The 60,972-nt window shown below is 34.8% G+C and overlaps 3 protein-coding genes and 1 long non-coding RNA gene across 5 annotated transcripts; 2 read left to right on the forward strand and 2 right to left on the reverse strand.

Moving 5' to 3' along the window:
• The first annotated feature begins 222 nt into the window (after nucleotides 1-222).
• On the forward strand, nucleotides 223-3,409 carry LOC110814997 (uncharacterized). The gene is made up of 6 exons (XR_002539762.2): nucleotides 223-506; nucleotides 576-706; nucleotides 779-908; nucleotides 982-1,062; nucleotides 1,147-1,186; nucleotides 2,901-3,409. It is a non-coding gene; the product is annotated as an uncharacterized LOC110814997 (long non-coding RNA).
• Nucleotides 3,362-33,703, reverse strand: LOC110814996 (prolyl 4-hydroxylase 1). Of its 2 annotated transcripts, none has more exons than XM_022042616.2 (11): nucleotides 33,555-33,703; nucleotides 33,123-33,170; nucleotides 22,684-22,736; nucleotides 21,301-21,366; nucleotides 18,709-18,783; nucleotides 12,748-12,822; nucleotides 11,454-11,524; nucleotides 11,305-11,356; nucleotides 11,101-11,190; nucleotides 4,183-4,275; nucleotides 3,362-3,644 (listed from the first exon to the last, which is right to left on the reverse strand). In XM_022042616.2, exons 1-11 carry the CDS (start codon nucleotides 33,616-33,618, stop codon nucleotides 3,537-3,539), a joined length of 795 nt encoding a protein of 264 aa, XP_021898308.1. In that variant the 5' UTR covers nucleotides 33,619-33,703; the 3' UTR covers nucleotides 3,362-3,536. The 2 variants fall into 2 exon arrangements, with proteins under 2 accessions (XP_021898308.1, XP_088072731.1); XM_088216605.1 differs by having other exon boundaries at nucleotides 33,128-33,170; nucleotides 33,555-33,643.
• A 1,479-nt stretch (nucleotides 33,704-35,182) lies between these two features.
• Nucleotides 35,183-57,331, forward strand: SPPL3 (SIGNAL PEPTIDE PEPTIDASE-LIKE 3). Its single transcript, XM_088216606.1, has 14 exons — nucleotides 35,183-35,426; nucleotides 36,991-37,149; nucleotides 37,591-37,702; nucleotides 37,840-37,959; nucleotides 38,952-39,109; nucleotides 39,781-39,957; nucleotides 44,011-44,045; nucleotides 44,167-44,323; nucleotides 44,861-44,914; nucleotides 44,986-45,078; nucleotides 46,123-46,265; nucleotides 55,572-55,642; nucleotides 56,703-56,786; nucleotides 56,882-57,331. The coding sequence occupies exons 1-14, from the start codon at nucleotides 35,280-35,282 to the stop codon at nucleotides 56,977-56,979; spliced, it is 1,608 nt and encodes a 535-aa protein (XP_088072732.1). The 5' UTR covers nucleotides 35,183-35,279; the 3' UTR covers nucleotides 56,980-57,331.
• An 850-nt stretch (nucleotides 57,332-58,181) lies between these two features.
• Nucleotides 58,182-58,778, reverse strand: LOC148268582 (putative lipid-transfer protein DIR1). The gene has a single exon (XM_088216607.1). It carries the CDS (start codon nucleotides 58,690-58,692, stop codon nucleotides 58,396-58,398), a length of 297 nt encoding a protein of 98 aa, XP_088072733.1. The 5' UTR covers nucleotides 58,693-58,778; the 3' UTR covers nucleotides 58,182-58,395.
• Nucleotides 58,779-60,972: the final 2,194 nt, after the last annotated feature.

A 60,972-nucleotide genomic window follows, 5' to 3' on the forward strand; every position in this document is an offset into this window, starting at 1 on the left:
TTTTTATAAATTTTAAGGACCTAAATGAAAACATGTAGGAAAAAGAGGGGCAAAAGCATAATTAAATAAAAATGGAAGGGGAAAAAAAGAAATCAGAAAATGGACGGTCTTGATCAAACCGTCTGATGATCCAACGGATTAGAATTTCATCATATTAAACAGCCCATATTGAATCTTACAAGATCATACGACTAAGGAGATGGGTATTTAAAGAAACAATTAGAGTTTTCTCCTTCATTCAGCAAATGAGAACTGAAATGAGAAAGGAGGAGAGGAGCCGACCGGGTGAGAGAGTAGACCGAGATTGAGGAGGAGTCGAGCCGATAAGGAGAAGGGAACATCGTGTGAAGGAGAGACAAGCAAAGAAACTAGAAGGGGAGACGGAAATGCTGTCGAAAAGGGAAATGAGGAGGTGTCACGGAGGCAAAAAGCCGAAGGGAAAGGAAGAAAAGGGAATCGCGATCGAGAAACACCGTGTTGCATACGATGTTAGTGTCCGAAATTCGGTAAGTTTCGTGCTTTCCATTTTTTTTTTCGAGATTCTCTTTTTCTATTTAACACTAATTGGCGTGTAGGTGTGAAACCAATCACCCAATCTTCGAAGCAAGCGAGGAGTACTCTCGGGGAACCCAGGGAGACCATCCTCCAGAAGCTAAGAGTCAAACCCGAGGCTGTTCGGGTTTTCAGTGCACCGCACCCGAACCAAGTGCGTTCCTTTTCCTCTTTTGGTGTGTGTTCTTGACAAAATAGGTATTCATGTGTGTGTGTGTGTGTGCAGGTTTCGGGAGCTAGAGCGCTCACTTTGCCACGATGAGTGAAGTCTTCTCGGAAAAAATCAAAAATCGTCTCTAGTAGTAAAAATCGAAAAAATGAAGTTGTTTGGCCTTCACCGCAGCAAACCGAATCGGGTAACATTCCTTTTCCTTGTTGTTGAGTTTGGTGAATACGGGTGCTAATACATATGTATATGTATACGTGTAGATTTTAGGAACAAAATCATCCAACCCTAAGCAAAGAGCTAAAGTGGTGGTTCGTTGAATACTGAAGAATGAGATTGTTGTGGTAATTACCCAAAACAACCATTGTTAGTAGTTTCTTTTAGGTTTAATTCATTTTCGTTAATTAAATTATGTATGGTGATTCTAGGCTATTGATCAAATGGAGTACAATTTGTTGAGGGACTTTGGTAAGTATTTCTTTATTCCAACTTGAATTTGGATTTTGAAAACCTATACATGTGTATTTTTGAATTTATTTTGTAAACAGATATTGACCTGATTGCTTGATGAAGAACAGAACATGGACCTATGACAAGTGACCCTAACTTATTTGGAAATCATGAGATGGAAACTGAAAAATTAAGGACTAATAATATTTGAAATTTTGATAACAAAATTATAAGTGAAAAGAAACCCCTAATAAAATGAAAGATTGAGAAAAAAGAAATAACGTAAGAAACCTAATAAAAGTATAAATGAATTAATTATAAAATAAATTAACTTAAATAATATTTAAAAAGAAAAATAGAATAAAAGGGAAGTAAATAAGAAATTGGGAAAGGAGATGTTGAGAGTGAATAGTATATAGACCCTGGATGTTTTCTCGTTTAGTCTGAATCGAGTAAGGGAGTGTGTGTATGTGTCTGAAGTTCAGCGGGTATAGTAGATCTGCACATAGATAGAGTTTGAAATCTAGTACAGACGTAGATATGTGTTTGTGAGAGTGGGTCACCTAGCAAACATAACTGTTGTGGCCCATGTAAGATCTTGTATGTGCGTTATCCATGCGATGGGATGATCTATTTCATCTCTCATTGACAACGACATAAATGACATCGTACGATGAAACCCTAGAGATGTCCTTCCGAGTGTATATATATTTTTTCGAGTATATGTGGTGATATTTCGAGACTATAAATGATATTTGAGTGTAATTAAGAAATCCGATTAGAAACATGTAAAATAGGAGTGTCCGAAATAATTGTGTTTAATAAGTAAATTCTGGTTTAGAAAATGGTGAAAATTATAAATTAATTTTGTGTTAAAAACATTACCACTGCATCTATCACATGTTGTGTGTTTTGCATGATGTTTAATATGAATTTGGAAGAACGAAAATACTTATTGAGTTAGTGAAGTTCATTAAATTTCACCATGATATTTTTCATATGAGAAATAAGAGACATAATCGTTGTTGGACGAGTAAAACTTATGAAAGTATTCCAGTCCATGTATATTTTGTTCATATTCTAGAAATTTTTGCTTGTTTTGTTAAACTTTAAATTTTTTTGTCTCATGTTCTATATAAATAACTGTTGTATATATCAATTGGGATGTTAGGTTTTATGTTAAATTTTTGAACTATATATATGCATATTTTATGAGCCCATTGTATAAAGAATGACATGAGTAGGATTTGTGCCTCATTATAGAATTTTGGCGTGTGACATATATAGTCATTGTTTTCAATGTCTATCAATGAATTTTCTTGTTGATGATGTAACAATCTTGCCAACTTATTCATCTTTAAGGAGATAAAAAATGCAAATTTCGTTATACAATCAAATTAACCAGTGACAAATTTCTTCATTGATTGTTGTGTCTATGTAGTTAATGACTTATATTATTATATTTGATATGTTCTAATTTAACCTCGACGGATTATATTGAGGTTATTATGCTCTGGATATTAAACAAAAAGAGTTTTATAAGAGATTTTGATGGAACTTTGCTCTAGAGTTAATATTGAGTTTATTGAAAATATTGTTGGGTTAATTCTAGAAGTTATCTTTTTGCTGTAAGAAAATTTCATATCAAAAATTTTATTAACAAAAAAATAAAAAACATAGATGTGAACCATTTAGATGCTTTAATAGACGGTTAACATCACGAAAATCACAGGGAATGAAAAAGGAAATGTCGGTGCTCATACCGATGTGTTTGATATTTGAAGGAAATATGTGTTGGATAATTGTACTTCATATTTGTTGGTACCAATGGTATGTTGTCCCAAGAGTCCGAGTTGGGTTCCGCTCTTGTTGTTTTCCACAGCACCTGAGGAGACATTGAGTTTGCACTCTTTCTAAGAGTTGCATCCAAAACTGTTGAACACATTTTCAAACGTGGTTCAAACTTGACATGGAGACATTGAGATCAATTTTGACAAGTTTCATGCCGAGCAGAAGTGAACTTATTTCATCCCATCATGTTTTTCAGACAATGAGATGCTCAACACAACAGAGGGTGAACCTGAAGACCATTTGAATTATATAAATATTTTATATAGTCCATAATCATACTTTTACTTTCCGCCTTTATTAATTTATTTTTACTCAGATGTAAAGCTGATGAAAATTACGAAGTAAAAGAAAAAAAAATGATTATATCTATATATATATATTTATCTGTAATGAGACCATACGAACAATTTATCATGCTTAATATTTGTAGGTAAAGAATCAGCAACGTAGCTAAGTCTTGTATTTTCTGAACTACATGTATAACATCATAAAATGAGGCAAAAGGATATATGATATATCAGGAGGTTGTTCTCTGTCTCATCCATTTTGTAGCTGACCATTTCTCTCCTGCCAGGACTTCACATCCCCCATGTAGGCTACTTGGATCTGACTGTCCATCTAGTCCCTGAATAACCAAGTACCACACAAGCATTTAAAAAATTATAACATCAATCTTCACTTCAGAAACAAAAATATCAATTAATTTTCCATGTCTACACTTCTATAAGTTTTACATGTATACCGTTAATAAAAACATGCATTCTGATGTGTGCCTCTCTGCTTTTGAAACAATCAAATAAAAATAATTCTATAATATATTCTGAACTATCTTACGTACTTTTATGTATATGAACAAGTAAATTTAGAGAGTAGAAACTTAAAAAGTTATGTCATAACCAGAAGGAGGCGTACTCTCACAATCCTCTGAGAATGCAACTAACACTATCAACGAAAGGAAGAAAAAAGAACTTAAGTGGAAGTCCTTTGTTCTATAGAAACATGAATCATGATAAGCTTACTGCTTATTAACACAACAAATTAATGTGGAAAGACAGAAGCTAACACATTCAGGAAAATGAAGATTATATAAGGAGGGAAAAGATAGCACAGCATTAACATATATCTAGCTGTGCATAAATTCAGGCAGTGTAGTGTAAACCAACCATGCTCCAGAAAAGTACTGCATCTCCTTGAATTGGTTTTACAGACAATCCCTTCACAGTCCTCCCACCACAGCTGCAGTCACCGGAACCAGCCTACAAAAGGATTAAAGTTAAGGATTGACTTCCATTCAAAAGATCAACAAATCAATACTTCACATTATAAACATAAGGTATCATAAAATTAGATTAATACACAAATTTATGCTTGCACCAGTTACTGGCAACTGAAATGGATGCTAACTATCAGAATGTTTTTACGCATTTCTTTACCATTCCAGAGCTCTCATCAGGATAACTATTGAAGATGGATGGAAACAGTAAATAACATCAATAAGATAACGAGACTTATCTTTCCATTACTTGAAGTCAAGAATCTTCATGAACAGTGGCCCAAGATGTATTATATATATGTTATATGCATAATATATAATATTATGCACTGGCCTGAAGACAATGGCAGTTGCTCATTGCAGCTTTGCTTCTTTTTAAAGGAATTGTTATAATAACAGAAAACATTTACACAACATATGCAATTCTGTATCGTAGTAGTTGGTAGAAAAAATTTGTTACCTCTTTAGGGACATTTCACGATCATAAACCTCAAAAAGAACTTTTTTTCCAGATCTTTTATGTGCTCCCATGGCTCGAAAAATAGTCATCTCTTCCTTTACTCAGAGATGCTTGAAGGATTGAACTAACTATTTTCTCTTCAACATGTTTAGGGATTATGTGCTATCCCCTTGTATAGTTTTGAGAACAAGAACCAGGATAATGTGTCTAACTCCTTGTAGATTTTTGGGAATAAGGATCATATAGTGCTCTAGAGAGGGAATATTTTGCAAGGTTATAGGACTTTTGGTCAAAGAGAAATGCGAGGATATTTATGCTGCAGTCCAATTTGGTTAATGCCCTCTGAGACAGGATGGTGTCTTTTGCTTATCTTTAGGTCAAAGCACACGATCTCTTTAGGGAATTCTTCCTTTTTGGCACATAAAGAGATAGGGTTCCTATGTTGTGAACCAACAACCAGCCTATTTAGGTTTTGGTAACCAAAATGGTACCACTCACTGGCAAAGTTTACATTCACTTCACTCATAGAAAGAACAATTAGTAATTAAACATTATGTCAGAATGTTGTGTTATTAGTATTATTGCCAAGGTTTATTTCAAAAAAAAGAATTAGTATCATTGCCAAGGTAGAGTAATGTGGTCCAAGTCAATAGCAATTATGTAGGAAGTTCAGTGTTTAAATTTCTCTCATTCAACAAGTAGGTTAGTTTCATCTGAAATGCCAGAAAAGGCTGTTTCCTATGAGGAATAAGATAACCAAGTATTTTTCAGATAAAAGTTTTGGATAGTTTCTCGCTAAAGATATCATTTCATTCTCTTTCAACAAGCCTAAAATTCTCTTATAAAAATAGATCAAAAAGGTAGGAAATCATAGAGAAATTCTGCAACCCAGAACTCTGATTTTTCCGTAACTAGACCAAGTGACATGCCATGCTATTTTGTATTGCCACAGCTTTTTATAGTGGCTTTGCCTTTTTTCCCCCTCTTTTATAATTTTCCTTATTAGTTTTAAATAATTCTCAAACAAAGGCTAGTAGTCACCAACTGAAAAAAAAAAAAGAAAAAGAAAAGAGATGATGATAAATTAAGGGTGGGTTTCTTTGTCTGATTGGTTTTGTTCCCTTTTACCTTTCTCTATCTTCCTTCTTCTGATATCTTTTGGTCTAACCTATCTTGTTAAATGTATTTCTCCTTATATTCTTTCAAATTGATCTCTAAACTGTATGTACGACAAATTAGTTTAGTCATTATTCAACATGCATCAGTTGGTATCAAAATGCAATATATATTCCTACCTTCATTTTGGCAGCCAAAAAGAGAACTAAAATTTTTCCACCACATAAAATTGGTTATATTGGCACCTAACAATCACTTCCAAAGGAGATCATCTTTAATTCAAATCTAATTCATCATATATTCAACCCAATTACATATAATTTGTTGTATCAAGTTTTTGGTTTATATGGATGCATAGAGAGTGTTGACATACATCCACAATTAAATCGTATCAAATATCATTGTATTCAAAATGTTGTCTATATTAAAAACTCTCACAATCATTGTTGCATATATGAAAAAAGTATTAGTTAAATACTGAGTAAGAAATAGACTTGTATGCAGAAGTTAGACGCTAAGAAAGAGACTGAACATAACCTGGAGGAAACGAGAACCGCTGAAGGAATCAAGGAAGCTGGAGAAAGCAGAGCAATCATGGAACCAACTTAAGAGATAAATGGATAAACCTTGTAATTTCAGGGATGTTTTATTCCTAGTTTCGTCTCTTTTAGGTAGCTGTGATCTTTTTGTTATTGCACTCGGTTATGGTTCGTTATTTTATTGGAATTTTAGAAATAAAGGGACTAGCAGAGTAGTAAGGGATGGAATCTGGAGAGAATATTACCATTAAATCATAAACCATAAAAATTAAGTGTAATCAACACTTTCCCTTTTCTCTCTCAAATATCCTTCTCTGTTAACTAATGGAATTCTTCTTCCTTCTCAACTTTTGAAATTCCCATCTCACCCAAAGCTAATCCTAGCTCTAGAATTAAGCTTACGTCTAAGAATCCAGGAAACTTGGTACTAGAACCCTTCGATTCCGACAAAATCCTTGCTTCCATCACTGTGATGACTCACAGGTGAAGGAGCAATCATGATCTACCAACAAAGACTCAGTACATGGAATCGGCCAGAGACACCAATATCATAACTAAAATTTAAGGTTCTGTGAAAAACATAACAAGGCAGAACTATGATGAATAGATGCTATCTCTGTAAAAGAGCTGTTGAGACTTGTAATCATATCCTCAAGTGATGCCTGGTGGTTTATGAAATGTGGACTATGGTGTACAATCTCGTTGGCATCAAGTGGGCAATTGTTGGGTCGGTGAGAGAGAGTTGTGGGCTTGGAAGGGGTTATGTGAGAAGAAAAAAATTGTGAAGTTTATTCCGATAACCATTTTCTGGGTCATTTGAAAAGAAGTTAATAGTAGAGCTTTTGATGGTATTAAGGATGAGATGGTAAAAATTAGGAACAGATGGTTTCATTTATTTAGTTCGTTGATTTGGATCATGACATATATAGGGGAGAAGATTTTGAGAATGTCATAAACATTATTACTACTTTGTAAATATTTTATACATGAATAGTACTCCCTTGGTGCCTCTTAATATACTTCATACTTTAAAAAAAAAAAAATGAATGCAAAGAGGAGCTCTATTAGTGGCATCAACAAAGTGAAGGATGATGAATAATGCTTTGAGAACCTCGCAGAACTCTTAACGAGATGATGCACCCTTTGGAGCCACACTCAAAGTAAATTCCCCTCCTTATCATGTGATGGGCAAGGGAATTTTGCTCTTGAAACACTGCAAGGTTGGGACATGTAGTAACAGCCTCGGGAGTTTAATGCTGAATGTTGTTCCTTGTGTTGATATACCCTAGTCCGACGGAATTAACCCTCGGGCTTCGCTTTGAAGGTGTCAGAGATACTTCCTGGTATATGAGGTGCCAGCAGACCAAAAAATTGAGATAGCCTTTCTCTTATATGGTACCAGGGTTGGTATGCTCATTGTGAAGGTCAAAATTGAAGTGTGCTTGTTGGAGGAACTGTGTTGTTTATCTGTGGAGGCGACAAGACTAGATGTTGTCCAAGGGATCCAAGAGGCTGAAGTAGAGAGGTTCTGTGGAGAATCACCAAGAAAATTTCAAAGAGCTCCGACCTATCTTGCTTTGAGATAATCCATCACTCTTGGAGAGAAACTTCATCTCTAACTTCATTAGGGGCCTGAATGAAGAACTTAGATCTATGATTAAAAGGTCGAAATGCCAGAACCTTAATCAAGAATTTGAACTAGCCCTTCTTCAAGAAGTTCTGGAGGCCATGGACCGCCATTGTAAATTTAAACCAAAGAATCACCAAAACACTCTGCCAAAAACAATACTGGAGCTATTCCTCGACTATGCCACAGCAACAAAATGTTAGCCAACCTAGTGCTCAATCACAGTCCGATTCCCTTCTGAAAACAGACCCATTGTTACATAGACAGAAACAGAGAAATGTTACCCTATGTTCCAAACAAAAACCTATACCCAAGCACAGTAGAACCTGAACATTCTTCTAACTCATGCTATAACTGTGGAGAAAAAAATTTTCCGATTAAATAGTGCAAACTCAAAATTGTGTCAAGTATAGAGGAGTGCGACGAGGACAGTGAAAAGAGCAGTAAAGGAGAGGAGGCAACCTAGGAGCCAGAAGAGGATACATGCACCCTTGCCTTTCAAGCTATTGAGGACACTGTGCTGGGAGTACTGTAAAACTGAAGAGGGTTATAGAGCATATGATAGTTATTATTTTGCTTGGTTGTGGAAGTTCAAAATCATTTATAGATGAGAGGGTGGCCAAACATTGGGCGAGAAGTTGTGAGCAGAAAAACTCTGACAATGGTTGCACCAACCAAAAAGTGGTTAGTGAAGGTGAATGTATTTGGTGTAAATGGAAGATTTAAAACCACATTTTTTAATAAAATTTCTGAGTGCTTGAATTGGGAGCTATGATGCTATTTGTACTGTAGCTTTGATGAGATATTTCAATCCTGTTTCTTTTGATTTCCCGCAGTATCAAGCCACCTTACATAAGGGAGGTCAAAACATCATGTTGCAAGGAATTACAGAATGAACAAATTTAAGTATACTAAACTGGAGAAGATGATTACGAAGAAATGGCAGTCTAATGATGATAATTTACTATGTGTCGAAAGGTAGAGATACCCATGGATTCTTGGGCTTGGAAGCAGTAAACGGGGGAAAGGATGGAGGTGTAATTTTGCCTAACGCTCAACTATTGTCGCAAGTACATGCATAGTATTTCTCAAATCTACTGAACTTCCACCAGAGAGAGCTTTTCAAATATACTATTTCACCAGAGAGAGTCTCAGCTTTTTTGAAAATTTTGAAGAACATGTTCGAACTTTTCCTACCTTGGTGCTCTGCCACTTCAAAACTTGAGATCGGGTTTTTAGCAAGTACGGCAGAAAGATGCATAACAAAAAGATCTTACTTTAGAATAATTTTTTTATTAAGGAAATCTTTAGTAATTACTATTATTGTTTTGTATTTTTAAGTCATTAGATTTATTTAAGCATTGTAATATTTTAATTTCTTTTTAGGTATATTTTGAATACTATAAGAATTATAATCTTTTAGATTTCTGTGTACGTTTATCAAAGGGTAAGGGATTCAGAAGGCTGCCAAACCCCTGTGGCAGAGGGTGCTGTTCACTGGTCTCTGGTGCATCTAGTTGACGCGCAATTTGAGGATTTTCAACAACAGGATCCATTCATATTCTGAATTGTAGGAGAGGGTGACATTTTTGGTGCCACTTTGAGCCAAAGGATATGGTTCTTTCCAGATATTTGCATCACCGATCTCCATTGATACCGGGACATATTATAGACAGCTTGTAGCATTTCATTTTTCTATATTTTTTCATTTTTCAAATTTATTTGTGTAGAATTTGGAGAAAAAATATTAATTTTATTATCACTCTTTACGTTGTTACACCTAAGTATTTATACAATACCTATTCTACTAATAGGGAAATTCCTATTTTAGTAAACTTCTAATTACATTAAATTATCTAATTAAATAATAAAGTAATTTAAACAAAAAAATAGAAAAATATCGTATTCAACACTCTCCCTTAAGTTGATGCAGGGATATTTTTCATGTACAATTTGCATATCAAGTTGTAAACCAGAATTAAATATGTTAGGCAGCAGCACAGTTCGGTTCGGTCCAAAAACAGCTCGGGTTCAGCTCCAAATGGCTCGTGATTGGCTCAAAATCAAGATCGGCTCAAAACCAGCTCAAAATTGGCTAAAAACGGCTCAAACTCAACTCAAAAAAGAGTCGGCTAGGCGAAGGGAAAAACTTATGTCTGGTAGAAGGCCGGTAGGTCGCGGCCAGAGGCTTCGTATGATCGGAGGCAGATTGTGCGTCTTTATGCACGGAGGAAGAAGAAACCAAAGGTTGTCGTGCGGCTCTGCGCACGGCTGAAGAGGAAACTGGGTAGCGTGTTTCTGCACGCGGCTGAAGAAGAAGGAAACCTCGGTGCCCTGCGCGGCTCTGCGCACGACTGAAGAAGGGAACTAGGTCACGCGTCTCTGTGCACGGCTAAAGAAGAAGAAAATTGAGAGCGTCTTCGCGTCTCTACGCGCGGTGGAAGAAGCAACTGGGCCACGCGACTCTGCGCGCGGTGGAGGAAGAAACAGGCTCACCCTTTGCGCGGCTCTGCGCACGGTGGAGGAAGGATCCGACTGCCTTCTCCCTTCCTCTGATTTTTCCTCTCTTCTCCCTGGACTGGTCCTCTTTCTCCTCAGCTTCCTTTTTTTGTTTTAGGGTTTTAAAAAAACTCTAAAAATAAAATACCAAAATATATTTAATTTTGCTCTGATACCCTATAGAATTTGGAAAAAAAAATTTATTTTTCACCCTTTAGGTTGTTACACCTGAATATTTATAGAATATTTATTCTACTAATAGGGAAATTTCTATTTAAATTACCTAATTAAATAATAAAGTAATTTAAATAATAAAATAAGAAAATATCATATTCAACAGTTTGTTTGACTAAAATCTTTTAGTTCATTTTTCCTTCCTTGGCAAGGATTTCTTTTCCTCCCTGGCTATACTTTCCTTCTCATCTTAATAATATCTTCTTCTATATCGCAAGAATAATCTTTTAGATTTCTTATTTTATAAGTTTACTTACTAGTTTAGGTATTATAATATCTAATTAATACAAAATATTTAAACACCAAGCTTGAGCAAAATACAATTAGAAGTACCATAGGGAAGTATGTTTCTCCTCCTTCAACATCATCACTTAAATACATAAGCATTGTTGCTATGCGTTGACCACCACGTTTCAGGTTAAACTGCCAAAATAGCAAGGAAAAGAGTATATTGGGGCTTTGCAAACATAAAGAGTTACAAATCGAAAAGTAAACAAGGGTACATATGAAGGAAATGACTATTATCATGCTACTCACAGTATCAGAGAAATAGTCATGGTGTGGCTTGTAAAATTGATTCCTTTCATACCTGTGCTGCAGTAGATGTTAGCTTTGATTGTAAACGATATCGATTTTCTTGTTTACAATAAGACTTTACAACTAAGAGAAGTCAGATCAATCTCCACCTTAAGACTTGAATAAGCTCTCCATTTTCTGCTGGTACTTGAGAAAAGATAGAAATCCGTTTTTCAATTGCCTGATTGTGCCAAAACCAAAAAAATCTCAATTAATTACGATAATGATGATTATTCTTATAGTAAAACAATTATCTTGAAATGTATTACAATCGTGATAGAAAACAATTAAACCGGGACGATGATCGGTTAACATGCAATTCCATAAATGGAGATGTAGGCTACCCTTGGTGCTTGTACATGATAATCCTTTACTGTAGCCAAAAAAAAAAAAAAGAGCATCCACTCGCTTCTTTTCTTTTTGAGGATGTTGAAACTTTTTCTCATCTAGATTCCCAATGAAGTAAAGATGATATAGCACCAGGGTTAGAAAAACTCGAAATTGAAGATGATAAACAATAAACCCAATCTATAGTCTCAATCACAATCATCGAGTTGTTAGGGTAGTCAATTCAATGAGAAGAAAATCAATACTTTTATTTATAAGCAATCTATTACATAATAAAACACTATCCATTTATAGGGTCTTTATATAGCCTAACATGACTAAAATCCCTAAATAAAGGAATAGTAATAAAATAAGACTTCTAAAACTAATAAAACAGTAAGTCTACTTTAATAGTTTCGAAACAAGCTAAATATTCCTAATAATATATAAAGATCATAGTTATATGAATATCTCATAATAGTGTCAGCATAGGAATTTTCTATCTGCATCCATGTTCCCTTCTTACTGAAAAACGGCCCTAGAGTTCTGAAATTTCAAAATGACAGGGGACAGTTTGGCGTACTGTATCTTGCTTCGGAAGTTACCTAGTGAAAATTTTGACCATTGATATCTTCAAGAAAATAGCAAGGTTAAGCAGCATTTCCTTTGCAAAACATACAGCAAAATAAAGAAGAATATTCTACATAACCTCCATGGACAATACAAATGAAGGCAGTAGCTTTAACTTGCTTAAGAGTTTCTTACATGGTAACTGGATTGGCCTATATGCAGCTGAACAAATAATATTCTTTTTTTTGAAAGAATGCTGAACAAATAATATTCATGATGAACAGCTTAAAGAAAGTCAACCATGTGCAATCTTCTAGAAAAACTTTATATACAATTTCATTTTAAAAGGCAGTTGAGATAAGTAAGCTCCAAAGCCAAGTCTAATGATACAACAGCACAAGGAAATGCCTACACAAATGGCGAGCCAATTAAAATGCTGAACAAATAAGCAACAAATTGCAAATATGCCAACAAGACATATTGAAGAAAACTAAATATGAAGCTTGCCTGTATCATTGGATATTTCCTCTCTGCGTGACTCAGAAACATACCGGAGCTTGTCCTTACATTACTCGTAATTCCCTGAAAGGTGGAAAAAGATATAAAATTTTGTTGTAACAAGACCTACTACATGTGCTCCGCATTATGCTCATTGTAACAAGAAAAGCACAGAATGCCCGGACTATTATTTCTATAACCTTCACATGAAAAAAATGTTTAAGAATGCATCAAAAAAGTTGGTTATAGTTTATTCCTTTAGTAGTTTTCTAGACCACACTGTATCCATGACGTTACCTCTAGGGAGAAGTACACTGTTGCACTGCTGGGGCATTTGTTTTATGGAAGTTCTTTGACGCAACTTTTTACCAGTGGTTGACACAAAGCAAAATGAAGATTCTAGATTCCAACCATGATGATTCCTTTACATGCAAAAAGTTGATCGGGAAAAGAATAGAAGACTTGAAGAATGCAAAATAAAACGTGTATGATCTATGTAGTCTATCTCTACCAAATATCACGAAACAAGAAAGAAATGTAATTTGCAAAAACTTCTTTCTATTAAAAAAATATATATTATTAAGGAAGGAAGCATTACAAAAAGAACAGCAGATAAGATATCCAGCTGAAAGAAAGGGAAAGCAAAACAAAAAATACAAGAAAAAAGAGCGCTGAACAAATCACATTTCAACTCCTATAAAGGACAATGAAGAAGATGTCAGAGTATTTCCCATAAGCCTTAGCACAAAGGGAAGCCAGAAATGTCTTCTCCCAAAATGAGGTTGTCCTACAGAGAACGCTCCTCAAAAATCCGCCAATTTTTTTCTATCCAAAATGTCCAAAAACCAACAAGTGTACCCAGCCACAATGGTCTGGTTTTTTCCTTAACCCGGAAACCACCAAAATTTGTGTTAATAAAATAATCCAACATAGGAGTGACTCATGCCAAGTTAAAAGTGTCAAAGAACCTGACAAATAATTTCTACACCACTTCACAATGTAGAAAGAGATGTGAATGAGTTTCCCCGCTCTTATGGCACATAACATACATGTCAGGAGATAGAGCTCAGTTAGGCTAGGAATTTGCAGCAACTCATAAAACCTTTATCTTTGAAGGAACCTTGATTTTCCATAATGCTTTGGCAAAGGTACATTGGTAACAACTCTGGTTCATTATTACATTATCGAAAAACGATTTATAGTTATATGTATCCAATGAGTTAAGGGTCCATATCATACAATTAGGCTGCTGGGTAGGTTGAAACAATTGTAACAAACTTAACATGGTAAGGAGTTCAAACATTTCTCCATCACTCAAGCTACGGAAGAAATGAAAATTTCAGGTCAGAGAACCATTGGGAAGGCAAAAGAACTTATCAATCGGAGTATTATGGCAAGAAGATACGCAAAAAAGACGTGGCAACTGGATACCCAAGGGTAGTCGCCCATCCAAAGATCTCCAGAAAAATGAATTTGGAACCATCCCCATTTTATATCTAGTAAGAGACTCTAGATGTTAAGAAAACTTGAAATGGGCCTTCCAGAACTTTTGTGACGGGTGGATCTTGTGGCTACAGCATCCCAATCATTGCACTGACTCCCATGAACACTTTTGGTTATTTAATGCCTCAAAGGACAGGTTCCTGCGAAAAACAGAGTCTCACTAACCAATAATGACAAATTCCTAGATCTAAGATTCTCTATGCCTAATCCTCTGAAAGCTCTAGACCTGCAACATACTTCCCATTTGACTAGGTGATCTCTCCTATCCTCACCATTCCCAGCCCATGAAAAAATTTCTTATCGTATGCGCTCGATCACACTTGTGAGAACCTTAAAAAGGGACATGTACTAGATAAGGATACTAGTCAAACATTACTAACTAAGATAGACCCTACCAGCCAGTGAAAAAAAACCTCCTTCCCAATGTTCTAAATGCCTAAAGGCCTTACTGACCACCCTGTCCCAAAATGAGTTACACCTGGGATTACCGTCCAACAAAATGCGAAGGTATGTAATAGGTAATTCTAAGGTCACATAAACAATAACCTCCGCAAGATTGTCAACTATGCCAGCAGGCATATTAATATTGATCAACCACATTTTGCCATGTTATTGTGAAGACCAAACATAAGTTCTAACACTCTAACTAAAGTGAGTGCATTAAAAACAGATCTATTATCATACGATAGGAATAGAACTGTATCATCTGCAAATTGGTGGTGGGACACCTCAACTATCATTTCCAATGACAAATCCCTCAATTGCTCCTCTTTCAAATCTCCTAGTAAGCATCCTACTTAAACCATCCACTACCAAAGTGAAGAGAAGAAAATAATGGATCATCCTGTCTAGTGCCCAAGTACCTTAAAACCACTACTGGGCTTTTCCATTCACTAACACCGCAAAAAGGACAAAAGCCACGCACCCTTTCATCCATGTTTTCCATTTGGGTCCAAAACCCTTGCAATCCATCATAGAGTCCAAAAATCCTTAATTCACCCTATCATAAGCCATTTCAAAAATCTAATTCTAGGACTGGCCTTTCTTTCTGTCCTTTGCAGATACTCCACTGATTAATTAGAAATAAGGGACACGTCCAGAATTTGACTCTCTCCCACGGGGGCATTTTGATTTGGTAAGACAGTATCATCTAACCTCACTAAAGCATAATTACAACACCTTAACTATGATTTTGTATACTCTACTCATCAAACCAAAAGTACGATAATCAAACATCCTATCGACTTGTCTTTCTTAGACATGAGGATTATGAAGGTAGAATTCATACTTCGGCATATCTTTCCATTTAACTGAAATTCTTCAAATAACTCCATCATATTGTTCTCGATAATGTCTTGACACGATTGGAAAAAAGCTCTTGTAAATACCATTAAAACTAGCGGATTACGCATGGACATAGTCCAATAGCCTTCCGTACCTCCTCTTCCTCAAATTGTCTTTTGATATACTCGCTTTGGCACAACAAATGGGCTGCCACTCAACTCCTTTAATGAAAAGCCTAGATATCACATCCTCAGTATGTAACCTATGATAGAACTCAGTGATTTCTTGCCTTATCAGCTCCTTATCTCGCTTAATTCCTCCCCTCCCCCTTTTCCACCTCTAGCTCCATAATCTCACTCCTTTTCCAACCATTAACAACCCAGTGGTACAACCTAATTTTGGCGTCACCCTCTTTCGCCCATGTCAATCTAGTCTTTTGCAGACTTTGCTCCTCTTTGAATAAGAGTTTTTCAAGTTCATTCCCAAGTTCAGAAACTCAATTTAATTGACTCTGGGGTAAGTTATTTTGCGATCTAAAATATCCAAACCCTTCAATTCCTCGATAATATCCTTTTTCCTCTTCCCTATAAGTTTTCTCTCACCTTTTCCTTAAGGTGAGAGAAAATTTCTGCAAAAATTTATAACTTGCCTATCCCCTAACTGGGTAGGATACCATTCCGTCACTCTAGCAACAAAACCAAGATGTTGGATCCACATGTTCTCCAACCTGACCCTTATTGCACACATTGAGAATCAAACATAACATGGAAGTGGTTTAACACCGGTCTCAGTAAAACCTCCTATATCAAATCAAGAGAAGTGTCCTCTCGACATGATGAAATCAGGAAGCGATCAATATGTGAAGAACATCTATTTCGTCTATCAAGACCAAGTGAATTGAGAGTTATTAAGTGGGAGATCGTGTAACTCATAATCCTGTATAAAATCATTCAACCTTTGCATGGTCATAGTTTCCCTGCCACCTCCCAACTTCTATGAGGAAATCTAGGAAATCTACAAGCATTAGATGCCAATGTAGATTGCATAAACCAAAAACAAAGGATAGCTCCTCCAAAGAACAAGGTTTACATCTAGGGTTTCACGGGTCCATAAGCACATATTATTCACCAAGATTCCTTTCCTTTCACATTAAGCAAAACTGTTATCGAGAAGGATCCTTCGACCACATCCACTCGACCAGGGACCTAAGTGTCCCACATAATAAGCAATCCTCTTGAGGCACTTGAGGACAGGACAACCACCTATTCCTTAAATCTCAGCTTGCAAATACTTCAAATCAAACTCTTATTGGTATATTCCTTTTTATTTCTTGTAGAAGTATTATGTCAGGGCATACCCTGTTAATCACTGCCTTTACTTTCTTCCTCTTAAGACCACACCCCAACCCATTTACATTCGCACTTATTATCTTCATGAGATGTGCAACTTCCCTAAGCTTTTGCCTAGATCTCTTTGATTTATTTTACCCTCTACCTTCTTAATTTCTTTTTCTACCTTTTTCTTTCTTCATACATAATTTTTGAGTGACACTTCTAACCTAACCACTTTGCAGGATGTTTTCACTAATTTAAAGTCTAAACTCTCAAGGAGGGCACTAGGGATCCCCATTTTAGCATTTGTTATTATTAGTTTTAGTGGAAGAGTTTCTAGATATTACTTGATTCTTTAGTTCATTACTAATCCTCTGATACTCATGAGAATCACATCGAATATGGAGGATGCCATTGCCTTGGGTATCCTTCCCAACCCGCAAGCCTTCTGAAATGTCCATTTCAGATTGCACACCTGCCAAGGATTTTACAACACAAGGGCTAAGGGTCAATACTACTCCCAATAACTTCTCAAGGCTATTCTTGTATAAATTAGATTCCTTCTCCGATGAATGAAATTCTTGTGCCTGCATATCTCTCCCGGCTTCTGCACCTCCAATCTATTGATCATACATAGCCATGTCAAGCTTTTCTCATTGACATGTCTATCAAATAACTTGCCAAAATTTTCTGCTATATCTACCACATGGTCTCCCTTTTCCCTCACAACCTCTGCCTTTGTTATTTCAAAAAATCCCCTTTAGAGATTTCAATATCCTCTACCTCTAGAAAATCAAATGAAGAGACAGATGAGATAGAATCTACATCATCCTCCAATACCCCTTCATAATCTTCTTCTTCCACCTCTTCTTCTCCTCTGGAGAATCTGCCAATCTAAATTTTTCTTTTTTGCCTATTGGCTGCTCTATCTCGGTTTCTGTATCTGGTTCAAGGGCAGGGTACACTTTCCCCTGTTCATCCTCTCTTTCTTCACAATTGGTCAACTTTGAATGGGGAACCACAATGATGGACTGAGGCGCAATTTGTCCTTTTCTACCACCTCCGATTCAAGTTTCTTCTTTTTCCGACCTATTGCCCCTGCGTGGCGTTCATGTTTTCTGCTTCTTCTTTTGTAAAAGTTAGGCAAGCTCAAATGCTGAACTTACATCTACACCTGTAACAAGGTCGAAAGAAAGTAATACAATGCTTATAGTCAAAAGCTAAGTGCACATACTATTAGTTTTTTACTAAGGATGTCCACATGGATAGAAATCCAACTTGTGTGATTTCTTTGTTCTTTCGAAAATAAATAGTATGATATGTATAATTAATTCACAAGCATCAAGGGGGCGTCAACTCATGTATAAAATTATTTACATGCCCATCAGGACATCAATAACATCCTTAAGATCCTCCATAGAATGAAGAGGATGACTCATAACCAAAAGCCACAGGTTTAGAACCATCTATCTCTAACTCTCTCAGACTCATCTTCCACAAGTTCAAAAGCTCTCTTGTTTTTTCTTTCTACACCAACTTGCGTGATTTTAATACAAATTTCAAACTCTTCATCTTATGTTTCTCTAACTTTCCTTTTATATATTCAAACAAATAATATTTTCTCCAAAGCAAATCCTTTCCTTCTCTGATTATTTTGATGCCTCTCATATGTTATGAATTTCGATGAAAATTGCTTTAAAATTTTTCCAAAAGAATTAGAATATTCAAAAAGTAATAACTAGAAATAAGCCTTCAGCCAAACATGAAGGATTAAGGCACACTGTAGAGCCATGAACAACTTCACTGAAGATGATAAGCTGTTAACTGTAAACAAAAGCCAAACCATTTATACCTTCCCCGTTTTTGAATCCACAACAGTAGAAGTTTGGAGCCGAGGGCGGGCTATAGCTCTAAGATAATCACATTCCTGCAGACATGGCAACATTATTAAGTTTTTTCTAAATAAAAAGTATAGAGTATGTATCATTGAATCACAAGCACCAAGAGGGTGCCAACCTACGTACAAATTATTTACATATCAATAAGGAGGCAACATTATTAAGTTAAAACCATTCCTCATTTTGAAGGAAAAAAAATGTCAACATTGTTCCATAACTTCATAGTAGTCAAATTAACAAAGTTCATATTGTGCAAGCACCCTGAGAAAGGAACTGTCAAATGCCATTGATGAACTATAACTCATACAATGGAGGCTGACCTTTTCCTATTTTGGAACAACAAATGTAGGTTTGCTTATGTAAGTAATAAGTATGTAGCATTAAAAGCAGAATTATTTATTAAATACAGATATATCTGCTTTCAGTTACTGCTATTTTTTTTTAAAAAAAAAAATTACTTCCAGCATTTACCACTTGATACATTTCTTTCTCCACTCTAGGTCTGTGGCAACATATAGGTTAAGAACATTTATCAGTGACTATTTCGAGGTGTGAATAGGGGCAACTAATCTAATAATAGACAATAAAATATCCATATGCAATGTATGACAGTCTAACCCAATCCAGAACATAAATAAATAGGCCAAACATACCCAAAACCAGAATCTTTCTATCATATTATCAACCACAGACATGAACTCTTTTTTTTTTTTTAAATAAAAGTGTGAAGTACATTGACGCATCGGTGCCAAGTGGGCGCCACCCATGTACACAAACATGAACTCATCTTATTCACTTTCCACCAACAATCTAGTTAAAATTCAATAAATAGAGATCAATTTCAAATGATATATACCATAGTTAAACAAAAATGGACTTAAAATTTAATGAATATAACTAAATAATTGGATCTTGCCATGGATGGCACAGTATGACATCAGTTACATTGAAAAAAGTTTTATTCAATAAGATTTTCTGAAAGGTCAAGTCAGGAATAGCCACGCCTAGTAATAGAGTATTGTGCAAATCATAACTATAGAATAGGAGGAGCAAACATAGCCATAATGGTTTTGGAAAAGAACAACTGGAAGCAACAATACTGGAGGCCATTGAAACGTAGAAGAGCTGATTAGGTTTTAGAAAAATTAAAAGAAAATCAAAAAGATAAATCCAAGCCACAACCACAGGGTTGTCACAAGCATATTCACAAGGTTGTTAGACACTAAATTCAATGAGAGGAAATTAATAGTTTTATCACAAGTAGTTTGTTTTGTAATGATGAACCACCTATGTTATTTTAGATTGCTCCATCGTCTAATCCGGTTAGAGTTTTAAAGAGGAAAATAATAACCTAATAAGACTTCTAACTACGCAAGAAATAAAATACTAGAGTAATAAACCTATCCTAATAGTTCCGACACTTAAAATATCTACTCATATGTAAATCACTTAAATTACAGAAAAATAGCTCAGGACTTCTTATCCTGCAACAAAATAGCTTTATGGATAAATCTTAACAAGATATCCATAGCATTAAAATATATTAATTCTAGGGTCTTCTTATCCTGCATCAAAATAGCTTTACAGACAAATCTTAGCAAGAAATACATAGAAGTTATGAAAGCAACATTTCAGTCATGAAGTCTTTCAGTTTTTGATCAAACCCACGCACGGATTCCTACAACATCTGAATCTGTTGATGGTCCGTCATTGCAGCCTTTCTTCTGGGTGCGTGCCGTTATAGATTGTGATGGAGAATCTCCTCAGTATCAGAGGGCTCTGATACCAAGTTGTCAGACTCCTTAGACATGTACCCAATCAAGGAGTCTGATGGAAACGTTTTAGGATTAACAGAAGTAGGGAAGAGAAGGGGAAAAAAGAGTGGGAGGGAGGGAAGGCAAGGACGGAAGAAAGAGAGGAGAGGAATTTGGAAAAAAAAAGAACTTATGAAGAATTAAGGAATTTGATTAGAGATTTTTCATATGATTTGCCATAGGTCCTATTGCATACACCACCCCCTTTTCTACTTATTTCTTCACAGAATAAGACAAAAGGCAATTAACAGAAAAGCAATGACAGAAAAAGCAGAAACAGAATCTACCAGAGGCAATATAATAGCAAGGACAAAAATCTAACTAATATAAAATTTATTTATTAAGCGCCTAATTAGCTAAATAGTGAGACCAATTCTCCTGCAGCTACAGTAGTGTCTAACGAGGTCGCTGGTGCAGGGTGTGGGCACCTCTGATAGACCTTCAACGGCCTTACATACTATTCCTAATACAAAGAGGAAATTCTAATACAAATAGAAAAGCTAAATGCTAATAACAATAAAATCTTACCTTTATTATAACTTAAATAAGAGACTCTTAAATAAAATAGTAGTCTTCCATTTAATAGAATTATAATTTTTATCTACTTAGGAAATCTACAACTAACACATTCTACACCAAGAATCCAATAACTCCATATATCACCTGAGAAAGTAAATGACGTTCTAAAGTTACCTTTTTTAGATATAATGATACTGTAAGATGCATGCATACCTCCACACTCAAAAAATTATGCAACACGATAATTCGAGGTGACCAGCTGATGATTTCAGGTTTAACCTGCATTGAAGAAAATGCGGAAGATGGAAAAAAAAAAACAAGAATCATACTCTGGATCAGAACTCACGAAAAAAAAATTAAAGCAAGTAGAAAAATGACGAGGGGACAAACATTGTTACTCTTAAGTGACTTCAAAACTAGGAATTTTTTCGTTTTAGAGATCCCAAAGATAAAGAATCATTATATTTTAACCTGATTACAGAATATCTTCAACTCTTTGGACCATATGCTGGTAAGTCCTCTTTAACCCCTAGCCCTATCAAATGCATTTTTGTTTTCCTTTTTCTGAAAAGTGAAAGCTCTAAAAGGTTGAAGTTTTCATTTGAAGAATAGTTCTAAACAGGATTACCACTAATATATTACCTTCTTCAGGCTCATAGATCCCTGAAAGCACATTCCCATACCTTTGTCCAATGTGCTTTTATAGCTTAGAATGCAACAATTATTTTCTGCATTATGGGATCAGATTGACAGCACTGGATTATGTTTTCGGTTCAAAATGTGTCCAGTTGCTCTCAAAATTTTCATTTCTACCCCTTTATACAGTTTCATTAGAGTAAGGATCATATGGTGCTTTGATCTTTGCAGGTTTATGGGTCCTTTCATTAGAACCAAAATGCAAGAATTTTTAAAGAAAAGTCCAATTTGGTTAACAACCTTGGGATATGATGGTGTGTTCTCCTCTCTTTAAGCTGAAGCACATGGTTTCTCTAGGAGAATTCTTTAATTTTAGATACAAAGGGACTGGAGAATGCTATTTGTATTAGCACACCATTTTTCCTTCAATTTTGCTGTTTTGCTCTTATTCTTTGCATTTATTCGTCCTTTTTTCTGAATGATAGTTTATCCTTCATTAGCTTGTTACATCTTTCTCTTCTTTAATAATAATTCCTTATCCCCCGTTTAAAAAGCCATGCACCATGCATGTATCTTGAGATTTTGGGGGAAGAGGGAAATATATGCATAAAACAGTATACATTTTGTGATTATAAACCCACAAGGACTGCAATTTCATCAGTGACTACCACTTAAAATGCCCAAGAGAAAGAATACAAAAAATTCAGACAGATATTTATGAGGACGCAAACGAATGAGCATAAGCATCTTTTGCAGCATCACCACTCACTAAGATCATCATAGATAAAGTAATTTCCCTTGATAAAGTAATTTCCCTTCTTTTCTTCTCCTTTTTATCTTTATTTTTCATTCGCTTCATGATAGTGACATCTATATCTTGTTTCTATTTACATTTGGCATTTTGGACGGATACCTCAAACAAAGATTAAAAATAATGTCAAATAAAAATTTCAAACATACATATCCAAGACGTAAAACTTCAGCTTCTTTGTCTTTGCGCCAGTGCGGCATGCCTGAAACAAAAGCATAAGTATGAAACTACCCTATAGCAATAAAGTGTATTAACTACAATAAATGAACCAAATAGTGAATATAGAAAACAGTTTCCAGCAAAAAACAACTACAAAGTTCTAAACTTTGAGACATAATGAATAATTCCCACATAAAAAATATAGCTCCACATGTTACTGACTCAGCAAATGTCCTACCAATTAACGTCATGCACAGAAATGTGTTCAAGCAACAGTTCAGTCCTTTCCTAAAGCAAAAATATTACAATCTAGCAGTTGAAATTCCTCACGAGAAACTGAATTCCGTAAAGCATTATTGTATATCATCCTTTTTTTCAAATTAATTTTATTTTCATTCTTATTTCAAAAGAAAATTTATTCTCATTCAAGTCCTACATTCTAACTATTTGATATTTAGAAGATATAACCATTTACACATGATGCATGATAAAATTAACTTCTCTCTTATTTAAAAAAAAAATAACTTCTCTCTCTTATTTAAAAAAAAATAACTTCTCTCTCATCTTCAACTTCCATCAGGGATTTTATAGTCTCATATCTCAAGGAAGAAATCAAAAAAACATTAAATTTATATTAGACATACAATTGTATTGGAATTCGATTATTGTTCTCGTTAAAATTCCTACCATATTTCAATTGTATTCTCATTAATGTTCCATGAAATTGAAATTCAAGCCAAACTTAATTGTAGTGCTTTTACAACTTGCAACTGTCTAGCGCATTTTTTTCTAATTAAAGAAGAAATTTTATTAAGACGAGAAAAACGCATTATAAGGTTTCAACAACAAGGTATCATGCCAAAAATTTCAAAAAGAGAAAAGAAAATAGAAGAAGAGATAGGCCATGACCCCATACACATATCAAGCATACAAGCAAATCTGTTATGATTCAAAATTTATAGCCCCAGTTTTTTTCTCTTTTTTATTTTACTTTCGTGTTTTAGAACACATAATAATACAGAAACCATCATTCTAACATTCTGACTCTTGTAAATCATGGAAGCTCCACACTTGTAACAGATTTGGTTTTGAACTATTGAAAAATGGTGGTTCTTCTTGTTTTTGTCTTCCGAAACCTCCCATTCCCCGTCATCAACCCGATTCTCCTCCTTACTTTCTTTCTTCACACTTCCACAGTTTTTGACTCCTTCTTCCTCAAACACTCTCTCTAACCCTTCAGCACTCTCCCCTTTCCCAGCCTCCTCGACTTTCCGCCTCCCAACTTTCCCCCAAAAACCTTAATCTCCATCACCCTCCTTCGAATTCGAACTAGAGGAAATCCATTTTACCTTCCGCCAAACCCATTTCACTTTAGGCCCGCTAACTCGCTTTTTAATTGTACTTGATCTAGCCTGCTCGACCCACTTGTCCTCCACCCAAGTGTACTGTTTATTGGTTTTCAAACCATCGCCTTTCAGCTTCCTGGGTGAGTTAAAGCTCAAACCCTTTATAAAGTTGTTCCCAAAATGACCATGTTCTTGTGCGTTTTAGAAACCTGGGTTTTGGCAACCAGCTGTCACCTTCTGATTTTTGAAATTGACCCACCTCGCTTCTAAGCTGGATCCCTTCTGCTTTACCCACATTGCCCCCTTTCCCCTATGCTTGACCGCCACCGCGTATGACCCAATCACCACCACAGGGATTCTGAATTCCGCCTGCCAGCGTGGGCAGTGCATTAGCTCGTTGCATTGATTGTTGGTCGCTTCTTTTTCTTTCACAGCATTTTTGCTAGCCATCTTCTTCTTCTCCCTACTATCCAAATTAATGATTTCTCAGTCCACCAGCTCATGTACCGCCTTCATGACTTGCCATCAGGAATGAAAATGCACTTCACGGTCTTCCCCCTTTCTTCAGTTAAGACCAGATATCTTCCGCTTCTATTCCAAATGAGAGCAAACCATAAGTTGTACATCAGTCCTGCTTCATTATTTTCCTAGGAATTGCCTCCCTTTCACCAGTAAAAGACATCTAGAGTTTCCACCAGCCACATTACCTCCTCTTCTTCTAGAGAGATAGTGACCCGAAATCCCCTGCCATCTTTGTTGATTCTCAACCTCTTCATGTTCCTTCCTTCATTTGCAAAACTCTAAGGATTTCTTCTCTATCATCACAAATTTCTTCGCTTTTGGCATTATTTCTCCACCACTCCTGGTTGGCCCAAGTGGACGACCTGTCCTCTCTCCTTTCCTTTAGTTTCGCTCGTAGCAATCCCCTTCCTCTCTATTGTTTCCTTGCCCCTTCCGAAACCCTAACTTGTCAAGTTGTTAGTTTTCTCTCTCTAGCTTTCTCTCTCTCCACCGACGCTAAAATTAGTTTGGAAGATTAATATATCTTATCCCATAAAAGAGCAGACATCACCTATGTAGTGAACGTTATAAGTTAATTCATGCATAGTCTGAAGAAGTGTACTTACAAGCAGTCTATATAATATTGCATAACCTAAAAAGGTCACCTGTAAAAGAAATTATGTTCAAGAAGAGTAATAGAATGCTCCTAAAAGTCTAGATAAATATGGATTATGTAAAAGCCAGTCATAGACAGAAGATCCATCATAGGATACTATACCTTCATTAGGGGCAACCTTTACTCGGAGAAGTAAAAAGTAAAATGCAGTTGTTACATCAAGCGCAAAAACAGAATTCCTAATAATAGAATAAGAAAAATATGAACTATAATGAATAAGAAGAATTTCAAAAGATCTTAAAATCAAATGCAAAAACTTCATGTGCCTATACTGTGACAAGAAGTCAATCATAAGCATTGCACACAATCCGATGCAACATGGCCAAACCAAATATATTAAGGTCAATAGACATTTATAAAAAAAAAACTTGATAGTGGCCTAATATGTACTCCATACATGTGTACCAATTTCAATTGTCTCTTCGTTAATAGGAAGGATAGGGGAGAATGGTATTTTTCTGGTGTATATTCTAGAGGCATTATCGACAAACACTCATTGCTTTAGGGGGAGTTGACTAAATGCCAGAGGAAGTGGGAAGGAAAGGGGTTGTTGGGGGAGATTTTTCAACATGGATTCAGTGAAAAATATTCTTTTTCATGTGCACAAGAATTCAAGGATAACATTAAGTTTGACTTTACGAATTTGCCTCTCAATGGGGAAAATGAACCTGGAGTACTCAGACAAATAATCCATATTTCTCCACGATAGATAGATTTTTGGTCTCTTCAGATTTCCTCGTCATATTTCTGGGACTAAGCCAAAAAGCATTATCTAGACCTATTTCTGATCACTTTCCAATTAGTCTGGTTTTTTACGGGACTCAATGGAATATATTCCTTTCCAGTTGGACAACAAATGGATTAAAGTTAACAATTTTAAAATTATAGCGATCAATGTATGGAAGAATACTTCTGTAGATGAACAACTAGCTTCAGAATTGTTAAAAAATTTAAAATGCTGAAATTTGATATTAAAAGTGGACCAAAGAGGTAGGGCTAGAAGAAAAATGGTGGACCACTAAGATCATACAAGAGTTAAAAGAGTTGGATAAGCAGGATAGGGCGGCAGGTCTATCTTTACAAGATAAGAAAAAATGGAATACTTTGATATCAAACTTGGCAAACAGACTACACATGAAAGCAGTATCATGAAAACAGGAAGCAAGAGAAAAAGGCACAAAGATGGGAATAAAAACACAAAGTATTTCCACTACTTGGCTAACCACATAGGAAGATGTAACTAAAGAGATTTTCATCGAAAACAACTGTCTCATGGGGAATAAGGCAATGAGAGAAGGTGTTAAATGTTACTATCAGAAATTATATGAGGAAGATTTCATTCAAAAACCAAGACTTGATAATCTACAATTTAAACAGCTGGACAAGACAAGCAATACATAATTAGAAATTGAATTCACTGAAAAAGAGATAGCTGAAGGTCTTTTGGGACTACAATGGGAATAAAACATCAAGTTCTGATGGTTTTAATATGAAATTCCTTCAAGAATTCAAACCAGTGGTCAACGATGATGTTATTGAGTTTTTTAGAGAATTCCGTAATAACAATTTATTTGTAAAATTATTGAATTCTATTTTTAATGCGTTGACCCCCCAAGAATGAGGGGCCCGAGAGAATAAGAGATTTTACGCTTATCAGTCTGGTGGGTTGTATTTAAAAACTCATATCGAATGTTCTTACTAAACACCTATCTAAAGTGTTGAATATGGTCATAAGGGAATGCCAACACACTTTGTGAAAGAGAGATAGACCATTCACGCAATAATGATTGCAAATGAAAAGGTAGATGATATGGTTAGCAACAAGAGGATCAGGATTCTTTATAAACTAGATATTGAAAAGCTTTTGACTATGTCTATTGGGCTTTTGTTGACTATATATTAGAGAGACTCAGTTTAGGACAGAAATAGAGAAAATGGATTCAAGCATGTATTTCGACCACTAGTTTTTGCAGTTTTGGTGAATGGCGGACCTTCCTCTTTTCTTAAGAAGTCCAGAGGTTTGAGACAAGGAGATTCTCTCTCTCCTTTGTTGTTTATTATTGTTATAAAAGCACTGGACAAACTCTTGAAGCAAGCCAGGGAGAAGAAGTTACTGAGGGATATCACTAAGAGGAGTAATAGCAAAAAACTCGAAGTCACTCATCTTTTCTTTGCCAATGATATAGTGATTTTCTGTCAATATGAGGCTGATATGTTACTTAATCTAGATGTCCTCATATGTTTTCAAGTCGTTTCCGACTTGAAAGTTAATTTGAACAAGTCAGAGTTAGGGGGTGTGAGTGAAAACAGAATTGGGAACTTGCTTGGGTTATGGGCTACAAAGCTGTACAGTTACCAATTAAATGTCTCAGTATTCCTCTAGGGGCTAAATACAAAGGTGGGAGAAGTTGAGATCCCGTGATTGAGCTGTTTGATAAAAGACTCGTTGGGTAGAAGAAAAAATTTCTTTCTAAAAGAGATAAATCGACACTCATCAAAAGCACCATTTTCAATCTTTCTATTTACTATATGTTGGTGCTTTATATTTCAGTTAAGGTGGCAAAGAAATTAAAATTTGTCCGGTGTTGTTTCCTTTGGGGAGAGGATGAAGGCAAGAGGAATTATCATTTAGTGAAGTGGGAGGAGGTGAAACGCTCCTTAAAGTTGGGTGGTCTTGGCTTGAGATCGTTGGTCGATTTGAATGGTGCACTGCAAGACAAATGGATTTGCAGATATTGGGAGGAAGATAGCAGTCCATGAAAAAAGGTCATTGAGACCAAATGGGATGGCAGGGGAAGAGAAGGATACTTTACCGTGGAGAATAGAACCCATGAGGCAAGCTTATGGAAGAACGTCATGCAGAGATAGAATAGCGTGCTCAACTGCACCAAGTGGGACGTTGGAAATGGCAATATGGTATAGTTCTTGCAGGACAAATGGTATGGGAACAAATGTCTCATGTTCAGGTTTCCTATGATTTTTGCCATTACCCAAAAAAAGAATATATGATTGTTGAAGAGGCGTTCGGGGGTGACAATAGCAGGGAGTGGGTTGTTGATATGATCAAAAATTTGCAGGATTGGGAAGTGGATGAATATGAAGAATTGTTATATCTTTTGGACGACCGTTCATTTCAACAACAACAAGTATAAGCTTACCTGGAACCTAAAGAAAAAAAAACATCTTCTCTATTAAATTTTTTTACAAGTACCTAGTTGGCTACTCAGAGGTAGGGGAAACCAATTTCCCAACTAAACTGGTCTGTAAGGCAAAAGCTCCTCCAAGAACATCCTTCTTTGCCTAGAAAGTTGTAAAGGAAAGAATACAGACTATTGATAATTTGATGAAAAGAAAGAAAATAATGGCGAACAGATACTTCCTTTATAAAAGTGATGTCGAGACTTGCAACCACATCCTGCTTTGGTGTCCGTTAACTTACAGATTTTGGATTTTGGTCTATAGTCTTATGCGCATCAACTGAGAATGGCAGGATCAGTGAAAAGTGAGTTAATGCCTTGGGAGGAGCTTGGTAAGAAAAATAAACTTTTTCAACTAATTCTTTTGTCCATTTCTTGGGTTATTTGGAAAGAGAGAAACAATAAGGCTTTTGAAGAGATAGAAGAGCATATTGTTAATATTAAAGATAGGTGGTTTCATTATTTTGATTTTGTCGTTTTAGGACATAACTTAGATAAGAAGATTTTTGGGTCATTGTAGATATACTTATAGACCTATAAATTTCTTTTAAATTGGTATCTTCCCCTTGGTGCCTTACTTAATATACATGCTACACTTTTATTTCAAAAAAACAAAGATAAAGGTGTTTTAGAAAACATTGTCATACGCCCAGAAAAACACAATTACTCTACTTTAACCATATATCATGAAACCTGACCTCTGAAACAAGTAGATCAAGTTCTCATAAACATAACAATATGCAAGCCAACATCCAACTCACTTGACATTTCAATCTCTCTCTTTTTTTAATGAAACAACAATTCATCAATAATTAACATTGCATCAAGAATCTCTCTACTTTCTACAAAAACCAGTTGAATCACCCATCATATTACCTACCATATTACAAGGTCTTCTAGTTAACCTCAATAAAAAAATTATTAAATGTAGGCAACAAAACTAATGAGTTTAATTGCTTCGCATCACTTGCATCCTCAACTCTAGGACGAGGACTAAGAAGGTGGAATTGAAACTATTCATAAGTTTACCATAGAGAATGAACTCCTCAAACAACTTAGCAATTTCGTCCTTGATTAAAGGCTAGTTACTCTATAGTAAATCCATAGTGAGCCCACTGGGGCCAAGGGTCTTCTCACTAGTCAACATAACACTTGAACAAAGTAGGAAAAATTCCCTCTTCCCTAAAGTTCCTCTCAGTCTACCTAATTTAAGAAATTCTACTCTTTTCAAATTGAAGCATCAATTTCTTGGCTAGGTTCAAGGGCTACAAGGTAGTCAATTTGCCGATCATGTATCTGGGGCTTCCTCTAGGGGCTAACTTTAAAGAGGTGAAGACATGGATCCAGTAGTTAACAGATTTGAACTGTGGTTAATAGGATGGAAGAAAGCATTACTTTCTAAAAGGAGGAAACTTACACTTATCAAAAGCACATTGGTAATTTACCCATCTACTATATGTCTCTCTTAACTATTCTAATGAGTGTGACCAATTTGGAAGGTATTCAAAATAGATTCCTACGGTGTGATTCGGAGAAAATGAGAAGATACCATTTGGTGGCCCGGGAGGATATCAAGAAGCCAATTGTCCATGGATGGATTGGGGTTACGATCTTTGGTAGAGATGAACATGGTCTTACGAGGCAAATGGTTGTGGAGCTTCATAAGAGATAATGACATGTCCTGAAAAAAGATGATTGTAGCGAAATTTGGTATAGAAGAGAGAGGATAATTCACAAGAACTTCGACAAGACCACACCAGAAAGGTTTATTGAGGAGAATTATTGGCATGAGCAGTGTCAAATTCAAAGCATACATTAGATAGAAGGCAGGAAATGGTGACAAAGTCAAATTATGGAAGGATCCATGGTTGGAAGGTGTACTACTCATAGATCAATTTCCTCATTATTTTGTATTGTTCAACAATTAGGTATTCTGATCAGCGACTCCTTCAAGGAGTAGAGGGAATGGAAAAGATATGGCAAGTGTTAGGAAAGAGAAATCTCAATGATTAAGAGATCCAGGAATATGAAAAATTGTCGAACATCGTACCCATAGTGCATGGATGGTAGCAACGATAACTCGTGGTGTGCCTCAATACTAGTGGATCCCTTTTTGATCAAATCTTATTACAAGCATTTGACCAAGCTAGAATATGCAGGTAATAGGTTTCCATTTAGACAAATTTGGAAGGTCAAAGCACCACTCTGATTATCCTTTTTTCCATGGGAGGCAGGTAGAGAGTGTTTCTGGACCATAGATAAATTAAGGAAGGGGGCAAGATATTGGTGAATGTGTACTACCTCTATAGAAGAGCCGATAAGACTTGTAATTATGTGCTTCTCTAGTTTCTGGTTGTGTATAACTTTGGATTATGGTGTACGGACTTTTAGGAATCAACTGGGTTATCGCTGGCTCGGTAAGAGAGGAGTTGTGGGCTTGGAAGAGGATCAGTTGTAGAAGGAAACAAGAAGATCTCATTCCGCTTACCATTTTTTAGTTGTCTGGAAAGAAATGGATAGAAGAGCTTTTGAAGGGGTTAAGATTGATAATGATTTTGATTTGATTAAGAGTAGATGGTTCCATAAACTAGTTTTTTTTTTTTTTTTAATTTTGGGTCATTCTATTCACTTTATGGAGGACTTAGGTGACCTCATTGATGTTTTGGTAGATGTATAAATACGTTGTATATGGGTTGGAGCCCTCTTGGTACCTGTTATGAATATAATTATACATTTTTATTTCAAAGGAAAAATTAGGTTCCATATAAAGATCTTTTATATACGTCTTAATAGTCTCTTTCAAATCGCTATCAAAGGTATGGACCTACACCTTTATATCAAGATTGAAAAGAAGGTCATTCCCTCTATTGAAGTTTGTAAGTTTATGGAAATTCTTTCTATTATGAACTCCACTAGTCCACTGGGATCTTAACCTTTCCTTTTAAGAGATTTTTGCCATCATCAAAAGACTAGCCAACTTTAATTTGGCTAAGCACCTTCTTTTCCTTCAAAGTTTGGAAAAGCATAATTAGCTTTCTTTCAATCCAAAGCCTCAATTTCCTTCAAAAAAGCGTTGATGCCACTATCAACTTGTTCTTTACAATGATGTTTTAGCTTAGCTTTCATGTGAAACATTTTTTGGCCACATGAAAGCTAGAAAAGCCATCTTGGTCCACCTCACTCCATCACTAGGCTATCGACTCTCAGAACCAACATTAAGCCACATAACTTTCAACTAAATAGAATTGGGCCCATTTGACACCATCAATGTTTAAACATATGGAATGACCATTAGTGAGGGCTGTAGAGAGAAGAATTTGAGTAACACCAAGGCTTTTCTCCTTAAAGCAAGTAGAAGTCAAGAACTGGTTAATCTTTGAGAAAGTGGTATGAGCTCTCATGTTTTGAGTACAATATAATACATGTTTTAATCCTGCACTAGATAAAAGTCGAAACTTAAATATTTAACATAATCGAGAACTCAGATACTGATAGGCCAAAGTCGTTGGTCGGCATGGGCTCTCATGTTAGACCAAGCTGTTATGGACGTATTTATAGAGCCTAAATAAGATGTCGAAATTCAATTAAATATGAAATTCTAAGTAATATTAGATTTCTAAATAATAAACATTGAATTCTAATTAGTATTAGATTACTAAATAACATATGATTTTCCATTAATATTGGATTCCTAAACAGTATAGGATTTCTAATATTTTAGTAAAGTATTTCTAATTAAATTCAGATTCCTAATTACATTAAAAATTCTAAATAAGAATTATAATCTTCATATAAAGAGGTATACTTGCTATTAGTAAAAACAAGTCATAATATTTTTTCAAACTACAGATAGCAGCTCCCTTAAATGAGATATAATTTATTTTCACAAAATAAGTTGCTCTAGTAATAAAAATAAGGGTGTTAAACCCTTTGTAGGAGACGACTTTGTTGTTAATCGTCTGGTGACTCGATCTTTAACCATGGAACATAACACTAGTCTATTGCCATCCAGTAAAGTCAAGGCCATTAGACGTAAGTTATCCATGTTATTTATGAACTCTTCCAATTAGCTTGAAGAGACAAGGACACTAGAACACCAATGACACTGGATAGAACCCCAGTGAATACCAAGAGGATTCTGACCCTTTGTCCATAAATTTGCAAGAGTGAGAGACAAGAACCCTTTCCCAATCAAGATGACAGAGATTATTATCATCCCATGAATATAATGCTTTTTTTTTTCCAAAAGTTACTTCTCTAATTGTCTCAGAAGCATTCAGCTTAATTAGTTTTTTTTTTCTTGAAATAACATTCTGCTTATTTAGTTAACCAAACAGTACATTGAAACGGAGTGTTTAAAGTTACTTGTATTCACTAAATAAGCAACTTTGAACACACTCAAATTCAAACATACCAACTAAATCAAATCTGCCCACTTTTGTTCACTAAAAGAATCATTCTTTTTTTAACGTATTGAAGGAATCATTCTTGGAAAACAACTTCAAAGATTAAGACTTCTTCTTAACTACACATTCTCATTTCGGAATCTAATCATAGAGAACTAGAAACAAAGATCAGGGAGATTGCAGATGTAAATGTATAGGCATGTATTTAAGATTTGGCGAACTCAAAAGATGTATACAACACAAGAATCGCTAATTCAGCATAAATTTATACAGAACTAGAAAATTATCCCAAAAGGAAAGTACCGTACGAGTCTTCCAATTTCCATAAAAATGCTAATTGAAACAATGCACCTGAAATTTCCCAGAAAAGGCAAGTTCATCATTACATATAAAACTTCATTTATTTGACTTAGAATATAAAACGGCCATGTTCATGTTCCTTAAATACGTCAAATCTCTATCCACGCTATTGCTCATGTATTCTTTTCTTCGTCAAAGGTTCACCACTATATTGAGCTGTTAATTCTTGACTAAACATGTTGAATAGAAAACTAATTTTTCCTCTTCCGAATTAAAAACTGTGCAACTTAAAAAGTAAATCATAATGAAAGGAAATTAAATCCTTCAAAAGGATAAGGAATTTTAATAATTGACTCTTGTTCTGCAAGGAAAACATCGGGACGAAATATCCGACTCTCTAAACAATACGTGAACGATCTGATCATATTAACGCACCTATAATCATTCCGATAGTGACAAATGTCAAGAGTCCGAACACTATTCTCATCCCGGGAGCCATGGCCGATCACTGGGAATGAAAGAAACTGCGGAGAGTGAGATCGGTTACTGAGAGCATGGAAGACCCCCACCCCACGAAGAACGCTGCCCTTAAATAGTCATGAACCAGCTCTTTTTGGGCCTAGGCCCAAGCCCAGTGTAGTTAATGAAGCAAAAATTTTTAATTAACCGGGAGAATTTGAATTAAAATAAAATAATTTCTAATATCTCTAATATCCTCAAGAATAATTAAAAAAATATATATTGAGATTTCACTAATTTTTTTAATGCTTAGTTAATTTTCTGTATTTGTATCATTAAATCTATTGATATTCACAATATTATAATTCTTAAATTTTATTTTTATTGTTTGTTTAAAAAATTAATTTTAGTCGTCTTAATTTTTATAAAATTAAAAATTTCAATCTTACAAAATTTAAACCGATTAACGAACTAAAAAATTATGTTATATATAATTTTTTAGGTTTATATCAAATTATAATTTTCTTTTATGAATATATTATTTTGTATTTTATTATTTGGTTACTTATTGTTTCATCGACAGCGGAGTTGTAAACAAATTCATCAATATTTATTAGATTTATATTTTTTTACTTGTTTTTGTGTAATTTGAGTTTGATCCGTATGTCGAAAAATTATCCGTTACATATAAAGAGATATTTAACACATAAATAATAAATTTAGTATTTTTTTTTAATCGTTGTTGTTAAATATTTACAAATAGTGAGTTATAATAAATACTTTATACAGATTTATGTGATATCGTATCTATGGCAATGAAATTCAATAACTTCATATGCAAGATATAATGATGTCATAATATAATCATACTTGATCAACATTGAGTGAATATCTATTGTTTTGGTTATGTAACTTCAGCATGTATCATGTATAAAAATGACATATAAACTATATAAAACATAAATATATATGCATACTAACTCAGTAATTGATAATTTTTTATTAATATCGGTGGAAGAAAATTAAGTTATAGAAAAAATTATTTTAGAACCCGTGAATTGTTAGTGTCTTTCGCGATTTTATCTATTTATTTTATTTATTTATATTTAATAATATTTTTATAATTTTTTTAAAAAATTTATTTTTCACGTAATTTATAATAATATCTTTTATAATATTTAATACATAACTTAAGTACATCGTAGATATATTTTTTTCATTAATTATATTAAAAAATAATTTAATATGCAAAAAATATTAAATCATAATAATCATTTTATATGATAACATATTATTTTAGTCCATTATATTTTTTTAAAAGTATATTTTTTCATATTATATTATGAATACAGACATCTAAAATTACATAATAAAATAAAACACATAAGATTAACGCTTAAGAAATTGGTTGAATTTTAAGTATTATCCATAATTGAGATTACGTGGAAATTAATTTAATATTAAAAAAGAATTAGAAGAGTTTAATTTAGACGGTGATTTGAGAATTTAGAGGACGAGTTTTGCGTGGATTATTTATTTCGCTGGCAAAAAAAAAAAAGGAAGTTAGAAGGAAAAAACTCGCACGTGTCTTAAACATAAGATTTAATTTCACTTTTCCCACTTTCTCTTTCTAGGAGAGAAAGGTATCCCACCTCCCTCATTCCGCCTTTCTCTTCTTCTCTCCCCTTCTCGTCGGTGGCCATGATGTTTCCGTCGAACCGGTTCAGAGATTCGCGCCTTCTCATTCTCTACTTTCTCATTTCGTTTGCATTTGCGGCCGCCGATGATGCCGCACGGGACAGTACTTCTAGCCCGAAGACTCCTTCCTGTAACAACAAGTTACATTTGGTAATTGAAATATCGAAATTGGATGATTTTGCTCTCGTTCATTCGTTCTTCCTATTTTTTATGATAATTGTGGTTGTGTAATTTATTTGATTTGAATGTAGGGTTTTAATTTATTTCTTTTTCATTTCATTAAGTCGGGAGAAGGTTTTTCTAGACGTGCGCAATTGGTGTAGCTTTATTAGTTCTTGATTGTGGAAATTGGATCTGAAATGACAGGATGAAAGTTATTCCAATCCGTTTTCATTTGCTTTAAACTACTGAATTTTATAATGTGGAAGTTATTGTAGCCCAAACCTAAGATTCAATGTCCTAGCCTATTCCGTGGTTGTTTGATTTTCTGACTGTTTCATACTTGGGGTATAAAAATTGTAAGTCTCATTGGAATCTCTTTTAATTATGAGGATAATAGAAATTTATTGGAATCTCTTTTAATTATGAGGATAGTAGAAATTTGTTGGAATCTTTCAGTTAGTTATTGGGATTAAATTTAGTGGTTCTGGCAATTAATACAAGTTCCAGGCTCTGACTGTTTCATACTTGGGGTATAAAAATTAGAAGTCTCGTTGGAATCTCTTTTAATTATGAGGATAATAGAAATTTATTGGAATCTCTTTTAATTATGAGGATAGTAGAAATTTGTTGGAATCTTTCAGTTAGTTATTGGGATTAAATTTAGTGGTTCTGGCAATTAATACAAGTTCCATGCAGTCACTTTTTGTATTTATCTATTACTCAGTCTTGTGGTTAGGGTTAGATTGACGATAATTACCCAACTTCTTTATTAATTATGTTGAATTTATTTTATCCAATACTGGAATCTGTATCCTTGCAATGCAAAAGAAATAAGAGAATGGAAGGGGGCAATGGGAATTACCATTGTCCCAAAGAAGAAATAGAAACAACAAGCATGCTGAAGTTATGAAGCGAAGTTGCTAAGGAATGCTAACTAAAATGAATTAATAGAAGGCATGGACTTTTTTTTAGACGTATAAAGTATGGACTTAAAGGATCAAGAATATGTTTCAGGGAAATTGTTTGAGAATATCAAATTTTAGAAGTCAAATTGATACTGTGAATAGTGTACCAAATAATTAAACTAGGATAACTTATTTACGTGCACCAAAATACAACCAAAACATTAAGTCAATGTAGAAAATCTAATAAATAAAAAAGTAAACCAAAATTGACTAGCCTAGAATAGAGAATAACAATATAGCATTATAACTAAGCAGAAAGTCATAAACTCGTACTAGTAATATGTCTATAGTTAGTGATTCCTTAATAAGTTAAGTACCTTTAAAATATATAATATTAAAATTATATAGATATCTATTATTGTTGAAATATATCCACTTTAGGATCTTCTTGTTCACAACATATGTATACTTCATGTATATGTATATATGAGTTAGGTTAGATTTGTGGCAGTGCCCTCTTGTGCCTTGTTCGTGTCCATTCTGGTTCCTTTCTCATACTCATGCTGACTGACACAGATGTATGGCTATTTGATTTTTTTTTTTTTGTTTACTCATTATGTTAATTCACTTATAAATTCATTCTCTAGGTCAAAGTCAAGAATTGGGTTGATGGAGTCGAAGGTGAAAGCTTTTCCGGGTTAACTGCTAGGTTCGGGGCATCATTGCCTACTCGTGCTGAACAAGGTGTTAGATTGCCTGCTGTTTTCACGAATCCTTTAAACTGCTGTTCCACTTCCTCTATAAAGGTTTTGCATTAGCTTTCGTTGATTGAACTTGTGTCATCAATTTGCACATGGATGTAAATGCTTCTTTGTTTTTTTTCCCTCCCTACCTAGCTTATTATTCTGCTGGAAAAGAGCTTTTAAATATTAATAATTAATTCTAAAGAATTATTAGCAAAAAAGAAAAGGAAAAAATTCCTGTGAATTTGGAATCAATGGTTTGTAAGTTTTCTACTTTATGTTATGAAAAAAAGAAGTCCGAGGATTGTATCAAAACCTAGGTAACTTTCAAAAGGATCGGGGAAGAACTTGATACTTTGAATTGATGTTCTAGGCACCAAAAATAGATGGATCTCTATTAAAATAAATATAGATGGATCTCACAAGCTTGCATCATTTTTTTTTTTTTTTTTTGAGATAACTCACATGCTTGCATCATGCTGCTGCATGTTTGCTGTTTTCCAGATATCTGGCTCTATTGCCTTGACAGAACGTGGCGATTGTGACTTCACGACTAAGGCAAAAATTGCACAATCTGGAGGAGCTGCTGCCCTTGTTGTGATAAATGACAAGGAAGGTTCGTGATTTCAAGCGTGCACTTCAAATTTTTTTTCAAGTTCTACTGCATTTCATGTCAGATTGTGGCATTTCAAGATAATCTGTTTTGTTTACATATAATATTTGACCAATATTTTACTTGTCTCTCTCTTTCAGAACTGTATGAGATGATGTGTCCTGGAAATGATACTTCTCTGGATATTTCAATACCTGTTGTGATGATTCCAAAGTCAGGAGGAGATGCTCTTAACAAGTCTATGGCAGGACAAAAGAAAGGTGAGCTCTTGCATAGTGTTGTTAAGTTGCATTATTTGCCCATACTCTTAAGATCCTTAAAAACACAGTGTGGAGAAGGAAGGATTCAAGACAATAGCTTAAGAACCCTAAACAGATTAAGTGGTGGATCTCTTCTTAATTTTTTTTCTTCTTCTTGATAAACCATACGCATGCATAAAAGCTTGATATCTAATCATAGGCGTTGTTTATTTTCTGATGGCTTGAATAATTTTTTGGTTCTTAAGGTTTCATCACTTCTTTATTTTAATTTCTGACAGCTGAAAATATACAATTCATGCCTGAACTGTTCATACACTTTTGAATTGAGTTAGGAGGCTTTTGTTTGCTGAAAGAAATGTGCTTGACAGTAAACTGCTTTAGGTTATTTGGAACCAATAAATTCTTATTCAAAAAATAAGCAGTTACATGTTTTGGAAAAAAAGTTCTGACTGCAAAAATAAGAAATTATCTTTGTAGATAAATATCTTTATCACAAATGTTCTATTAATTACTTTATTCTTGTATATATTATTAATATTAAGAGGATACAAAGATAGTAATTAAGTGATTGGTTAGATTAAAAACATAAGGACCTAAAACAGTTAAGTTTAGGATGCTCATTTTTCACTATTTTAAAGTCACTTTTAAGAACCCTTAATTTCTTTGGTTTTTCTGTTATAAAATGTAAAAATTGGAGTAGAGTGCTTAAAATTGCTTATAAGCACCAAGTTAAGCAATTTGAAAAACTCTTTACTTTTTGTTAGTTTAAGATATTAAAAATTAGTAGACTTGCCACAAGTGGGGTATATCATAAAAAATATGAAGACATGACACATCTTTTTGATGAGTAGCATACACATGGAATTTTTTAGTATGATTTTGATGATCACATAATGATTTTTGAGTAAGATTAAATTATTTTGATTTTTTGGTTGGTAAGTGTCATTTTTATGATGAAACATATTGCTAATTATTATGATTTTCTGATACAGTGGAACTTCTATTATATGCACCAAATCGTCCAATAGTGGACTTTTCAGTGGTATTCTTGTGGACAATGGCTGTTGGAACGGTTGTTGCTGCCTCACTTTGGTCATTGTTAACTGATCCTGAGCAGACTGATGAGCGTTATAATGAATTATCACCCAAGGTTTATTAAATTAGATCTCTTCTCTCTGAAGTTGTAAATAGTTGAAGGTCTCCCATTGCTCTATGAAATTTCTACTTGAGTTCTCTGGATTGACTGTCTAATTTATATATATCTGTCATCTTGATACATATCACAAGGAAGATTGATTTCGTTTTTCTTTTTAGGAGCATAGAACTAGCTATCTCCTATGCAAAATAATTCAGTAAATTATATGTCATTGACTGAAATTTAACTGTTGATATGAGAATTCTAGTAGACCTTACAGTTTGTGGCCTTGCTATTATTTGGACAAACTTGTAGATAGAGAACCATCTTACGCTAGTTCTTTTCAGATTTCTGGTCCTCAGCTGTGGGCAGAGAATACTTGTGTCATCTCTGGGTTTATTTTGACTTTGAAGACATGGATGGATATCCATAACCTAGATGGGAAGAAAAATGAGGACCCTTTTTGATTCATATGCCATCTTTTTTGCGTTGTGCTGACCGTTCATGTACAATTATTATCTTTTCTCTTATCATATATGAACTTCATTGTTTGTTCTTACCGTTATTTTTTAATTAGTAAGTAATAATCTACCTTGGTTATAGGGGGATGGGATTTGAGTTTTCTTCTTTCTTTGTTTGGAAGCTCATTAGGGAGCAAATTTGAGTTCTTTCCTTTCTTTGTTTAGGAATCTTCTGGTGGACCAGTCAAAGATGATTCTGAGAAGGAAATTGTTGATATTAGTGCAAAGGGTGCCATATTTTTTGTTCTAACGGCTTCCACTTTTCTGGTCCTACTCTATTTTTTCATGTCATCATGGTTTGTGTGGCTGCTGACCATATTGTTCTGCATTGGTGGAGTGGAGGTAATATATTTCTTTCAAATGCTAGATGCATGCACTTTGTAAATGCAATGATATTATTATCACAGATCAGGTTTAAATAATATCTAAGGCATGTGCATCAGTAGTTTGGTTCGGTTCATTTTTTTTTGCATGTTTATGATATTATGTAACAAATAAACAATTTTGCGGAAAATTTTTTACAATTTAGTTAGTTTGGAGATGATGAAGATTCCATATAAAGATGATAAAAGTTAAGCTCTTAAGAAATTCCAAGTGCAATTCTTTAGGAGGTCAATTTTTATTATTTTGATAAGAATTTACAACTCTTAATTAATGTAAGTGGGAAAAAGAAATTCCACAAATGAATTTCATTTGTCTCAAACATTTGGATGGGAAAAATATAGTAAAGTTAGTTTTCTTGTTTCCCTTTCACCAAACAATAAGCTACCGGAAGGAGTAGATGATTTATTGTTTTTGTGCGGATGGATGTCTGTAAGGTAGCATATCCTATTTTTACCTTTAATATGTTTGCTGAACTAAGATTAGTGGGCGTCTAAACTTTAAGACATGCAGATTAATAGCTCGTTTGGTTCCCTGTTGAAGTCTGCTGAAGTACAAGAAAGGGTATCTCTATGGTGTGATATATTTATTTTTTTCATGCATTGATGGATGTTGGTAAGGTAGCATATAAAGATTTTCACCTTGTGTATGTTTGCTGAAATAACTTTAGGTAGGAGTTAATGATAGGTAAGGCATGCAGATTAACGCTTTATATGGTTATGAGGCTCACTAGTGCGAAATCTTGGAGCAAGCTGGCTGCTTGCTTCCTAGTTTTCTGGCTTTGCCGGCCTACTGTGAGGCTTGCCTAAGAGAACCTCCAATATTTTAGTGAGAAACTTTTTGGATTAATAGCTTGATGTTTTTATTTATGATAGTAGATGTATTTATAGGGAAGCTAATTGAATTAGATCCCTATTACAATTTTAGGAATCATAGTTCTAGTTTTATTGTGAGTCCTAATCTAAATCTAATTATAGTTTTAGGAATTCTACTCCTAGTTTCATTTCAATTTCCTAATCTAAATCTAAATAATTATAATAATATCTAAATAATTTTAACTCTTATTAGTTCCTTAGAGAAACCAACTTCCTGCTAGATTCAAACTCCTTCCTGTTGCTGCTTCCATCGGTTGCATGACCTATTATTTTCTGTAAGATATCACCTCATATTGTTTTCCTTTTGCTGTCCTATTTTCCCACCATCACCAGCTTCAGAATGTCTCAATAGGTTGATCCCTGAATCCCCTATGTGAAACTCCACCTGAAACCATCACACTCACGGGTGTAAGCTCCTGCAACCGTTGCCTCGGGCAAATTCAGACTTCTGTACCTTTGTGTCTTACATTGGCTTCCGATATGAGACCAGCAGTTCCAGTTGAGCCAACTGCCAAACAGCCGCCATCTTCTGGTGACCAGAAGCCGGCGTTTGGACACCATGCTTGCACATCCTTGAGTGGGCATTCTTTTATCATACTCTATTTTGTACCAAGACTTCTTGTATTGTACTCTATTTTGACTTTTTGAATGGGGTTTGACTGAATTGGTTCACTTAGACTGACTCGTCTATTCTCAGATTGATTTCCAACAGTAGAAGAGGAGGTATTCTTGTCTACTCTCTTATTTTGCATTCTCTTTTGCGAAGTGTGTGATGGAAAAAGTTTAAGGCATGTGAAATCACAGGGAAGAGAATCAGTCATCACTCAAGGATGGTATGATTGACTAGTCTTTCTTGGTTATAGCTAAGCATGATTATGCAATTATAAAAAAAATCCAAAGTATTCTCCAATTTTCAAAACCGTAGCCCACAGTGAAAATAAATATAAGAAACTTGTCATTCACAAAGAATGTTGCAGACATCTTGTTTCAATATTTACAGTTGAATGATTCAATCTTTTAACGCAACTGCATTGCCAACCATACATAGTGGCATGGACAGATAAATCAAGCATTTTGGTAAGTCAATAAAGTCTTGTTTCTATTCTTCATGGTATCTTTAGTGATCCAATCTTGTGTGATGTAGTTCCTACGACGTTGACACATCATTCTAGGTCAACATTGGCTTTATGATCAATATACTCAACATGATAAAACTACTAACACTTACTGTCTTATGTGCAGTGTAAAAAATATAGTTTTAAAGTCTCGGACTACAGAAGAGATAAACAAATATAAACATCTAAAAGTACTGATAGTATTCTTGTCTACTCATTGTTTTATGTGAGTTTTTTATCACATTGGTTGATAGTACTGATGACATGGTGCCATTGGAGGATGTTGAGGAAGATAGTTGCAACACCTTCTGTTTTGACATAATTGTGTGCAAGGAAAGAAGGGCATGTTATCAATATTAGGGCATGCTTAAGTATCACAAAGGGTGGTAAATGCATATATCAGGAGGAATCTAAATAATTGATGGATGATAAAACATTAGAATTCTTCTGCTCTGAAAAAGCTGCAACCTGTAATTGTCATTACAAATAGGCAAACTGTGGATTTTTGGAGGCATTGCAGATTATCGAAAAGGAACTTGGAAAAAATTAGAGTGGAATCAATAATGGAAAGGGGGTTGTGGGTGATGACAGTGTCAAGAGATATGTTCTCATTGATTCACCGGTCCTTGGTATTCTTGCAAGTGTGGGTACTTATCAAAAGGGGGAGTCAACTTCTTCTGAAGCTTGGTTAACTTCACCCCAGGATGGAAGTGAAATAGAGGGAAGGTGTAAGGTGCATTTCAAGAGGATTTTTTGCCAGAGACAGTGATGTTTCTTCTGTTGGCTTCTTAGAATTGGAAGAGAGACTTTGTTGTAGAATTTGGAGGAAGATAGCTTTATGGCTTCTGATCATTTGGGGAATGAAGATGAACATGGGGAAATAATGGAAGGAACTACAGTGAATTAGATAAGGAGGCTTTGGCAAATTGAAGAATCTCTTTGGACATTCAGCATGTCAGGGAGTGGGCTCTATTGGATCTATCAGCTTGTAGCAGCTTTTACGGAGGTTGGATTAGAATCAGCTAAGAGATTGAAACTTGATCCTGAAGAGGGAGTCAACCCTTCTTCTCTAAGTAATACCTCTCTCAATAATGTACTTCAGTCTGTTCATTTACTTCCTAGCCTCATCAACCAGATCTTGTTTTCTTTTCAGGTGATGACTGTGTGGATGGTAAATCTTGTAACAAGATCCTTTCCTGTTGGGTTGTGACTGAGAGAACTTTGAGTCTCTTATGTTGCAAATAGCTAAGTGCCAAATGATAATCATTTTTCTATAAACCCAGTAATGGCAGGACCAGACATTAAGAATCCTAACAACATTCTTTAAAAGTTAGATTTAGATTGGTGGGACCTTATTTAATGAAGCTAGGGTGGTCTCATGTATGACCCATATGAAAAAGAACTAGAGAAAACTCAAACTTCAAATATTAGCATCCTTGAACCAATATGGTAACCTGAAAGGGAGAAGGGAAAGGTTACAACATCATGAAGGTTATTAGAGAATTGAATGGTTTGGTCAATGCCCTTAAACTGAAGAAGGTTAAAGAGGTTATGTCTTGGGTGGGTCGGGATATAGTTTGATTGTGGAAACCAAAAGGAGTGAGTGAAATAATATTCTGACTTGGTTGTGTTGGGTTCTAAGGCTTAAGGGGTTGGATCTTGTACCCTTCTTGTGGGGCCTTGAGTTGTATGCTTGTGGTTTGGGAAAGGTTGCTTCTTTTGTTGGCTCCGTTGGGAATTGTTATTTTGTAATTCACTCTATTTCTGGATAGTAACTGCTTGTAAATTTGGTAACTGCTTGTGAAGTGTCCTTGCGAGCTTCTGTCCATGTGTGTGTGTGTACATGGACAAGGCAGTTGAAGTATCTTGTTTTTCTCTCTCTTTGCATAGATATTTATTCATTTTATGGGATTTATTCCGTATATATTTCTCTCTCTCTCTCTCCTATTTTGTGTTGTATTTATCTCTTTCTCTTTTCGAAGTGACTTCTTTTTCATGTTTATTGAAATGGTTGTTGTTTTCAGGGAATGCATAACTGTATTCTTACACTTATTTCAAGGTATGCTCAAATTTCTCTTCAGTACCGCGAAGACTATGGAATAGCTGTTTTATAGTGTTGAGCTTTTTTAATATATTTTTATTTTCAAAAGAGGTTCTTAATATATTTTATTGCTCAACAGGAAGTGCAAAAATTGTTCACGGAAGACAGTGAATTTACCTCTTGTAGGGGAGATGTCTATTCTGTCGCTCCTAGTTCTTTTACTTTGTGTTGCATTTGCTATTTTCTGGATTGCAACTCGGCGCGCATCATATTCCTGGATTGGCCAAGATATTCTTGTAAGTGTCTCAGTTTAAGTGATGCATGGGTGGATATATGGTTGATCAAGAGCTATTTTCTCTCTTCTTTTTTCTTCTTCTTATTGTTTCTATTAATATTATTATTGTTATCACTATTATTACTTCCTCATGTTTGATAGAAACCTATAACTAACTTCTCTGTTTTTATTTATTTATTTTTTGTTTATCCCCCCTCTGTTATTAAAATCCTATATTACTTCCCCAGTTAGTCAAACAGTTAGTTAACCCGTATTGATTTTTTTAACATATTATATTATTATACAAACTCAAAAGTACCCTTTCTAACTTTGCAAAATTCTAAATCTATTCTTTTACGTACATTAATCATATTATTTTAACAATCCATTTGAGGTACGTTCTTTGTCACTGTACTATTTTCACTGTTGTTTTTATTTTCCTTGGGGTTCTGCTAAGTTATGCATTTTTATCCACATAGCTTGTAGAAGTAAATTGCTATGTAGCTTGAATTGACTATGCTCACTCTTACTGAACTAAATCTGACTTGATGGTTTTCAGGGCATCTGTTTGATGATAACAGTGTTGCAGGTTGCTCGATTACCGAATATCAAGGTAATTTTGTTTGTAATTTGAATGATGATTCAAATATTGTATCTGTATCCTGATGGTTTTGTTTTACTCAGGTTGCTACTGTACTTCTTTGTTGTGCGTTTATCTATGACATCTTCTGGGTCTTCCTATCACCATTAATATTCCATGAGAGTGTGATGATTGCGGTGAGTTATGTTCTCCATTATCTGTTATCTTTACTGTTGAAATTAGTGTGTTAAATGTTAAACAGTTATGTCATCTGATGCGGAAGATACTATGGCCTTTCATGAGGCAAAGGGAAGGGGTCCATCCACTTAGCTTTATGGTAATGGGAGATATATGGGCTAATTAGGATATCCCCTTGTCGTTTTAGTTTGTTCAGGAGGTGTATATGATTCTCCTTTTGCAATTGGCTATTGTGGTTACTTCTTAAAGCAAGTCCATTTAACATCATCAAAGAGTGTAAACATGAAATGACTTTAATCCTGTACGCTCTTCTGCTGGGAGAAGGTAACTCAGGTAGAGTCTTATGGAGAAAAGGAAATACAGTCAATCCTGGACAATGTCAAGCCACAAGCAGCGATACTTCACATTTACCCCAACGTTAATGTCATGAAGTAAAAATGTGTAGTAGAGTAACCACTAAGTGGTAACTCAGGTAGAGTCTTATGGAGGAAAAGAAAGACAGTCAATCCTGGACAATTTCAAGCCACAAGCAGCGATATTTACTTCACATTTACACCATCATTAATGTTGTTAATAAAAAATGTGTAATAGAGTTACATCTAAGTTGTAGCACATCTAGAAACTGCAATGAAGTAACCACTAGGTTGCACGGAGCAACTACAGATTGAGGAGATATGTTTTGAATAAACTAACCATGAAGGTATAGGAGTTTTAGGCAAAAAAATGTTCTTGGATCATTGAGCCTAACTAAGATGCTTTTGACAATTAAAAATCTCTCAAAAATAATTAGTAATAAAAGAATTTGACAACAACTTTCCTCCTATTTGCATATTTTTTTCCATATTATGTTGGTATGTACAATTGTTGGTTTTGTTTCTTTTACATGTTCAATCACTAGGAATTTTTTAACTAGTAACAAGTGCGCATCTTGTTCCACATTGTTTTAAAGGCAGGCCATTGTAGTTAATATTCTGGTAGTCTCTGTTCTTATTAACTTTTTTAGCATTTCTTCTATGGTATTATTACTTATTTTTCTTATGTAGGTTGCTCGCGGTGACAACAGTGGTGGACAAGCCATTCCTATGCTTTTGAGAATCCCTCGACTTTTTGATCCATGGGGTGGTTATGATATGATTGGCTTTGGGGACATTCTTTTCCCTGGTTTGCTAGTTTCATTTTCTTTTAGGTACTATTTTTGCTCTGCATTTATAAACTGTTAAGAACCATTCAAAAGGCAGGAGAAAAATAAGAGGCTAAATAAATTACTGTTAGGATCCTGTTAGTAGTGCAGTACTAGAATGACATGCGGTTAGGCTGGTGTTAGCTGTAGTTGTACTAGGGAATATTACTTTTACTGCCAGCCGATGTCTGGTAGTAGTACCCCTTTATAATTGTATTACGCAAATTAATGAGGATATATGAAAAAGTTATCAGAATATTTGCTAGCTTTTCTTCCTCTCCTCTTCTCTTTGGTCATTTTTCTCTCTCCATTCTTCTCTCCCTGGCCTCATACCCTCTACTACTTTCCTACTCTTCTACCAACAATCTTCCAAGCAAAAATGGCTCTAGGAAAAAGATTTGCATCAAATAAGGGTTTGAAATTATAGATCTATAGCTCCATCAAAATGAAGAGGCGTTATTAGAAGCTTTTTTGTTCCTTATCAAATATTTTTTTATTGAAATAAAAAAATGTGAATATATATTAACAGGGTACCAATGGGGGTACCACCCATTTACAAATTTAAAAAGTCGTTAGGGTATCAATAACATCCCCAAACTCATTTAATGATGTCATGACCCAAAATAATATATCCAAAATAATTAAACCATAACTCTCTTAGTCATTAGTATCCATCTCAATACTCTCACACACTCTCTTATTCCTTTATTTCCAAATGACCCAAAAAAAGGTTAAAGGGATGATCTTAGCAATATTCTTTTTCAGGCCAATCCCATTCCAAGCTCATATTTCATCGAAAACCGAGCCTGAAACGACCCGATTGATCCCTAGCAGTCTATAAATCTGGCACCATAGTTGATAGACCACCTGGCAGTGAAGAAGTAAGTGGCAGCATGATTCTTCAGCCGTCTTACCCATAAAACACCCATTAACAACAATCTCTCCTCTAGTCTTCAGCTTATCAAGTGTCAATATACTTTCTGGACCAGCCTCCCATGCGAAGAAAGCAATTCTAGGCGGAACTCTGGATTTCCAAATCTGTCTTGAAGGGAAGAGGGGTGTGTTGTCTTGCCCAGCCCCCAAACATCTGTCTATAAAATGATTTAACCGTGAATTCACCTTTTTTGGACGGTTTCCACTGAACCTGGTCTGCATCATCTCTTATGCGACATTGTGAGACCAGCCTCAAAATTTCTTCATAATCAAATATCTCCCAATCATTTAAATTTCTAGAAACATTCACTGTCCAAGAGCAACATCCATTTTCCATCGCATACACCTCCTTCCTTATCAAATATCTGATGGTGCATAGGATCACTCTAATGTCTCGAGTGTTGGAAAGGTGCTTTTTTTTTGTCCCTCAGCAGTAAGCTCACTCTTATTCAAACATGTGTTCCTAGTATCCCTTTTTCCTGTCCTGTGTTTGAAATTTCTATAGTGTTTAGATATTGTTGAGAGTGATGTAGAATTTCCTTTGGTTTTGTTTAAGAGAATTATTAAGGGATCACTCAGTTAGATAGGAGATTTGCTGGTTGCTAAGAAGGATGGGAGTTTGTGTATTGAAATCTATTGGGTAGAATCTTTCCTTATTTGGCTAAATGATTATAGTATGAGACCTAATTCTTTGTGACATGATGGTTAAAAGTAAGTTTCTACTGCATAGGAATAATCTGGTGTGATACCGTAATCCTACATTGAAAAGATATGTGGTTGTCATACTCTTAATAAAGATTCAGTGCTTTGGATCCAAAAACGTTTTGCTCTATGGTGCTTGGGTTTGGAGCATTACAAATTGTATTGGAGCACATGTCAGCTTGATGACTTCAAATTGTTGCAATCTTGAAACTTATGGGTATTAAGATTTTGACTTTCTGATGTAATATGTGGACTTGATGAGGATATCCAAAATTTGAGTGGTGGAGATTATAATATTCCAATCCCACATCAGAAAGGTATGTGATTGTTTAACTCCATATAAAAGTTCAAGTTACATAGTACCAATGACTTGAGGTTGAGCTTTTGAGGGACAATGGTTAAGTGAAGGAAGTGGTTTTTCTGACGTGGATTTGCTTTCCTTCTTAGTGGAAGGGTGGACATGCCAATCTTCTTCTTGACTATCTAATGGGAAGGTTCTAAGATAAGAAAGCTTATCTGTAAGGAGGGTATTGCTCCCAAAACACCAACATGGGAGGTTTTTTCCTGCCAATCTATAGAATGATTCACTAAAACAAAAAAGGAATTGAATCCACATCCTCTTTACTATCTCCATTCATTTACTCAAATAAGATGGAAAACGAAGCTGTTGTTTTGTTTCCTATTTGTTAACAGGTAAAAAAGGCTGCACCAGTGACCTTCCTCCCAAGATCCCTACGCTCATGAGAAAGTATACCTATTGGTTCGAATGCTTCATCTAATTTGTCTTTGAATTCGTATGCCTCTGTTCCTGCTAACCAATGCCTCTATGACTTCAGGTAGTGAAATTGCTTATTAAGGTGATGATGGCAAGATGTTATTCCCCCATCATTATATTATATATCTTAAAATCTTTTTACATAAAGTTGCTAGATAGACAGATGCTCCCTGAGCACAAACTTGGGTCAACAACTCAATACTAAAAGAATAGGAAGCCTAAGATTGGTCGGTCTTGAAAATTGGTTCAAGGACCCGGGACTCTAGGTCAGAAGATGCTCCCTTATTAGTCAAATGACATAAAGAACGAACCTGTTGCTTTGGTTTTTTTGATTCAGCTTCTCCATTTTGTCATCTTATACTCCTGATTTTAGAATCTGGTCTACGACCTATTCAGACTTTCACTTGTAAATCATTCTTTGATTTGCTCCAAGCTCGCAGGCTAATTTGTTCTTTAGAGCTTCTGTGGTCTCATATAGTAATGTGTGGCTGCTGACTTTGGACTTGCTTCTTTATGTGCTTTAAAGCTTCTAAGTCTCATAATTACAATTTTCTTTTTGTTGCGATATCTTAGAGACTTTGCACTTGCTTATTTGACACTTCACATATTTGTGAGGAGGAAAGAGATTGAGTTATTGTAGCAAAGGCCTATATTTGCTGATTTGTGGGTTTTGTTGTTGTAGAGAAGTCTTAGGATTTTTAAGGATCATTTCTTGCCATTTTTTGGGATAGGAATGAATCTTTTGGCATCTCCTTGGATTAAGGTGTATGGACGCTTTCAAGGATTGTTCTTTTGTCTTTTTGATTTGCAGTTTTTCTGTTTTACAAATGGATTAAATTGGTAAACTGTGTGTGCATAGCTTGATATCAATAGCGTGAATAATGTGAAGATTTCAAAAAATGGCAAATAGTTATACATTCTATATCTTGATAGGCAATGAAATGGTGGGTCATTAGATATTTTTGCTACTTCAGTGAAAAAAGGTCTAGTTCCTGGGTGAGAAACGCTTCTATGAAGAATTCAGGTCTTTGTATTATAGGTTTAACCTAATATACCTTCCTTTGGTGGGTAGAAGATGGATTTGGTTTGAGTCGAAGGGGAGGTCCACTTTCCCTGGATTTATAGTTTTCTTGTTTTTGTTTGATGCAGAAGCTTCTCACTCCACGGGGTTGAATTGTTTCTTGTGAGTCCAAAGATTAAAGGAGATCAAGTAGGGGCTGGGGGCCTTGTCCTTTCTTTGAAGAAATGGTCAGGAGTCCCTTGTTTTTGGAATTCTGTTGAAGGTTGGTGGACGAAAATTTAGAGTTACAATTAGATTGAGGCATGTAGTGGGATGAATCAAGTAGTGGAGAAAACAAGAGTTTGGAAATTTGGCGTGAAGAGGGACAACCTTGCATAAACTTGGGATTGCCTTGGCAGCTTGGAGTAGGAGAGGATAGGGTTGTTCATTATCCAGTTCGAACCAGAAAGTCGGACCAGACTAAATCAAATATTGTTTGGTCCTGTTCTTGGTCCAAACAATAGAGGTCTGAAAAACCTACTTATTTCAGTCAGGATTAATCAGGACCAAATAGGACTGGAATGGGCCGGAAATTAAAAAAAAAAAATTCAGGCTTCAATATTTAGAATTTTGAACCTCATTTTTTGAAAAAAAAGAAACCCAAAAAATAAAATACCTATAAAGCCAAAAACCCCAAAATCCGCTTTGCTCTTGCTTGCAGCCTCTAGGGTTGCTCGAAAAGCCTCCTCTCTTTCTAGCCGTTCTCTCACTCTCTTTGGCTTCCTCTCTTTTTGCCTCCAAGACTCCTTTGTGGACATTTGTAGCTGCAAGTGGTGAAGCACACCTCTGAGATCCTGCAATAGTGTGTTATCCTTCTCTCCACTTATCTTCACCTTCAGCTAGTTGTACCAAGACTTCTCTTCCTTGCATTGTCTTTTTCTCTAGAGGCTTTTGCATTCTTCCGTAATCGAATATGAGAATCTATGTGTTGCTTCTCTTGTTTATGGTTTTAGGTCCTACTTTTTTTTGCTTGATTTTTTTAGCTTTTAATAATAAAGTGAGGTGGGTTGATTTCGGGTCTCTAACTTTGGGCCATAATTTATCTGGGTGGAATAATTTTGGGAAGGTTTTTTATATTTTAACTAATCTGTAAATATTTTGCACATGGGCGACATCGCTTTGGTGTCTATACTTAATACACATCCTTTTTTATCTTAAAAAAAATAATAAATCGAGGTGGGTTAAAGTCTTATGTGTATATATATAGAGCAACGTATAAAAAAATAATTGCAAAAATAAAAGCGATTATTTTTTTATTTATATGTATAAGTTATATTAATTATATATATAATGGAGTTAATGAATTTTGTTTGAATGAAAAAAGGCTAGTTCGATGCCTGTTGTGTCTACTCCAATTAAAGAAATTTAGCTGTTACAAGATGTTCTTTTCACTAAAATTGTAATAGTTCATGGTACAAAATCTAATTTAGTCACAACAATCCCACCAACACATTAATGAACTAGATATTTCCTGCTTAATAAAAAAATATAGATCGGTCACTGCTACCTCATAATACACCTGCAAAGTGCCGAACTTTACATGTTCAATGAGATTCCAATTCGTGACCTTCAAGTGGAGTGTCTTAATCATTAGATCATCGTGCTAATGGTGCATGAGGTGTATTGGTTAGAAAAAGGTAATGTTTGTGGGGTAGTTGCAGATGACGATAAGGGCATGTGGATGTGAACTATGTTATCGTGTTGCAAAATTCTTGACATTTGACAATTTTAGGCATTACCTACACTATTGGTCCATGATACACCCGTAAAATGGCGAATTGTACATCTTTTAATGAAATTCAAATATTGCACACTTTTTATCTAAAAAAAAAAATCATATTTTACTATGAATAGTATTCTAATCTAATTAATTTTAGTTCTTAGTCTAATGCTACCCGAGAATGATTTGACTCTATAAATACATTTGTAATTTATTTACTATCATAATTCAGTTATTCAATAAAATGTTTCGAGATTTTTTCAGTTTTGTGATTGTATAATACAATTAAACCCTGCGTATGATGATTAAGACATTTTAGATTTGATATTGAAGAAACCTTAGCTATGATGGTTAGGTTCTTATCTCCAAATCCCTAAGTAAACAAATTAGTCCTGATTTATCCTGCATTACACCAATATCAGATTATTTCATAGCTTAGCTAGTCACCGAATATTATGTTCAACTAGCATAGTTAGGTAGTTAGCATGGGGGATGCAAACTATGGTATAAAGTTGGAAATGGACCGCCAGGTTCTTGAGCGTAATGGTAATATTTAATAGACAATGCAAGGATTTTTTGTTATCACTAAGCATGTTATTTTTTCAGGAGGACTTTTGGGTTTTGCCTCTTTGGAGGGTTAGGATAAGGATTGGATTAAGAGGCAAATTTGAGTAGCATGGGAGACAAAACTTCTGTCCTAATGGTTTTTCTTTGGCATTCTTGTTGTAGAATTGGAGACAGTTAACTTTTTTTATATTTATAATTAAGATCAAGGGATCCACCGATGCAAATATTAAGGAGTTCGAACCTGTTCTAGTTTGCTATGATATTATTTAGTTTATCTTTCTATTTAGTTTATTTCCTAGGATAGACTTCTCTTGATTTTAAGAGAAAAAATAATAATTTTATTTCTCATCCTTTAAATTGTTACATTTAAGATATTTATAGAATTTTTAACATAATAATTAGGAAATAACTATTTTACTAAAGTTCTAATTACATGAAATTACTATTGTAGTAGAATTTTAATTAGATAATACTAATTAATTAAATAATAAACTAAAATAATTAAATGATAAAATATGCTACTCAAAATCTCCCCTCAAGTTGGTGTAGGATATTACACATGCCCAACTTGCAGACTAAGTTTTAAAAAGTCATCATGCAGTTTAACAGTGCTAAAAGGTGCCAAAAAAGTACTGCAAACTGGAAGCAGATTTATCAGACAGTAGCTCAGCTCGACGCAACTCAAAACAGCTCGACTTGGCTCAAAACTGCTCGGTCCGACTCAAAATAGCTCGGGCTCCACCGGAGTACCACACGAGCTCTCACGCGCTGACATGAGCAGATGAATGCCTAGTCACTGAACAACCACGTGCTGCCATCAAAAACTGCAACATGCCACCACTAGAAGCACCACCGTGTTCAACCACTAGAGTCTCATGTGCCTCAACCGGACCACCAAGCGCCGCTCACGCGTCTCCGCCAGAATTGCCACGCGTCGCCGCCAGAAATCACCAAAACACTAGAGAAAACGCTGACGGTTCCAAATCCAGCACGGATTTGGTGAGATTGGGCCGAAAACTGCCCAGAAACACCCAGGATTGGGCTTCACACAATTTGGCCCCCGCCTCACCATTTCGTCTTCTCCGGGGCGTGTTCTCTCTCTTGGGCTCTGGTTTTGTGTAGAGACAAGGACGTACGTTGCAGATCCGTCTCTGATTCCTTTTCTCCGGTTGTCTGTTCGTGTGCAAAGCCGAAAACAATTCGTCTCCTCTGCTTCTGGCAGTATGGATCTTGTTCCAGACGCTGCAGGATGTTGCTCGATCTTCTACCCTTCGTACGACTTTTTGGTGTCATAGTTGGGTGCAGGTTTGCTTGTGTTCTCCGAGCGGCACACTAATAGATCCAACTTCCCTCCTTCTGTTGTAGCTGCTGACGACCGGCGGAGTCGAGTGAAAGGTGTCGGTCGATTTATGACACCGTCTGGGGTGATGATGAGGGTAGATTTGGATAAGTGGGTACCAACCCAGACTATTGTGTTATTTTAGGGTTTGAAGGAAATCTTGAAATTAAAACGTTAAAATAGATTTATTTGACTCTGATACCATATTGCTTTTAGAAGAAAAAATAATAATTTTATTTCTCACCATTTAAATTATTACACCTGAGATATTTATAAAATTTTTAATCTACTAATTAAAAAATAACTATTTTACTAGAATTTTAATTACATGAGATTACTATTGTAATAGAATTTTAATTATATGATACCAACTAATTAAATAATAAATTAAAATTATTAAATAATAAAATATGCTACTCAACAACTTAAAAAAAAATTTATTATTCTGAATATATATAAATTGGATATCCTACCTTGTTATTCCGATAATGTGATTGTTATACAGAAATTGTTCAGCTATTTATTTGATTGTTGAGCTCTCTCTATCTTTAATCAATTTGTGATATTACGATCTAAAATTGATTCATCATGCTATCGTCATATTTCTCAGTTAAAGTCATAGAAATAAGATCAATTTGTAAACAAGGAATATCCCATGGCATGCAATATCGTTGTAGATTCAATTTTATGGTCAAAATTGTCCCTTTCCCTGAGTAACAAAATTCAGAGAACCCAAATTTACCATGCTTCCAAGATGAATCACCATCAATATCCACAAGTAATCATTGTTCTAACACCAAAGCATCGCCAGTTCATCTCCTATCACCACTAACAATGGTAGAAAACACTTGAAACCTCTATATGGTTCGTCAACTCATCTTTTGGGCTAGATCTACGGATGACTCGTTTGGATCTAGACATTTCTCATTTGTGCTACCATTGCTTGCATGGCTTTGATCATTGATTGCTTCTGATAGCACCTGTGTGAAAATGAGGAAGATAGTTTTGCAGTGGTGTGAAAATGAGGAAGAGAAACTGAATAAAATGAAGATGGTAAGAAGAGAAACAAGATAGGGGAAAAAAGCCGTCACAACCTTGGTTGTTTGAAGGTTCCAACAACCAAGCCCAGGACAAAGAGGTGATGAGATAAGGATTTTTGTGTCGTTAGCTTTTGGGTGGGAAGCGAAGGAGACGAGAAACAAGAGATGAAGAGAGACTATTGTTGATCATCTGAGAGGTGTACTTATATGTATTTAGGAAAAACATGGTAGATATATTTAGTTATTTGATAGTTGATCATATGTATTATTATATATTATTTTCTAAACTGAAACCAAATTAAAAATTTCGGTCTGGTTTTCAGTCCACCAAAAATTTGGAGGCTTGAAAATAAGTCCCATGCCATTTTGGTAGTTTGGCTTGATTTTCAGTTTGCACTAAACAACTTACAACACTACTCCTTTGAACTCTGCTTACATGAAAATTCTGGCTTCTAATCCTTGCAACTGCATGCTCCAATGTTTCTTTTTCTTCACAAAAGACATGGGAGCAATGTGATTTCTCAAAAATCAAAGGAGACCACTCAAAAGCAGATCAAACTTTTTTTATAATTAGAGAAAATTGCAGAGTGTTTTTCCCTAGAATAAGAGGATAGGTTTTCTTGAATTGTCACTGGAGTCTTTGTAAATAGCCATGTTCTGTTTTTTCAGAATAATTACTTAACAAACACAACAGTAGTTTTATGAACAAGCCAAAATAGGCTTCATCATCTTCAGAACAGCCTGCTTGGTTCAGGATCGCAATAAGATCTTTCTCCCCTGATTTATGGCTGCATTTATCAAGTCATGTAGGTTGTACAACACGGTTTTTGTCCTGTAAGCTGTTCTTAATGTTATATCTTATTCCTTCACGCTAAACATTCGTTATTGTTGTTGTTGTTCTTCTCATGTTCGTTCACTGTTACTGCTGCTGCTGGCTTTATCATGTACTTTACTAGGACTATTCCTTTGATCTTGATCTATCCCTGTCCGAACTATACCCAAAAATCCAGAAAGTCTTACTTACAATCCTTAAACTCAATGGAAGGCTTGTATGTTAGCACGTGTACCCATATCTGGCACCTTTATTTAGAGTTAATGAAACATAATTTCTTCTTGTGTTGCCTTATTATTTACTATTATACTGATTGGTCTATGTTCTATTTTTGGTTGCCTCAGATATGACAAGGCAAATAAGAAGGGCATTTGTGATGGTTACTTTCTTTGGTTGGTAATGGGCTATGGATTTGGTGAGTATATTTTTTGGCAATGTATATTCATCTTATTAGAGTTCTATGGTGCAACATGAAACATAAAAATTTATTTTAGGATAACGTTGGCTAAAAATTTGAATTAATGTTCAATTCAAATTTTCATAATCTACATTCTTTTAACAAATTCTTATGTTGCCAATAAATGTCAGGTTCCCCAAATTATGGTCATGAAAGTCATGATGAGAAGGGAAGAATGTACTTTTTCTAGAGTGATGAGACCATGTTTAGAATGGTTTACCGGGTGAAAGTTTAACAAATAGTTAACAAAGTGTGAAGTTTCGTAGTTGTTTTCAATAATGAATCATAGCAAGTTAAACAGATACCATAATGTAGGCACCAAACAGAAATCTTAATAAGAAAAGGATATCTCTTGCGTGATAGGAAATCAATTGGTGAACTTAAGAATACTTGTAGTAATACAAAATTCAATGGAACTTTTTCTCCTGAATACAAACAGGTACTCTAATGTTGGCACCAAACACAAATCTGCATAAGAAAAGGATATGTCTCGCGTGATTGGAAATTGATTGGTAAACTTAAGAATACTCGAAATATTACAAAATTCAACGGAACTTCTTCTCTTGAATGCATAAATTTTCTAAGATAAATTAGTTTTGTTCAATATTAAGCTAACAGAATAATCCTCAGAATTCTTTGGTATGAAACATCTATCTGTACTTTCCTTTTGGTTCTCCGTGAAAACATCTATCCATACTTTTTGTTTGTTTCTCCATCATATTAGTTGTAAATAGCTAAGCATTTGAGTACCAATAGAGAAAAAGTTTGCAATATTTCTTTTTCTGGTTGTCATATTTCTTTTTCTGTTCCGCAGCAGAAATATTTCTTGTTCTTAGTTTCATATCGTATATTTAGTAATCAAGTGGTGATCTTTTTATTGTTGCTCCATTATGATTGACATGCACAATTCATGGAGTTATTGTTATTATTATTATCCATTTTGTAGCCAATATGATGGAAAAAGACAGTTCATGGAATTATGCTATGTGGTGATTGGTACTGAGTTTTCCCATTGCAGGTCTGTTTATAACATACCTAGGGTTGTATCTAATGAATGGGCATGGTCAACCTGCATTACTCTATCTTGTTCCTTGTACACTAGGTAAGTGTGTGCTTTCAGCTGGTTCTGTCTTGTGGCTTAAGTAATGAAAGAAATCCTTTCTGCTTTGCAAATTGTTGAGCCCATGTTTGTATCAGGTCTTACCGTCGTATTGGGTCTGGTGAGAGGAGAGTTGAAGGACCTCTGGAGTTATGGCGCGGAATCGAAGTCAGAAAGCAATCCTTCAGAAGCTTGAATTACTGAGTTAATATCTGTAATATCGTGTGGTGTAAGGTTGGTTTAATATGGTTATGGAGGTTTTTGTATCATATTAAATTGCTGGGGAAGGATGCGGCCAAATGTAAGTTGCCAAATCCATTTATTCTTCTGTTGCATTCCGTCTTTTGTTGTATCTATTATCTGAAACACTTAATAGAGAGTTTACAAGAGGCATTTAAATAGTTTCTTGTTTAGAGGTTAGCTTTAATTTCCCTTATTCCCAGTAAATATTATCAAAAGGCTAATGCTGTTGTAGAAATAACATCTGTATTTCCATAATCCATTTATTATTATGATTGTTTAATGAATGAATTAAGAAATTTATTAAATGACGTTCTGGAAATATAAGATTTTAATGTTTTATACTATCAATTGCCTGGCCAGAAGAGGATCTAATGGGTTTGAGAGAGAACTCTTCTCTTCTCTTACAGTTCCCTGAAAATGAACAGCAATAAACAACTCTCTAAAGAGTTTCCGTCCAGTCTTTATTCTATGTAAATAAGATCAAAGGGAAAGGAACAAAAAAAGTAGCATAACGGAGAGTGGCAAGAAGTAGACGGAAGCACAGAAGGTTTCGATATAGTTACAAATTCTGATCAACTAAAACTACTTGTCGGACTTTACAGATTATTGTAGGACTTTTGTTTTGGATTCGAGTTAAATCAGTACCCACAATCGTTTACTCAAACGCACTTATATTAATTATGGATTGGTTATAAGCTAATGAGTTGGGATTGATAGGAGCAAAGCGAGTTTACATGAAACTCCAACTTGGAATTATTAATTTTATCAACGTTTTAATTAGTGTTTTGATCTTTCAGATTGGACAGTGTAGGGTACTACCTTCACGGGCTTCCCTCGTCCAATCACTCAGCTGTCTTATATCATCGAGCCACTGCCATTTGATATCAGAACCTTGAGTTACACGATGAGAACGTACACGTACACACAAACACAAACACGCCTCCGTGTTTTAATAGTTAAGATATTTATATTTTATATTAAAATTGCAGAATTTAAATTATCACTTTATAAATGTATTCTCGATTGATATTTATAATCGTTCGCTAATAAATTTATTATATTTTTAATAAAATAAATCTTTTAAGATAGTTAGTTTTTAGATAAAAAAACTGAACCTAATTTAGTACTTAAAAAATAAAAAGATACAGGAAGAAATTAATTTAATTTTGTTTATTTATTATTGAGGGTGGATGGAATGATATGTTTAACACGCCAAGAGGAAATACATTCATTATTATAAGTAAACAGAAACCAACCAAAAAAACTGAAGAAAATTAAACTAAAAAGAGAAGCCAAACTACTAGTACATGCCAGCCATAATCTTCTTCAATACTCAGTGATTGAAACCAACCTAATTAAGTCCAAGTATCTAGCAATTGGGAGCAGGAAGCTTGCACTTGGCAGGAAGTTGCAAGGCAAGCTTCGGATCGACACCAAAAGAAGGCAAGAAGCTGGAGTTCTTGTAGGAGCAAAGACACTGCATGTTGGCATGCGACAGAGCTCTGCAGCAGTCGGCAGTCGGCGGTGTAGGTCTCGGTGGAGTCACCGATGGCCGGCAAGCCATCAAACCGGAGAGCGGAATGTTACAGATCGTTTGAGCATTGCATGGCTCAAACACTCTTATAGCCATCACCATAACCACCACAACCAAAATTAGCTTCTGCATCTTGATCTCCAAATACTGATCTGATCTTTCGGAGGGGGAGATGGGTATTATTGTCTGTAGGTTATAGATTGTTGGGTTTGTATATTTATAGAGAGAAATTGAATGGTACGGGTCTGTGGAGGAGTACTGTCATGCTGGCACTAATTGACGTTTCATACTATAGGGTCACAAGCAGGAAACTGTGCGGTTCATAATAACAACTTTAATTCTCTTGTCTTTATTTTTTTTCTTCCAATTGGGGCCAGACCCAGATGACTATTGCATTAACATCAGTCGCCTAACACCTTATTCACGTCGTGCAAGTCTAGAACAGTCAATTAATGGCAAGCCCTTCTGTTCAACTTTTAATGCTGTTTTGATGTTCTTCTAACAGGAAATATTTATGACTCGTAGTTAATTTTCTATCAACGGAAACAGGCAGGAAGCTGGATGTCATATCTGCCGTGACTAAATTGGAATTTGATTTCCAAGTTTTTAGATAGAATTTTAGTTGACTTGGAATTTGAACAAGGAGTTTTAGTTGGAATTTTATTACACCATCTTTTGTTTTCTAGAGGGGTTTTTAGGTGTGCATTTGAATTTTATAAGTATTATATTGAAAAGAAATACGAAATCTTTTTATACGTACGTACTTCATAGTTACATAATTAAAAAAATTTAAAATTTTAACCGAAAAAATAAAGCTCGAGGTCACCATGTTCAAGTCATTCAAGGAAAATACTTTTACATTGGTTTATTAGTTTTCTTACTGCAAAAATGAGAGAGTATTTTAAGATATTTGAACTCTTTCAAGTACAAAATAATCTCCATGCCACCATCATGTGTCTTGGGAGCTGAGCATTAAAGTGATGGAACGTAATAGAAACTTGATATAAGGATATGGGGACAGGGCAAATTGAGAGCAGAATTATATATATGAAGAAAATTATATAACGAACAGCATAGGATGTGGGATGGGATACCCACTCAATAATTTCTTGAAGGCTAAGCATCACATACTTTCTTTTTGCTTTCTTTTTCCCCCCCTTTTTTTTTTGGGGGAGCAGATGTCAGATTTATCTCTTCCATAATTGCATTAATTTCGGAAACCATGCAATTTCATCTCTCAGAATTTAATTTCTATGACAGCTATGTATGATACAATATTATATTTGCATTAATAATTAGGTAACAAATTTAATAAACATGAATTTTATTGAATTATTGCTAAACATTAGCTTTATTTATGTAAAAGATTACAGAATGAAAACTAACTTGTTTCAAAAATCTTCAAGAAACAAAAAGTTAAAGATGAAACAACAATTTTTTTTTTTTAAAAAAAAAAATCACTAATCTCTTATAAGGAGAAAAGAAAATTACAACATTTTTTTTAAAAAAAAAAAAAAAAAGATAAAAGTTCAAAGCTTTGTTAGATAAGTTCTTACAGTATCTCTCAAAAGATTAAGACTTTTCTTTTTCAAAAACTTGTAACACTTTTCTGGTGTTTATATTTCAAAAATCCGCCCCTCCTCCTCCTCTCCTACTCAACCAGGGCGGTGGAAAATTGTTTCCATAATCTCTCTACGTATCTGCTTCTAGCTTCACTTCTTGAAGCTTGGTGTAAATCATGGGTGGCGGATTTACCTTTCAAAAAATTTTAAACAAATATTTGGTGAATAAAATATAAACAAACTATATTCTATGTCTTAAGAGATTAATGTAATTGTTTTAATGAATTTGTACTGAAATTATGAATAAAGAGAAAAGAAAACAGCTTGGTAGACAAGTTTGGGTCTATAATTGATTTAATGGTCCCTTTGTTGTCTCTTTTTCTTTTTCTTTTTCTTTCTTTGGTCGTGCTTTTTGTTGGGTTTGGCTTTTATTATGAAGTTTCAAATATCTGTGAAGCAAGAATACTTTTATTAAAAAATGGTTAAATATTTAACAAGAATAATTATAGAAAATATTATTATCTCAAAAAGTAGAAGTTGAGTGTTTGTTATAATAATTGTTTAACACTAAAATTATTAGTAAGGGTATAACAAGAGAATAAGTGACAACACAAACTTAGTGTTTGGTATATTAATACATATATAAAATATAACATACACTGTGTATGTGTATTATATATGCAGTAAAAAGAAAATTTGAATTTGACGAAGTGAAAAAAAAAGAAAACAAAACGAGGTGGTGTAATTTTTAAAATTAATCAAGAGCAATTTTAGATGACTAAAATCAATTTTTCAACATATTTAGATCTCTCAAATTTAGATGAGTTTTACGAATTTTATTGAATATCCT

Source organism: Carica papaya, chromosome 3, assembly GCF_054855325.1.
Source record: "Carica papaya isolate Zhongbai chromosome 3, ASM5485532v1, whole genome shotgun sequence".
Classification (NCBI taxonomy): Eukaryota; Viridiplantae; Streptophyta; class Magnoliopsida; order Brassicales; family Caricaceae; genus Carica; species Carica papaya.

Excerpts from the sequence above, each read along its gene's own strand:
- LOC110814996 (XM_022042616.2), bottom strand. The coding sequence starts at position 33,618 with ATGGCTCCCGGGATGAGAATAGTGTTCGGACTCTTGACATTTGTCACT. Across the intron at positions 33,171-33,554 it reads CACTATCGGAATGATTATAG|GTGCATTGTTTCAATTAGCA; the intron begins GTGCGTTAATAT and ends GGGAAATTTCAG. Across the intron at positions 11,357-11,453 it reads GAGCTTATTCAAGTCTTAAG|GTATGAAAGGAATCAATTTT; the intron begins GTGGAGATTGAT and ends ACTGCAGCACAG.
- LOC148268582 (XM_088216607.1), bottom strand. The coding sequence starts at position 58,692 with ATGCAGAAGCTAATTTTGGTTGTGGTGGTTATGGTGATGGCTATAAGA.
- SPPL3 (XM_088216606.1), top strand. The coding sequence starts at position 35,280 with ATGATGTTTCCGTCGAACCGGTTCAGAGATTCGCGCCTTCTCATTCTC. Across the intron at positions 37,150-37,590 it reads GTTCCACTTCCTCTATAAAG|ATATCTGGCTCTATTGCCTT; the intron begins GTTTTGCATTAG and ends GCTGTTTTCCAG. Across the intron at positions 39,958-44,010 it reads TCTGCATTGGTGGAGTGGAG|GGAATGCATAACTGTATTCT; the intron begins GTAATATATTTC and ends TGTTGTTTTCAG.